Source organism: Calypte anna, chromosome 1 (genome assembly GCF_003957555.1).
Source record: "Calypte anna isolate BGI_N300 chromosome 1, bCalAnn1_v1.p, whole genome shotgun sequence".
Lineage (NCBI taxonomy): Eukaryota > Metazoa > Chordata > Aves > Apodiformes > Trochilidae > Calypte > Calypte anna.
The window spans coordinates 171355844-171416979 of record NC_044244.1 but is presented as its reverse complement, the minus strand read 5'-3'; the positions used below and the strand labels follow the sequence as shown (position 1 = coordinate 171416979).

Sequence of the window (61136 nt, the reverse complement as noted above, 5' to 3'; positions counted from 1 at the left end):
TTCAAAGCAGAAATTCTTCTGATTAAAACTATCTGGTAACATAGCAAGCATTTTTCTGCACAAATGTGTTTTCATTCCATCCATCACAATGCAATCATGGTAGGTCTTCAGCATCTGTACCTGAATATAGGTTACATACATTATACATACACCTTTAATGTGGTCATTTTCTCACTGGCCAGACCAGAACCAGAGCTGCAATCAGTGCCACTTCTCTGTCAAAAATGTAAATTTTCAAAACAGGCGTAATGAAATTTTTTTAAAAATACCAAATGACCTGGAACAAAACAGGTTATCAAGACTGTATATTTTAAAAACATCACTTGAAAAGCCAGTAAATTTTGACGTGTCCTCCCTTGGGAGACGAGTGTTTGAGCAGAAATGTGTTTTACTCAGAAAGAAGTATGCTTGCACTGGAAATATGAAGAATAAGTTTCTGCATTAATTAACAAAAAGATAACAACTCCTTAAAAACAGGAGGCTGCCACCTATTTGGGACTAGTGGTGTAACAATATATAAAAACACTGGATTATTTTTCTTGTTTTGTATTCCAAAAAAGTAAGCTTTGAGTGAGAAGTAGCAAACATGGTTTACCTGGGTTACCACTGTCTACACAAGTGCTTTAGACAACAGCCCAGGTGGGTTACTTCCAGCTGGAAAGGATGGGCTGTCTGAGGACATGGGTTGAAAATGTTCTGTAAGGTTTCCCTTTTGGCACTCTTCACATCCTGGTCTGTCAAAGCTGCAGATACAGGGGAGCTTCCCCTGCCCTGGGGAAGGAGTGAAGCTTCTCCCCACCTCAGCACTGCCAAGTCTCAGAAGCTTAAAGGAACCCTGTGTGTCCTCACAGGGAACGTCTTGACTGACTTTACTGGAGATGTGTTACTGGAAGCTGCTGTGCTTCGAGCTGTCTTTGGAACTCGTGAAAGGGAAAGAAGACCCTTTTCTGCTCCCATCTTCCCTGAGTTAAGCCAATTTCTCAGAAAAGTTAAAGCAGCTTGGTGTCACAAATTGCTCCTCAGTTTCTGCCAAAGAAAACTGGATTATTATGTGCTGCTTCTGGCATTTCCTTCACCACCAGTCCAAGGGGCAGACAAGCCTCTGATCATCCCCTCCAGCCCAAAAGTACAGGATGCAATCTCAGACTGCTTTACTCTAACTAGTTTGGGAACACCCATCTCTGAGAGATCCAAATGCTCTCTTCAAATATTTAGTCAGCTCTGCTGCATCACCTTCTCCTTAGCATAGAACCTTCTGCAAGCTCAAGGTGAGCCCACTGCTGTCATTCCTTGTCCTGGAAGGTGTAAGACAGACAAACCTCAGATGTAAAATTCTTCTTCGTTAGCTGGTGAAGCTGGGCAAACACTACCACAATCATCCAGAGAACAAGGAGCTGCTTTCAAGGACTGTCTGGAGAGAGATGCTGATGATGCAGATGTGCTGGAAGACCACTCAGAGAGAGAAGGCAGTGAACCATCAACTGACTGGAAGGTATTGCACATGGCTGATAATGGCCTTCTACGAGTGGCTGCCTGTTTAGTCTTACTGACAGTTTGCTTCTGTGAGGGAAGAGAGGCTTCCAAGTCATTGCAAAATCCATTAAGGGCAGAGTATGCAGATACCACAGACAGGTCTGAGAAGGACAACTTCATCCCTGTGTCTACATCAGTCTCCTGGGCACCCTCCAAGTCATCAACATTAAGCTTGGGGCTGCATCTCCATGTTTTTAACCTGGCTGCAGTATTTAGAAACTGGAACGGTTCACTGAAATGAAAAGTCTCTGAGGCTGAGGAGGAGTTCACTGTGGGCAAGCAGAACAGAGACTTGCTTCGTTGAAATGACCATGAAATTCTGGAGGCATTGCTGGATCTGCGTGAGGAGTCTTCTTGATCGCTGTGTCTCAAGTCCTGCTGGGAGAAACCAAGATGATGACCAAGGCCATTTGTGTGGTGTACTTTGCTTTGACCCATGTCTTTTGGTTGTTCAGGGACAGATGGGTGGCTCTGAGGAAGAGAGTCTGGCAGAGTGGTGAACTGGGAATCTGTTGACATAGATGAATATGGTTGCTTGCTCTGCTTTGCAGACTTCCTACACAAACTGGGTGCTTGCTGCAGCCGGGAGAGGGAGAAAAGAAGATCCCATTAATGCACAATTGACAGTCTTACAACCATAAGTCTCCATTGCTGAGCTGTTCCTGCAAATAATTATGAAGCAGACTTCATTTAGTATGCTTGCCCCAAATGTTTCACTTCAATAACAAAGAGAAACAAGCTGCCAAAATCCCAAGTACTTACATAAAGAGCCTTGTAGACAACAAGAATAAATGGTTGAGGAGCCCTGCCTTTCAGGGTGAATTACACCAGCTCAAAACTCTCACTTCCTATTCACTTCTTCAGATTCATTCATATTCTGTCTTCCAAAATTACTGCCTTAGTGGACAGCAGAACAAAAAGAAAAAAAAGAAATGGGAGCTGTATACTACCATGATTATAATTTCTCATTTTTTTCTTATTTTGGTTCAAAAGCTTTTATTTTCTTCCTCTGAAACATCAAAAAGCTTTTAGCAAGCAGCCTCATTCTCCATCTTCTCAATATGAATTTACTGCTTCTTTCAACTCTCACATTTTCATAACTGGTCAGCTGAGCAGTGTGCTCTAGAACCCACTTGCTCTATTAACTGGCTCCTAATGACTTTAAGCACAAACATCTAAGCTGTTAGTAGACACCTAGGCTGAAGACCTAATCTGGTGGTTATGATCTGAACCTGGACCTGAATCTCAGTCCTAGGGCAGGATTGAGTTGTCTACCTGCCAGATAGGTGAGTACATCAGCTGTGAACAAATGGGGAGCCAACATCCTTCTCAAGAAGCAGTTGGAGGCCAGATGGCCTTCCTGTGGGATTAGACACTGATGTGTGGGTAACTGAACTGAGGCCCTAGTGTTTGGGCAATCATGAGGTTTTTCATCATCTTACTTATCTCTGAAGTTTCCATTTTAAATAGTTTAATTTAAATTTTTCTTGTGGAATTTCTCAGATAACACAGAATGATAGAGTTCTGCCCCGAAAGGGATGGGAAGTAATGGGACAAAGTGCAAGATCATACCCTTGAGAATTAACAATAATCTCTGCTATGGGACTTGCCAGTTGGAAACAACAGAGGAGAAAGAACTGGGTATCTTGGTCACCATGTAATCTTGTCACTATTTGGGTGACAGGGCTGTGACAAACATGATTCTGGACAATCTCAAGTGAGTTAAAGTGTTCCTGTACTACAGACAACACTGCTGAGGCCTCATCCAGAATGGTGCACATGGCTCAAATCATGCCTATGTGAAAGGGAACAAATTCAAACTGGAAAAGATGCAGCAACAAGAAAAAACATGATGAACTATCTATTGAAAATCCTGAACCACAAACGAATAAAATGTTTCTAATCATGACAGAAGTAGAAAAGTCTTCTGGGGTGAGTAATGGATAAAGATGGAGCTTGATCAATTTACCAAAGAGATTATATGACATGACAGAAAGTCATGAGACCCAGCAACCAAGGAGGTCCTTTGTACCCCCTGGCAAAAGAGTCAAATAAACCAAGTCAAATCGTCAACAAAATATTAACCAGAAATCCCTTTAGATCTCTACACACAACACTATTTTATTTACACAATATGCAAGTTCATTTGTTTAAACAATTACTCAGCAAGATGAAAGACTTGTGTCCATAAAGAAATTAGCAGCTGTTTCTCAACTGAAGACATTTTCAGATAACCCAGCAATAACATTATGACATGCTGAAAATACACAACCAAATCACTCTTTAGATGGGTTTGTCCAATCACACTCTCCTTATTATATTTTGTTTGCATTAACCAAAGGTACTATTTTTTTCTTTGCAGTAGCTCTGATATCAGATGCCCTACATAGACTCAACCACCAAGCTTGGGGAATCAACAGAAGTACCTCCAGAAAACTCCTACCTCTCAGAGGGAAAAGCATGGATTGTCTGAGCTTGGCTTATTTTTATACTAAATTCTTTTGGTTCTATAGACTTAGTTGATAATTTGGAAGATCAAGCATCCAAAGAAATGAAGGATCTAAGCAAGTGCACTTTTCTTGTGTGTGAAAACGTAAGGAGCTCTTTGGGACCACAAGCATTAGTAAGAACTCAGACAAAACTGCACTGAAAACACAAGGTTTTGGGAACGGATCTAACACTTGCACTGGGGATGGTTCTGTGGGCAGTACAAAAACTGCTTTCACCTTGCACAGATCACACCATCTGTCTGTATGTTTGTATATAAGACAGAGCCTGCATGCAGGATTTAGCTGCCAAGTTAATACTGTCAGTGGAGCCTGGAAAGAAATTCAGTTTTCCCTAAAAAAAAAAAAAAAAAAAAAAAAAAATTCCCATGTCTGGTTAGCTGAATTGCTGTCTAGGTCCTTGGGCTGTATTGAGTACAAACACATTGACTACAGTGAGGACACAGATTGCAGCTCACACAAAAATGTCTGCAGGTAGACACCAGTTTTAGGTAACTGCAATCTAAAGCAGAACTAAATCCTGCAGATAACTCCTAGGTGTTCCTTTTGCTTTGGCATATAAAGATATTCTGCATACTAGTAAAAGGCTCATGCATTTAAATGATGGATATAATTTGTTATTCTTATTTACTGACATAACTTTTGACAAGTGTTCCAAAGAAAGAGAAGTTTAGTTAGGTCTCTCAGGTGAGAGACACTGGGTCTGATCCAGCTGTCTTTTTGTAGGTATCTGCTGGATTCTGCTGCATGGGCCACCCCATACCAGGGAATTCAGTGCCTGGGAATGTTCTTGGACGTGTTTATTTTATTAATAGAGGTAAAGTCTTAAGCATTTGGGGAATAAAGCACAGACACAAGAAGAGCTGTTCTGAGCTCTTTCCTGTATTTACAAACCCTCCAGTTTAAATAAGCTCATGTTAGTTTTGGCCTGTAGCTATGCAACTCAATGACTGCAGGTGCAACCAAAATCCCAGTACTCAAAAGGATGCTTACCTAAGGCATTGCCTATGAGGGTGTGGAGTGGAGGGCAATGCCAGGATAAATGGATGAGGTGAGATGAAATACCCCTGCTAGAAACTCTCAGGGCTCTCATGTATGAACTTTCTAACCAAAAATGCAGATAAAAAGTAGAGATTCAATGGAAAAGGGAAATCACACTTCTAAGTGAGAGCATTTGGAAAGGGCAACCTCCTGAACAGGTTTATGTATCTGACCAGACTGGAAAATTCTTGCACTAACAAGAAAAGTCTACTTTAGGCAAGATAGTAGTTTTAAAGGTTTTGTCAAGTTTAACTTTTTTCCTAGCTCTTTTAACATTCCTATGGACAGGTAAGAGCATTTCATTTTATATAAGGTATTTTTGCTGTCATCCTTGCTTCTGGGTCACAGGTCCTGGTCAAGCCCAGTTGGCTTGCCAGGAGGTAAGTGGATCAGAGAGGAGAACAAGTACATCCTGCCCTAAGGATTGCTGCCTGCAGGTCAGGCTGAGAGACATCAGCTTGTTTATAAAGCAGCTTATTTCTGAAAAACTCTGCTTATAGGAAGAACTGTTTACCTCAATCCTTTTTTGTTTAGATGTGTCAGGGTTTAAAAGATCTATTTTCCAATGGTGCTCTTCATGATATAGGCAGAGTGGGAAATGATAGGGGGTTTAAAAAGTATTTTTATCTTAAAGCAACCTAATTCTGAAAACTTCCCTGACTGTGAGAAAACTGGACTGCACAACTTTTCTACAGGTAGAGTGTCAGAAGCTTCATCTAATGAAATACTAGTGAATAAAGACTACAGGCTAATCCTATATGGTAGTGAACTGGATTACGTGGACTAATAAGACTTTTCTATATCTACACTCTGTAGCTTGTCAGAGATCACAGAGAGGATTCAATGATTTAGCCAGGATTAAGACTCAGGCAAAACTAGCTCCTAGTCTTGTGCCAAGGCTGTTGACTTCTTGACTGTGCTCCTTCGTACCACCCTGGCTGGCACAGCATGGGGAGAGCTGCATTCCAGCCTGTGCCTCCATGTGGCTGCTCCTCTTCCTCTCAACCTCACAGAGCCTGAGAGTCCCACAAAGCTCAAACTGGATTTCCATGTGTGACCACGAAAAGCAAGCAGGACATGCTGAGCCAGGGGACACTGAAAATGGCAAGACCTATTTTTGTAGCTTGAGGTCAGTGTGATGTACACGCAGCTACCCTTTTCAGCAGAAGAGCCTTTTCCCTCCTCCTCAGTTCTTTCCTTGGCTTTGGAAGCCTTAGCATCTGCTTTAATTTTTCTGAATTCTCTTTTTTTTTTTTTTTTTTTTTTTTTTTTTTTTTAAGTCCTTATCTTCAGCCTCCTCTCAGCTTGCTTTCTGTGTTGCCTTTTACCTGTGCTGCTTTTTACTGGGAGAGCCCTGCCTGACACAGCCACACAGACCTGCACCAGGCACTAGCGTGGCAGAGATGTTGGAGAGGAAGGGGGTCAATCCACCATCCAAGGGGACAAAGCCTTGATCCAAAGCAACACATTGATTTTGACTGAAGTTCCAAATACAGGGAGAGAGATCTGTCAGACCTCGCCAAAAAGATGCCCAACAAGCTCGGCCATTGACTGAGCAGATTAGCTCTCTAGCAGAACAGATTTTTTCATCTGGTGCTAATCTGATGCTCTTTTATAATCTCTACACAAATCTTTATGCAAGCCCAGAGGGATTTAGAGCCTTTGTGTATTACAATGGGCTGCAGAAGAATTTCCTGATGAATATCCCGGGGTGCCATGAACAACTTGGGGTGAACCTCACAGAAACACATTTTCAAGTTCACTCGGGCTGCCTATGCCTGACCCAACAACAATCAAGGAGTGCTCCTGTAGTCTATTTTAAGTCACCTGCTTTTTAAGAAAGCAGACAGTCATCTCATTATGCATTATCTGTATTAAGCACTGCCAGCAGGGCTGTGCTGAGGTCACAACCCAGCCAAACAGCCAGCACAGCAATGACATCACCAGCCCAGAGTTTTGTCGCCTTGCTCATCAGGAGGGTGGCGGTGTTTGTTTAATTGCATTAAAAGCAGTGGGGTTGATACAGAAATAGCAATAGAAAAGGAATCAACTGCAGGCAAAATTGGCAGAGTTTGGCTCTCTGTATCACCGTGTCTCACTTAAAAGGCAAAACGTATTCAGAAGGGCAGAATATTAAAAGGCAAATTACAGAAATTAAATTTTAAAATGAGTTGAACATATTTAAAAAGAGGCATCTACCGTGTTTGCAGAAGTAGGACAGGTGGGTGTCTTGCAATGCCAAATATAATCATTCCCAAGAGTTTTTTCTGGATGTACAGAGTCATCAGAGATTTTACTGCACTATGAAAGATAACAGACAAGATAAAGTATTTTGGGATGAAGAAAAAGTGAAAAATCACCTCCTATTTTAGTAAGTGACTGATTCAGCTGTGTCCTCCCCAATTCCAACCATTAGCACTAAGAAGAATTAAACGCCTTAGGAACTAAAAAGGGAAGGAAAAAGAGAGTGTAATATTTTTAAGAACAGGAAACCAGTATTAGACTTACAGATTAACTGAACCAGTTTAAGGCATCTCCATTGATTGGGTCAATTTTCACTCTAAAAGCCTGTCCTTTTCATCAGTTTCAGCAGAAATTAAAAGTAATTTTTGTAAAGGTGCCTTTTCTACACCTTTGCTTGTCCTTGATGCTTTTCTTGCCTTTCTTCCTCTTAGTGTTAAGATCTGCTCAATCTGCACTATTAATTCAAGCAAGCTTAAAGCTCTTTCCTCACCCTCATGTTCCTTCTTGCAGACCAAACCATTCTCTACAAAAGTGCTCTGTCTTTGCCTGGTTTTTGTCTTGCTTTTTTTCCCCTTCTCCACTTTCTCATTTACTTCCTCATCTTTCTTTCTTCTACTTGCACTGAACTGCAGTGACTTAAGACCACATTAGTGGGACCACACTTTATTTCCCAGTTTGTTGTTTGTAATGTTTTGAGTAACAAGAACAAGATGATTTAACTGCATTTAAGACTGCTGGGGTACATTAGATCATCCAGCCTGACCCTGTGTTTGTCATTTTACAAACCATTAAGCCACTTCTTTACTGAGGCAGATGAAAGCACTTCAGTTTTCAGAAGTCTAAATTGCTGTATATACTTCAGGCAGGGGTGGAAGACAGAGGTGTCAAATATCCCAAGGCTCCTAAAATGGTAGCAGATTGATTAATACTCCTAGGCTTTTCACATGGTTTATCAAGGTCATATGAATGTTGGGTGACCATCAAGGCACCCAAACTGGAATCTAAGGGAGAGAGAGGAAATGATGCTGTGTGTTGGAGAGAGGAAATGTAGAACCAGGTGAGGTCTGGCAGGGGTTTAGTGGTTAAGCTGAAGCAAATGGATCTGTGACCATGCTGATGCCTGTCCTAAACCTCTCAGCAGAGTCAGAAGTGGACCCAGAGCCTCTAAGATATGCCTCTGCTGGACCAAGATATGCTTGCAAGACAAACCATTCCTCATGCTGCAGAGAGGAGCAGAATGTTTCCCTTAGTCTCAGTTGGGGCTAGAAGAAAAACTTTATCCTGATCTCAGATCTACAAATTATTTTGACATCAGCAGCTCAGCAACACCCATCCCTGCTGCCCCTCAGTCTAGGACAGTGTATTTTCAGCACTTGCTGAGTCTTCTTGTCTCAGTTCCTTGCTTCAGCTGTGGCCAGTCTCCAGCATGCTGTAAGAAGGCTCTGTTCTCTGCTCCCTCCTCTCAGCCTAAACCAGACTGGGTCAGCTGTGCATCATGGAAAAATCCCTCTGATTGCAGCATTCAGCTATCCTGAGTATGAGGTTTGACTCCAGCCATACTTTTCATGCAGATTGCTTCATGTTTTAAATAAGCTGAGGGAAATAAAGGCGCTTCTGTTCCCATGGCCCCAGGTAAAAAGGGACGAAGAAATGAATTCATGAGCCTCACAGACACCTGCACATACCACACTGTATAAACAAAGATGTTTCCAGCTAGAATGTTTCAATTCTTTTTTTTCTGTGAAACACATTTGCTGATGTCCTTGTAGGCATGTAACCTTCATGCTGTTTCCCATCTTCAGGCATTTTGCACTGCAGATGTCTAGGGCAGAATGCCTTTATGCATGCAGCTGGCAGGCATCTGCACCTCCAAGACTTCTGGCAGCCCCAAGAACATATTCAACAGTAACATATTGATCTTGTACATAAATTATTGCAGCTGACCTCACGAATCTGTTAGGGGATGAGTAACTTCTTACCACAGATCCAGAGCACTCCTTTTATACACCAACAGAGAAATCTTCAAGGCAGCAGAAACCTTGCAGATCTCTGGTTAATTTTACAGGTTAATGAGACTTAGTGGTTGGGTCCACAGGCAATCTTCTCTCAGCACTGAAGCTTTATGTAATCAATCACATTTCCTAAATATGATTACATCACTTCTGAACTCAAGACTATGGTTGCCTGGGAATAGGTAAGAAGGTAAGAAGAACATTGGCCAACTACCTCAGCAAATAGTCTAAAAAATCCATTTAGCTAAATCTGTGATCAGTTAACACTTGCACTATTATTTCAGAGATGCACTATAAAACAACATGAGGCAGGAAATAGCCACCCCATAAATGGAGTAGGGTCATTAGCACAATAAATGCCATAAGAGCCTTACAATTCCAGATCTCACTAGCTTGTTTCAGGCAGGGTTAGCAAAGAGTGGTCACAAACTACACATTTCTTGGTAATTTTATCTATCTCACTTTTCTGTTGTCCACTTCTTTCTTGGTCCTAGGGTTATTATAAGGTGAACCAGGTGCTTGGTCCATTTTTGCATCTCCTAGGATGCCTGCCTGACACTCCAGGAGGGCACAGCTCTCCTAGGTCCTGAGTCGAATCTGCCAGGAGACTTCTTTAAGGTGTCTTCTACCTTATCTGAAGAAAATCTGTAATTTAAGGAAACCATTTTTGCATTTCCTTCTCTTTGCTCACTGCTTCCCAAACATGCAAGGCAAAGCCAGTCCAACACTTATTAGCCTTTCCAGTTTTCCACATTGCATTGTTAGCCATTCAAGTGCATTAGCAGTTCAGCTGTCTCTGCAGGGATTATATCCAGAGCAAGACAGGAATTTGGACAAGACCTGTTTGGCTGAGTGCAAGGTCCTGCACCTGGATCGGGGCAATCCCAAGAATAATTACAGGTTTGGCAGAGAATAAGTCCTGAGGAAGAGGACTTGGGGGTGCTGGCTGATGAGAAGCTCAACATGAGCCAGCAATGTGCACTTGCAGCCCAGAAAGCCAACTTTGTCCTGGGCTGCATCAAAAGAAGAGAGGCCAGCAGGCTGAGGGAGGTGATTCTCCCCCTCTACTCTGTTTTCATGGGACCCCACCTGCAGTTCAGTGTCCAGTTCTGGGGCCTCCAACACAAGAAGGACATGGAGCTGTTGGAGTGTATCCAAAGGAGGCCATGAAGATGATCAGAGGGTTGGAGCACCTCTCCTATGCAGACAGGCCGAGAGAGATGGGGTTGTTCAGCCTGGAGAAGAGGAAGCTCTGGGGACACTTTATAGCAGCCCTCAAGCACATGAAGGGGACAACAAGAAAGCTGGGGAGAGACTTTTTACAAGGGCATGGAGTGATAGGACAAGAGGGAACAGTTTCAAACTGAAAGAAGGTAGATTTAGATTAGATATTAGAAAAAATTCTTTAGTGTGCTGGTGGTGAGACAGTGGCACAGGTTGCCCAGGGAAGTTGTGGATGCCAGGTTCAACACCAGTTTGGATGAGGCTTTGGGCAGCCTGGTCTAGTGGGAGGTGTCCCTGCCCCTGCAGGGAGGTTGGAACTGGGTGATCTGTAAGGTGCCTTCCAACCCAAACCATTCTGTGATTCTATGATGCTATAAAACTGGCAGTATATTCAGCATACCAGTATGTGATATAGCCTTAGATACATAATTCCCATATTCTTCCCACTGTTCTGACAAGAGCTCACCAGAGCTCTTCTTTCTGGTCTTAGCATTGGTGTCTTCCCATAGGATGCAAACATGCTCTGAAGTCTTGTTCCTGCTAAAGCCAATCAAAGTGTACCCTTTGCTTTGGTTGCTATATAGCTTCACCCTTGGACTTGCCACTGTGGAAAAGCTATTGTGACAAAGCAATTTGGAAGGGTTTCCTTGCAAATGAACGAACAGTTTATGTGGTACTAAACAGACTTATCCAGCCCATGACTAACTTTATTTTCTCTAGTGCTGACTTTACCTAATTGCATTTGTAATATGGGTTAAGAACATGGATCAGTCTGGCTGGCAAGTACCCAAGTCCTTGTAAGCACACCAAGAAAAACACACAGGTCACATCTTGTTAGTCTAATCATGGAGCGGTATTCAAACTTCAAACATTAAACAGTGCCTGTTATTAATGGGGATTTCATTCTACTATTTTGAGTACAATTGGTAATTTTAATCTGTAAAATATCAGTGTCAATATGAAGTAAATTAAAAAAAATAATCTGATGATTACTAAGTTCCAACTGATGTCCAGGCTGAAAAATACTAGGAGGGCATTGTTTGGGTTCACATAACTGGGAAGAAGTGGAAGTTATGCCCAGTGCTGTGGTATTGATAATATTGTTAATAGCAGTGATTAATGAGAAGTTGAAAGATACTCCTCTTACTTTAAAAGACAGATACTGCAATTTGCTTAGAATATTGTATGGGTTAAAAGAACATAAGAAGCCCATGGATCACTAAATCTAGTCTTTCCTATAACCTATGCCCCATCAAAAAAGCTCTTCCCTTAACTGACCAGCCTGTCTTGAATTAGGGTATTAACTTGTTTGCACCTATACAGTTGGCCATCAATATGGACAACTGCTAATTTCAATCTATTCATTGAAAGTTTGCTGTTCCTGTGCCGGAAGAATCATGCACTGAAATAGCCCTTCCCCTTTCCTGCCATCCACCTTCTGGGGTATTTCCAAGCACAGTCAGGGATCTCTTCAGACTTAACCTAGTTACTCATTCAGATGACCCCACTCATTCAGTACACACTTGTATGACAGACTCTCCATTCCTCTGCATGGGGTGAAGGCTTTTCCCTCTATCTGCACCTCCCTGAAGTCACCTTTCTGGAGCCCAGGGCTGAACACAGGTGAAGTCTGTGTGACTTGTGCAATAGCACAAGTACTTTTCACATCCCTCAGGGATACTGCGATACACACTGGAGACTGCACTTCTCAAGGCTGTGTTGCACAGATGGTCATTTGAGTAGTCATTTGAGTACAAAAAAGACATTTGCCCTTTGGTTTAGTTATAATGCTCCACTTTTGATGGAGGACTTGTTTAAAACCTGTATACCAGCACCTGTCTTCAAGACTTTACAGTCACGTAACTTAGAATCATAGAATCATAGAATCGACTGGGTTGGAAGGGACCTCAGAGATCATCAAGTCCAACTCTTGATCCACTACCGTTGCAGTTACCAGACCATGGCACTGAGTGCCACATCCAGTCTCTTTTTAAATATCTCCAGGGACGGAGAATCCACTACTTCCCTGGGCAGCCCATTCCAATGCCTGACCACCCTTTCGATAAAGAAATTCTTTCTAATATCCAACCTAAACCTCCCCTGGCACAACTTAAGACCATGTCCTCTTGTCTTGTTTGAAAGTCGTCTGGCAAAAGAGCCCAACCCCCACCTGGCTACAATCTCCTTTCAGGTAGTTGTAGACAGCGATGAGGTCTCCCCTGAGCCACCTCTTCTTTAGGCTGAACAACCCCAGCTCCCTCAGCCTCTCTTCATAGGATATTTGCTTAAGTCCCTTCACCAGCCTGGTTGCCCTCCTTTGGACCCGCTCCAGGACCTCGATATCCTTCCTGAACTGGGGGGCCCAGAACTGGACACAGTACTCGAGGTGTGGCCTCACCAGGGCTGAGTACAGGGGCAGAATCACTTCCTTGGACCTGCTGGCCACGCTGTTCCGGATACAGGCCAGGATGCCATTGGCCTTCTTGGCCACCTGGGCACACTGCTGGCTCATGTTCAGCTTCCTGTCAATCCAAACTCCAAGGTCCCTCTCTGTCTGGCTGCTCTCCAACCACTCTGTCCCCAGCCTGTAGCGCTGCTTAGGGTTGTTGTGGCCAAAGTGCAGGACCCGGCACTTGGCCGTGTTGAACCTCATCCCGTTGGAATCATTAGAACCGAAGTCCAAGTTCTAACCCTCAATATTGCATATATTAAACTTCTTTTGCTTAACGGCACTTCCAATGTGACAATTTCAGTTTTTGTAATTTCATTCCCTTTCATTGCCATTTTGCCTTCCTGTTCAGCATCATCATCCTCACAGAAAACAGAAATTAATATTAATTATCCTTGGAGGCCATTCTTAGCAGTCTTTCACTTTTCTCTTTTTGTGCATTTGGCTAAAATCTCATTCCAATATTCTTTGCAGGGTTTACCTCAGCCTGCTGTTTGGCACCTGTTATTTCTGAAAATTTGCTGTTCTGGAGAGGGTGCAGAGAAGGGCAAGCAAGCTGGTGAGGGGTCTGGAGAAAAGGATTTATGAGGAGAGGCTGAAGGAACTGGGGCTGTTCAGCTTGGAGAAGAGGAGGCAGAGGGGAGAGGCTGAGGGGTTCCTCTCTACAACCATCTGAAAGGAGGTTGTAGTGAGACAGATGTTGGCCTCTTCTGCCTGGTGACCAGTGACAGGACAAGAGGAAACGGGGTCAAGCTCTGCCAGGGGAGGTTCAGGTTGGGTGTTAGAAAAACATTTCTTCACAGAAAGAGTGGTTGAACATTGGAACAGTCTGCCTACTCTACCGAGGTGGCGGATTCACTGTCTCTGGAGGTGTTCAAAAGATGGGTAGATGAGATGCTACAGTGGATGGCTTAGTGGTTAGGGGCTGTAGGGTGGATGGTTGGACTTGATCATAGAAGTCCTGTTGTTTGTTTCTTTTTTTTACCCTTCTCTTAAATTTACTTGAAGCCACAGCAAGACCCCATAAACCAAAATTATCCTGCATAACAGAAACCTCCTGAAAAAGAACAGGGAAAAGGGGATGTAGACGAGTGTAAAAATTTTGTGATGGCTCTTACAAACTTCAAGTTAACTCAGGCTGACACATACTTGCCTACAGTGCAAGCAGCAACCCTGACAAATTGGTGACTATCTTGGCAGATGGGCAGGGAAGCTAAATTGTCTCCTGAGCCCTACGTGTGTGTTGTTGAGCTCTGACATGGGATGTCTCTGCAGGCAGAGTCTGACAGCAGGCAGGGAAAGGTTTCAGCACCATCTGGATGTGACTCAGCAGAGCACAGATGCTCCGAGTACCTGGATTTTCAGTTCCGGGCGTTACAAACCCAGAGTGCACTGTGCTGCAGGGGGATGTGTTCACATCTCTCTGCACAATGAGAGCCCGTGCAGTGGAAGGATGGCACCCACAATGCCACTTCTACAGAAACAAGGCCAGACAATTCTATAAGCTTTGTGAATGCAATTCACTCTGAAAAAACACCCTACTTCAAAACTAGAACAACAGTCTTCTGAAGGTGAGGGTCTGTGCTCCTTGATCAAAACACTAAGCAGCAATAAATACCCCTGCAGTGCAAGAATGCACAATGACCTGGCTCTGGATAGCCACAGATTCCCCCTCTGCAGGGCAGGGAGCTATTAAAAGCTTGCTGCTTTTTATCCCCTTTATCTTCCTCGGATATGGTGCAGTGAAGCAGAACATGCTGATACATTTCCCAGATATGGTGCCTACAGATATCCTAACAAATAAATTCTCTTTCAGGACTTGGTTATGAGCACATGAGATTAGTTCAAAAAGATTCTGGGGGTATGCATGTCTTTGGCTGCTCTTTGGAGTACATTTCTTTCCCTTCACCACCTCTCTCATTCTGATCATCACTGTGCAAAAGAGAGATGCAGTTTGTCACCCTGTGATGCTAGAAAATAATGAGTACCATCAGGAATTCTGCTTGTCTTCCATAAAAATCTCATAACTCAGAGCTATTTTATAAACCCCTGTCAGTTCTGTGCCCATATTTCTTATAAAACTACAGTCATCAGCCATCATTCCTCCACTTGGGCTCATAATTCCTTCTCTCCTCACTCTTTCAAACAGCTACCTCATCTCACATCACTCTTTGCATAAACTGAGGTTGACTGATATCTGGATAGTATCACCCACTGCTTTCCTGATTACTTACACACACACAGAGCAAGGGGATTCAGGTTCTTTCTTTAGCAGCACTGTCCTGGCTCTTTCACCAAGGACAGAGCAAAAGAAAACCTCTTCTGGCTGCTGTTTCAGCTTAAGCTTTCCTGCAGAAATCCAATAAATGTGCTTCTCTTTCCCTGTGCACAGAACTTACCTGCAAAAGGATCCTATTTCCATCGTGGTCTTCTGTCTGCCACCTGCCTTCACTGATGGGGCTGCAAGGGTTGGGCAAGAGAGGCACGAGCTGCCCTACATCTTTAACTCTGAACTCCAGCACCGCTGACTCGGTTGGCATTGGCACCTGGCCCTTAGGGAGTTTTTTTAAAGAAAACTGAATGTCTATTTCCATGTTAGAATAGATAGGAAAAACACAAAAGTCTGCTTTTTTCTGACATACCGGTCTTTTCAGTATTAACTCGTAGAGTTTCAGAATGTCAGCAAAGTTTTCACTCCTGCAGTATATAGTGAAGCGGATAATTTCTTTCCCGTAGTGCACCGGGCGGATGGCCCACAGAGGAGTCCCTGAAGCCAAAGTGTAAAAGTCCTGGCTGCATGGCATGTAAGGCAGGAACTTCCCATGCACTCGCTCTGTGTGGTGGTAACGCCAGGGTGGCTGCTGAAAAGTTTCGTGGAGCTGCAAGATTGGTTCTTCTCCGTATTCCTCCTGCAGAAAGAGAATGATGGCCAGGGCAGGCTGAGGGACAACTCCCTTACCCGGCTTCCTGCGCTTCTTGGGCACTCGTCTTTCTGAGACCCGAAAGAGCTGGAGGTCTGGATGGATCCAGGCTAGAAGCTTATCGATGGCTTGCTGAAGAGTCTTGGATTCACCTGGGTCTGTGATTATATGCACACTAACAAGGAATGGGTCTTGTATGTCTTCCACAGAAAGTTCACCTGAGAGCATAAGAAGAGAAATGTCCTTTAAGATTTGTAACCCGGTTTCTTTGACTGTTGTCAGCATTCACGTGATCCTTACAGGAGAAACAGCCTACTCAGTCACACTGGGATTTTTTCACCTACAGTAAACTGAACATAATGTGCAGAGACATAGCAACCAAGCAAATAATCAGAAGACAGAGAAGTTGCATTGGGCATCCCACAACAGCTGCTGTTTCTACAGAGGTAGCATTCAAAAGATGTTACCCAACGTGCATTTCTGTGTTTGAAAAGAGACAGCCCCATGAAGCCCAGAGCTAGGAAAGACAAAAGTACTCATGTAGAGTGGGAGTGAAGTGGACACTAATGATGTGCAGAATGATCAGGGTTCATCCCACCTTGTTTTTAATTTGTGCCAATTGGCTCAGGGCATGGAAATCACACCACGGAACTCCACTCTATCATCTTGATATTGGAGTTTTCTACCCTATTAAGAGTGCTCTATGTCCTGGAGGAAATTGCTTTTCATAAGTAAGCCAAAGTTTGTAGGGAGAAGTAATATCTTTTATTAGGCCAAATGATAAAGTTGGGGAAAAAAAAACCAGACAAACTTTCAGGAAAAGATATTACTTGTCCCTACAAACCCTGCACTGCTTGTATCTTCAGATCACCAAGTCTATAATAGTACTCCTTCAAAGTTTTATAAGATTAGGGAATACTGCTAAAAGCAGGAAGCACAAAAAATTTCACTTACTTCAAGGGAAAAAACCCAAACCTCTAGTTAGACTTGGGAATGTTCACACGGGCTCCCTCTGCCACTGTCCCTGAAACCTCTCTGACAGGTCAGAAGCAGAGCAATGGCTGCTTGGAGGGAGGGGGAGAAACTGTCCCTTCTCTTCTGCTGAAGTTGCATGTCAAGAAAGACACATCTGAACAGAGATCCAAGGCAGTTTAATAAATCATCCAGGTAATCTGGATAGCTTTGCTGAAATGGTTCCCCCAGTGTGATGCTCTGAAAGCACCTCCATGTCTGAGACTCCAGGCCTGGGCACTAAGCCTAAATGTGTGAAGCCTTAGAAAGACTTCCCAAGTTTTTCAATTGTGCAGACCACATTTAATAGGGGGATTGTCTCACAGGCTGTCTCCCCTCCTACTGGCACTCAGGATGAACCTCTCCCTCCTCCCCCCTGGCATCAGAATAACATTCCTGTGATACTTCAGCAATTTCTTTGATGGAAAAACAGTATTATGCAAGTACTCTATTTTAATTGTCTTTCAATACAGAATGGCTGCAAGACCCAGAGAAAAGCTAGATGCAATTGCAAAGCTTACCAGAGATGACTGGTAAACATACCATCAGCCTTGATTTAGCAGCTGCAGAAAGATATGGTATAGAGAAAAAATAGCAAGCATGTACTTTGCCTAGGGGAAAGATAGATAAACCAAGTAAGTAGTAAAAAATACAATTACAGCAGAGTTCCTGTATCTCTGCATGAAATGTGTAAAGTGGAGTGACTTTGTCTGATGGTTAATTGCCTAAATAAGTTGAAGAAAAAAAATATTAAAAAATATGTGGCAAAAGGTTTTGCTCTACCAACTGTTAATGGTAAGTGATTCTTTAAGATATCCTCTGTGGATAACTCTCAGTGTGGGAGAAAGACAAAGTGGGTGTGGAAGGATATCCTCTCGTGGTCCTTTACACAGGGCAGCAGGACAGGAAGGAAAACAAACTGCAGAGGACGGTGACCTAATAAAACCAGAAAGAAAAAAAATGCCATAGCTACACGGTCATTTATTTTCTAAGGCTGGAATAGAAGATGTTCAGCTCTTTTCTCCCTCCATTTCCTTTGTCACACAAACGCTATCAAAGCCTGCAACAAGTGACAGGCTTGATATTTATGCATATAAATGACTGCAGCTCCAAAAGAAGCCTGGGCACAACAATATGAAGCAAAGAGCCATCGTTCCTCTTGGCTCCTTGCTCCGCACTGAAAAAAATAAATAAATAAACCCTGAGCATGGCTTTTCTGCCCTCCTGTTGCTCAGCATGCTGCATGGACACCGAATGCCTAAAGCATTTTTCAAAAGTGGAGCCCTGTGGGAGCCAGTCCCAGCATTAGTATTCTGCAGCCATTGCTGCCTGTGCCCATCAGCACCAAACACTCACAGAGCCAGACTCAGAAGCCCACCAAAGCATGGCAAAAGCCACTGTTAGGAGCTGGGGTTATACGTACAGCAGAGCAAATAATCTTTTTTTTTTTTTTTTTTTTTTTTTCTGAGCTAGAGGCAGCTAAACTGAAGGGGAGAAAATGTAACAAATCATTACAGAAAGAGCTTCAGTGTCTATTTTTTGTTAGCAAAGTAAAATGCTTTTACTGCACAGTGGTGGACCTGTCATTATGCAGCTTCTGTGCTTATAAAATGGCAGCCCTTTCTGTTTTGGTAAGAAAAAGAGAAACAGAAAAAAAAAGAGGGAATAGGAGGTAACGAAAGAGGAGAAACTTCCCCTGAACTCATGATAAATTGCAAATTGTTTCTGTGTTACTAGCAAGTCTTTTTGCTTCAACTGACAAGAAAGGGGGAACAACACCCTTTCTCATGACACAGTTCAATTTGCCCCCGGCAAGTTGTCACAGAAGCAAATGAAAGCTCTGCATATGTATTAGCCTGCCAGTGTTACTAGTTAATCCCACAGAAAATATCAAAATGCTGAGGCATCTATTTGAAAATAAGCTCCACAGTTCTCACAGCTATTACATTTTTTTCTTTCCTATGACAGAAGGGGATTAGTTTTCTTTGAGTTGGCAAAGTGCTAACATTGCTAAGAGGTAATTACTACCAGGACTGAAAGAGTATTTTACAGTTCTAAACTTTTCACTACTCTGTTAGGTAGTATTAACCACCCATGAGAGGTTAAAGCAAGCACTCAGCCCAAATGCTGGGGGGCTGTCACACTTGATGTCCTAAAGCTGGGAGCTGAAGGGGGCCTGACGTTTTATGCTTGAGTGTTGGATGGGTCCTTCTCTACATATTATTTTTATTTTCTTGCTGATGCAATACTGCTGAATGGATCAAAAACAAAGCCCTGAAAAGTGGAATGTCAATATTGCCATCTGGTTCTTCCTCTCTTCCTTTCCCTGCCCAAAAACCAGGATCTTTTTTTTCATCAGAAAGACAATCTGACAGAAAGCAGTGGGTGCTGTCACACCTGCCTGTGCCAACTCTCTCGTTTGGGTATGACTTCACTGAACTTCAAGCTGCCTTGTCTTGGGTTCATCCAGGACAGATATCTGCTTGTCTAGCCCTGCTGCCTACATTCCCTGATGAGTACATGGAGTGAAGCTTTGAAAACCCTGCAGAGGATGGAAGATCTTGCCTTCCTAATTCCTTTTCTCCCCCCTCACTCTGTAGGAGCAGTGGTACCTGCAGAGGACAAACTTTTTTTGGCACCCAGAGCTGCTCAGCACTCCCTCTTGGCCCAAGAAGACAGCTATGACAACAGCAGTGATCCAGTGACACAAGCACCCATGGGCAAAGTGAGAAACACCAGGTTCAGTGCTCTGCCACCACCTCTCAGAGATGGGCATTTGGTAACAACATCTTTCCTGCAGTTGGTCTGGAGAGGAGGGCTCCTGGCCCAAATCAGGCAAAAGTGGGTGTACTTTGGGCCAGCAACCCTAGCAGCTGGGAAGAGCTGGTTCTTCTTGAGTGGAACTCCACAAGAGGCAAAATGTCCCTAGAAGAGATGAGCAGAGTTTTCATTCCATGCCACCTGAATAACCCTAGGTTAGAGATGTCTCCCACTTGCATTTGCTTCCTGGCCCAGGACTGCTGCACACCTGGTTCCAGCAGGATGGTTACTGGGCTATCTGGCCAGGCACACAGGACCTGGCAGTCTGGTTGCTTATAAACCTGTGAGAAGGCCAGGCTGCATTCCCCCTGGAGCTGCCCTGCACAGAGATCTGTCCCTTTTTGGCATGGTGCTTCAACCACTTTGCAGTTTCAGTAGAAGTCACAACTTTCAAGGTCTCAATGGCATCCGATTCTCCAGGCTTCTCCAGTGGACTTGTCTGGAAATCCACTGAATGCTTAAAACCAGACTATAGCAGAGCTTAAGGAGGCAAGTACCTGTCTCCCTGAAATATCCCTCTTAACCCTGTGTTGGTGAATCCAGATATGGACCCAAAGATATTTAAGGAAGAGTTACCTACAAGATCTGGCAAACCTGGATAAACTTGTGATCTAGGATGGAGTTCATGGCAAAGAGAGATTTTAGGCAGACTGGATCCCAGCCCCAGCTTGTGCAGAGAAAAATGCATTGTAAAACCCTGGCAGACATTTTCAATTTTCTAGTCACCTACATTTTCACTCTTCTATCCATAAAACTCAGAGGAAGTGTTCAACCTGTAAGTACTTGACATAAATATATATTATTTATATATTATATATTTATAATATATATATATTTAGCTGACACACAATATTGCATTGAGAATCTGAACACTCAAACATGAATTTCTGTTTTCCTGCTGTGACATTCTGCTTCATGGGAACCAACACTCGAACCTCTTTCCCTGCAGATTAGATTCCTTTATTGCTACATCAGGTGGAAAGATTTCACATTTCATTCTGGCCAAACTGCATGATGCTCTAAAGGAGATGTATATCAGGCAATGGCAGAGGGTCAGAGAGAATGTGCCAAGCTTCTGAACTGCAGCTCCCATCAAGTAGTACTTATTAGGAAATAATTACTATCAGGAAGTAATGAAAGAATTCAGAGCTGATCATTATAGGTCAGTATATTTTAATCATTGTTAATTAAAATATTTCAGCTGTGGGAATGTAAAAAAAAATATTAAATCACTGTATAAGTTATGTCAGAAAAAAGCACTGTATTTCCTAATTGAAATTTCCCATTATTTCTGTTGCACAGAAAATACTAATATTTCCCTATTTCAATCCCATTAAAAAAACACCAACAAAATGGTAGCATTTTCCACTCAACATGACCTTCACGTTTTATCAGAGTCCAAGGCAAGACTGACCCTTTTAGGTGTATTAATTGAAAGGCTCCTGGGCAGACAGCAAAGACAGGGACTATTTTCATAAACAAGGAGCATCACTTTATGGGCAGCTGCAACAGAAGCGGTTACTGGACAGCTCTGGCAGCTGTCTGGCAGAACCCACTGCTAGGTCATGCTTTGATGAATTATGCAGCATCAATAATCTTTTGAACAAGCAGGATGTGACAGATTCACCAGCTCTGCCATTCTCTTCCCCTGCTGTGTAATAGGCTCTGACAAATGCAGGGCTGCAGGATACTGTGCTTCTCAGCATGCCCTGCTTTGCACAGCCCCTCAAACTCACGAAGGATGCTCAGAAGCAGGAAGAAAGGGGATATTCTTCCAAGAGGAGAAAACTCTTTCCTGCTGCCATCAGAGAAGAAGCTTTCTGTGAAGCTGCAATTGAATGCTCTCCAGTTGAGATAATGGTGCCAGGATGGTCACTCCTCCATCCATACAAAGGTGGTACAGGCAATGCACACCAGATCAACACATTGACAACCATAGCAAACTGGTCGGTCTGCTCCTTCAGACTAGCATGTTATACAGGCTCTCTGTGCTGTTACATGATTGCTGTAGGGCCAAAAAAATATATATTTAAATTACTGAGCAAAAATAAAGCTGGAAAATTAAGCCCATCTCTATCTGCCTGACAGAGATAAAATGCCTTCACATCTACATTAATCTGAACAGTATCATGAGGTGCCATTGCCTGTAGTGTACAGAACACTGCAAATCCTGAGGGAGTGAATCTTATAAAAAAGTGATACTTAATGTACTTAATGCCCACAGAGGCCCTGCACAAGCAAGCAAAGGCAATGGTAAATCTCATCATGTGGTACATTCGGTGTTAGATGGTGCAGCAATTCCTGTAACTTCCCACTGTGCTACACTCCCAAGGAATTCTCATTCCTTTCCCACCAGCTCCATTCCACTGTCCTGCCTCAGGGTAACCTGTCAAGATCAACTTAAGCTGCTGTTGGAAGTGGCCATCTGAGTCCATCTCACATCCCTCACCTCTCCAGGCACTCCTGCCCACTCCCTTCATGTTGGCCTTGGGTACTCAAGCAGTTACACATCTTCAGCTTATCATGCAGCTGCACCCTGACACACTCTTTCCTGTTCACAGTCATATGGACTATGGTGCCAAGATCACCACCTTGGCTTGCCCTCAAAACCATATGACCCTCATCCTCCTCACAGGAAATACAACCATTGTGTCCCAGAGTCATCCTGTGGAAGGTCAGGACAGATCTCCTTCCAAGACAGGCTGGCTGTCTTGGGGTCTATTTGTAGTTAATCATGAGAGATAGAACCAAACCTGAGCTAAGACACATCACTCTCCACTGCCCACAAATGTAGTGGGAACCAAGCAACTCGACCTTGGGCACAAATCAGAGGGAACGTTTGTTGATCTACATCCTTATATTGAAAATTGATCTTGTTCTACTGTCTTATTTTGCTGTACCACTTTGTCAACAGATGAGACCTGCTTATGTGATGATCATTATGGAAGAAATGCTCATGAACGATGTGACTGTTGTGCCTTCCATTCCATCCTTCACAACAAACTTCTCTGACCTTTCAGTCAGGCTGCTGACTGCTCATAGCAAGGTGAAAAGTCAGGGACCCCTTAGGTAACAGATATATTCTCAGTCCCTACTTTGCCTCAGCTCCTCATTTGCAGTTTTTCAGCTTTCTCACTTATCTCCTAACCACCTGGCAGATAAGAAGCAGTTCACACTTGGTACAAAGGCACATGTGTTGCCTGTGGGCTGACTGTCCAGCTGTAGGTTAGGTGAAGATGTAACTTCAACTCACGTTGAAGCTTTTTTTTCTACATGGAGACAAAGTTTTGTCCCACTGCCTTTCATCCAGTTCTGATGGAACCTGTGGGAAGTTAGTGTCTCTGTGAAGAAACATGGCTCATGTTCTCTTCGTGTTTCCCTTCAAAAACAGGCTCAAGTGGAAGGGACAGGAGTGCCACATTGTGCTTCTAGATGCGTAATCCCACGTACCTAATGCTAAAGCTTTCTCCTTGCTGTGTCTGTGTGTTATACCCAGGCTTTATGGAGGCTGCAGGCATGTCAGGTTGCCCAGAGAAGCTGTGGATACCCAATTCTTGCAGGTGGTCAAGGCCAGGCTGGATGAGGCTTTGAGCAACCTGGTCTGGTGGGAGATGTCCCTGCCCATGGCAGAGGAGTTGAAATTAGATGATCTTTAAGGCCCCTTCCAACCCAAACCATTCTACGATTCTATGTCAAAGCAGAAGCTGTGCTTTGCTTTAAATTAAGCACCCAGAAAAAAAAACGAACCAACCCCAGCTCTTAGAAGAAGGTATATGAATTCTTCATACAGACAAACTGTAGGAACCTACTGTGGGTGTTTTCACACCATGGTTATAAGAAAGTAAACTTCTTGGCAATTCCTCACAAATACCCCCAAGATAAGGATTTTTTTTTCTAATGCTGTGGTCTTCTTATAAGCTCCTTACTCTTCTTGCTGCATGGTGTTCTCACAACCTGGTGTTCTCACAACCTGGTGTTCTCCTCCCTCAAGATATGCTGCTGACACCATATGTTACATTGGCAACAGCAGTGTTAGAAATAGTCAGAATTTCAATTTAGAAAAAGAAAAATATATCCTTATAATCTACTCATCCTCTGGAGAGCACTGAAGTAAGACTTCAGTAAGTCTATTGAGTAAGACTCTCCTCAACCACAGATTTAGCTACCAATTTGCTGAAAAGCAAGAACCTCAAAGTGCTGGTGGACTCGTACACCTTCAGGGATATTCTTCTGCCTGTCAGTTGTTGTCTTTTCCCTTCTTCCCTCCCACTCAGCTCACCACTTTTCAAGAGCTGTCTTGGTGTCTCAGTCTGCACACACATCCATGCCAAAAAGCATCTTCACATGATTTGGCAGCTTCAAACTGTTTGCACTGCCTCAACTGCCTTCACTCAAAAGCCACAATCTACCTCTATTTCCCCATCTTTGGGCTCAAATGACTTTATCCTACAGAGGCTTTTTCTCACAGGAGACACAAAACCCATAACAGAAACTGTAAGTAATTTTAATTTTTTTTTTTTTTTTTGAAAAGTACTTGAAAAGTACTCACGATCTGTGGAAAACAGATGGCAACTCTCATTTTGTGTCTTTCAGGAAAGCACAAGGAGAAAACTATAATCAGAAACCCTAATGTAGGGAAGTCAATCACAATGCTGAGCTGCTGCTTGTAGGGTTTGTCCCAGTGAGTTTGGTGACGCTACTGGCACAAATGGCCTTGGGCCATCAGGGTAAGAAGAGGGACTTCACATAGCAGCCCATATTGCTGCTGAATTCAGTCCAGTGAAGAAATACAGAGGAGGTACTTTAATTATTGATACTCAACTACTACACTTTTTATCCTGTATATAGAATTAAAAAAAAAAAAAAAAAGTCACCTCACTTTTTAGGGTGCATAGGGGAGGGAGGAGAGCCTGAAACTGAAATTCAGAGACCCAGTTGCCTGCAAATTTCTACTTAAGAAGAGTTAAGCTTTGCAAAGATGCACATCCTTCCTAACTATAAAATTTTCCTAAAGAAAGATATGGACCATAGCATTTGCAAGAAGCCAGCTATTAATACTGCTCTTTGCTATTAATATCAGACTCTGTAAAGTGGCAATGCTCAGTAATTCACTAAAACTCTCTTCAGTAATCACTAGTAAATAAAAAGCTGGGCCATGTCAGCATTCAGACTGCCCCCAGCTAAATAGTGTTGAGAGTCCTTTGATTGCAAGCATTGTATTTTCTTAAAATCCAACTCCTATGCAAACAGCAGATTCTCAGAAACATGTTTTTTATAAAAGGGCACAAAGACCATTGCCTTAACAAACCTAACTAAACGTACACTTGAGCAGCTGGCAAATTAGATCTAAAAATGAGCTCCATACCTCACACAATGTTCTCTAGTTATCTGAGAGTGTGATTTTATGATGGGCTTAAGATAATTTAAGGCTTTGCTGCTGGCACTCTTCCCCCTGCTATTCCCAGCTAAGTGTTTCCAGTGCTTCCCATGTGTCAGGTATAGGTGCAAGCTGAAACAGCTTGCTGAAAAGAAGCTCTCAGTCAAGGAGTAATCAGGATTATGCCTTTTGGTGGCAGTCAGAGAACTGATCTGGCAGGTCTCTTCTTTTAATCAATTTACACTTTTTGGTATGAAAAAGAGGTGACAGGGAAACCCAGACAGAAAGAAGGCAGAAGACACAACAAAGCATCTACACTCAAGTCACATCTAAAGACAAGATGAGATCAAACCCTGAGGTAGGCCAGGCATTGCCACGTTTGTGTCCCTGTGGACAAACAATATTGGCATCACAGCAAAGGAACTATTTGGACTTGACAGTAGTGGAAAACTATTTTGACTCTCCTAATCCCTTCAGCTAACAGCAATGTGGAGTTCCAAAGACCTGCCCCATCCCAGCTGATGGGAAAGAGAAGCAGAAATAGAAAGCAGGCTTTGTCATCAGTGCTTCCTTCTGATCCCATATGGGGGCAGCCAGGAGTCACCTGGCAAACATGTCATGAACCTTTTAGAAATTACAGATACAAGGTGTTTTTTTTTTCCAAAACTACTAATGAACAATTATGTGGTACCAACAGAACTGAGGCAGGCAGTGGACATCTGCTGCTCTAGAATGTGGCATGCCTTGATTACCAAATGTCCCAGTCCCTAGTCCCATACTGAGCTTAGAATCATAGAATCGACTGGGTTGGAAGGGACCTCAGAGATCATCGAGTCCAACCCTTGAACCACCATTGCGGTTGCTAGACCATGGCACTGAGTGCCACATCCAGTCTCTTTTTAAATATCTCCAGGGACGGAGAATCCACTACTTCCCTGGGCAGCCCATTCCAATGCCTGATCACCCTCTCCGTAAAGAAATTCTTTCTAATATCCAACCTAAACCTCCCCCAGCACAACCTGAGACCATGCCCTCTTGTCTTGCTGAGAGTTGCCTGGGAAAAGAGACCAACCCCCCCCCTGGCTACCCCCTCCTTTCAGGGAGTTGTAGAGAGTGATGAGGTCTCCTCTGAGCCTCCTCTTCTCCAGGCTGAACAGCCCCAGCTCCCTCAGCCTCTCTTCATAGGATATTTGCTTAAGTCCCTTCACCAGCCTGGTTGCCCTCCTTTGGACCTGCTCCAGGACCTCAATATCCTTCCTAAACTGAGCGGCCCAGAACTGGAGCTTGTATAAATAAATTTTATTTATTTAATTTTTAAAAGCTCAAATGAAAGAAAACACACCACTTTATTGTACTGCAGCCACAAAATGAAGAAACTAACTATTGGTATTGTCAAACCAGGATGCATTTGGTAGAAACTGCCTTAATAGCTTCAGTCTTCATGAGTGTTTTGTCATTTGACTCAGTGAGTCTGGTGGCTTTCCCACTTCCATCAGAACCAGTGCTTCTGAGTCAGGAGCTGCTATGGCATGAATTTATTTTTTCAGCTTCCCTCTTTGGGCTTTAACAATCCAGACAGATGTCTCAGAAATTCCCAGATCATTCTCATCACTGTACCAGCTGAACTTGGAATGTCAATCTTTCCTACAATCCATTGTTTGGGGTAAAATCCCCCTAAATGGCTGCCTAGTTCCTTGTGGTTTTCTGGAAAAATAGCAGTAACACTTCCACAGAGGGGAAGCCAACCCACATCACCTAATAATCCAATTTAGCTTTCTCTGAAATCTTTCCTATAGATTTTTACTAGAACTCCATAGCTCAGCATCTATCAAAGATTTCCTATGCTTCTGATTTGTGCTTGGTAATGAGAAAAAAGGAAGTATTTGCTTATGTGGTTTGACTATGACTATGTCTGCTTAAAAAAGTAGTTGGAAAAACATTGGGATTGTAATTCATACATAAATAATTGTTTTTTAATAACCAGTCCAGTGTTTATCCGCTGTATCTATATGACAGGCCAAAAATCTGACTGGATGTGGTTAGAAACCAACATACAATGATCATATAAATAACAATGAAAACAGTTTCATAGCTCTGGTCCAATAACAGTTTAGGGTGCCCTTACACTTTCTCAAAAAACCTCAAGCTAGCACTAAGCCAGTGCAACCATGGGACAGACAGTTTGGTGAGTGTTAAATGATCCCAAAGAATGAAACTCTGATTTTAGCACAGAACAGAAAGTGTAGAATCTTAAGACAATTTTGTGTTGGAAGGGGTCCAACTCCATGCACTGAGAGGGGACATCTGCCACTGGATCAGGATGCTCAGAGCCCGGTCCAGCCTGACCTTGAATGTTTCCAGAGATGGGGCTTCTCCTACCTCTCGGGGCAGCCTGTGCTAGTGTTTCATCACCCTCATTGTAAAAAATTTCTTTCTTGTATATAATTTAAATCTATCCACTTTCATCCACATTACTGCTGCAACAGGCCCTGCTAAAACATTTGTTCCTATTTTTCCTATAAGACCACTTTAAGATCCATGAGTTAATCCAAATTAAATAGTTTTAAATGGTAACTTCAGTCTTTACAAGGGGAAAAGCATCCTTGTGGCTAATGCCACATACATGACATTCAAAAATCAAATTTAGATTTGATTTCAAGCACAGTTATGCATTTATTTGTGCATGCCCTTACACCTGATTGTGCCTCAGTTGTTTTTTTATCTTCTTTGGCCACTGGCCATCTTTAGTCATGTCTTTAAGGGCATGCTTCCTCTCTGATCTTTAAGTTTGTGAATAACCCAATGCAGTCAGACTAACCTTACCATGCTCTCTCCTACCAGAACAGCATCCTAAACACAACTCCTTGAGAGGCAAAAGTTCAAATCACAGTGCTAACTTAGTATCAACATCTTCAGCATGGTTTCCAGACAATGATGCCTGGCAGCAGTGATAAACCTGTGCAGTTCCTAATATAGGCACAGGTCCATTTGGATCCCCTGAAAATCAGAATACATCATCTGCAGATGCTTGTGGATGAGACTGATGCTGGTAGGGCTGGGAGGGGTGATGGTGCTGTGTGATGAAATACTATAGCTAAATGCAAGAAGATGATTAAAATTTTGCAACTGAGAAGGAAAATTAGGGACTGGAGAGCAACTGGGCCTGCTGATGTTCCTCTTGGCTGGTGATTTAAACTGAAATAGAAGTGGTCACTCACTGGAAGAGGTGTCCAAACAGGCTGTGGTCCCATTCAAGACACAATGGGACATGGTCCTGAGCAACCTGTTCTTACTGCCCCTGCTTTCAGAAGAAGGCTTGGGCTCGATGATCTCCAGAAACAGCCTTCCAACCTCAACTTTTTGTGGTTCAGTACTATACTTTTCCATCCTGTATGAGAGCATTTGCTCCTTCATTGCAGTGGAATTTGATGACAAGCAGCTACAAAAACCATGTTTTGCATAGCCAAAGACTACGAGGTGGCACAGAGCAATGACATTTTCCTTCTCCACACAGCCACAGTGGAAAACAGCACTACTCTTTAACCCTAGCAGCGTAACAAAGGCCAGAAGAGTTATGCAGAGGATGCTCACTGTATTTTCCACAGTAGCTGACACTTCAGATTTCACCATTATGTAAAACACCTGAATCTGCAACACTGACAGATGCTGCAGGCTGAGAGCTCTACATGATTTCAGTCTAATATCCTCTTATATTTTCCTCATACTTTAATTAGTCTTTGTTTTATAACAACACCTTCTGGAAATGCAGCATGATGCTGGCAAGCCCACTGTAAATTGATTTTACAATTGTATTTAATACAGCTCGTTGCCAGTCAGTGTAAAAGCATCTCAGTTCCACCTCAGAGAGGTGGAAATAAGAAACAATAAGCCAGAGTGTATCTTCATATAGCAGTAGAAGAATATCATTATAACCTTACACTTATGAAATGACATCATTTGGAGAAATATATTTAGAAGACACTCAGTCCAGCAGTGCCTGGGTCAGAACTGGCTTGAACAATCTATCCTAAAGAAATGAAATATATATATATATATATATATACTTTATATTATATAGATAATTATATTAAATATAAATAAATATATAAATATATAATTGTTATATAAATATATATTTTATATATTATATATATAAATATTATGTATATAATTTATACAACACATATATATAATATGTATATATTTTATATATATGTATATATATATATATAATGAAATGACAGCTTTGTGACAGATTTTGAAAAGCCCACATCAAACCTAGCCTGCTTTTTCATCACCTTTAACAGTTAAGTGAAGGCAGCCAGATTTTGAAATTATACACAAATAACAGAATGACATTTCTTCATATGCTATTGCTACAAGGCACCTATACATCTGCATAATACTATAGATCCTTAACTTCCATAGCTCCTGTTATCTCTGCAACCAGGAAGGCTACAATTACCCTCCTCACCAAAAGCTCCATTATTGCCCATTCTGACAGATGTGATTCCTCTGCCTCTAAAGTGTGTGGCAAAAAAAATTCTTAAAAATTAGAAATGGGAGAACTTCTGGAGGCACTGACTTTGCTCTCTGCTATGATGAACCTTGTGCTCAGGATGGACTTAACTCTGTTTTATTCAGGGATACGTTTTCCTCTTCACATTTCCTGCCAACAGCTCTAAAAATCTATTAACTTAAAAATAGAGAGAGAAGAGGAAGATTCCAGCCAGGTAACATCAAGAAGCAGATACCATGGTGGGTAGAAACAAGATAAGAAAAGAAAACAAACAAAAAAACCTCCACACAAGAAACAAAAAACCAAAATAAACCACAAAACAAGCAACCAAAGCAAACAAACTAAACCACCAAACTGCTGCTGCACCTGAGTAGTTCAGAATGATAATGCATACAAACAGACAATTTCTACTTCTAATATTGGCACTGAGTGCAGCAACTCCCAGCTGGCTTTAAAGTAAAAAGAGTTACTTAAAAAGAGAGCAAGTAAAACACTGAATCAGCAAAGAAAGGTGATGCAGCTTTAGTATAATGATGATGTATCTCAAATTCAGGATTAGGCTACCACCTTTTTTTTATTTGAATACTGTCCCTTGACCTCATGCCATTAACTAACCCTAATTGTCTTTAACGAGGTGTCTAAAAAAAGACTGGAAATAAATCTGAAAGGAAAAGGACATCAAATGGGGTCTTTGACTAGTTCAAGACAGATACACAAAGTTTCTTGTGCTGCTGGTGGTTTTCCATTTCCCGTGGCCAGATCCAGCACAAGGAGCAAACACCAACTAGGAAATAAAACCTAACACCCAAAGTGCTGTTTGGGCAGCCTATTTCAACACACAGCTTGTGCACTGTGGTAAGATACAGACTTAACACTTCACCCTGCCTCTAGAATCAAAAATAAGAGAGACCCTGCCCTTCCTAGTGCTCCATAAGGAGGGGACTCTTGACACTTGCAGAGAAAATAGAGTCCAAAATCAGCCCAGGGAAGTTGATGCAGGTGACACTGCCAAAACATTGAATCCCGAAAGAAAGACCTGAATTCATGCTAGCACAGGAACAAATAGCACACAGAAAATATCTTAAAGGTAAATTTTATTGAAAAAGAAACATGTAGCCCACGCATTTGTAAATCTGACAGATAAAAATGTTTTGTGCTGAATTTTTACAACTAGCAAGAGGGTGAAATTCCATGGGTTAGGAAGCATGCACAACGGAAATAAAATTTTAGTATCCCAGCTCTCAGGTTTACCATGGAAGAATACAAACTACCTTAAAAACGCCTCAGAAGGAGTCAGTCATTTCCCAGCACCTACATGAAAGGCAGGGGAAGCTGAATTACCAGCTTGCCAACTGCAAAGCAAGGAAGTGACAAGCCCTCTACCCCATTGGGAGGCACAACGTGAACCACCCTGTTCTACAGGGTTACACTATCTCAAAGGCTCTAAAATCTGCCAGAAAGTTGCATCTTACCCCAAAGGGCTGGTTTTATGCTTCATTTACCAACTTAGCTGGCAGGGTACAAACTTGTATCCAGGCAGCTCCCTGCTGATGGTCTATCTGAAAAATGCCAAGGGGGGGAAGGAAAGATGACTAATTTTCCACAATTATTTCTAAGACAACCTGGTTAAATTGGCTCCAGAGCTCACTAGGTATGGGACATTTCAAGTGTTACAAAGCCCAGGGGTCTTGCTTCACAATGCCCCTTTCTGCTTTGAGTCTTTCTAAAGAGCCATTATTATAAATGCAGAGGTGATGCACAGGAAGAAATAAGCAGCTCTCATCAAAACTCCTCCTCCCTGGTCAAAAATCAGCCTTGAAACACACAGTAGCTCAAAGCAATTTGAAGATAATTAAAATGTGGATGTGCAGAGACTGTTGCTTATTGTGCTGACCAACACTAATTAATGGCATCTTTGTAATTCCAACCTTTTGTATCCATATGCCACCTATGGTTTTATATTTTGTTATTATGTACTTCGGGTAAAAGTCTTTTCTGTGTGTGTAAAGCGCCTACTACAATTCCCTCTCGTATACAGTTAGGGATTCTTATGGTAATTGAAAACTGTAATTGAAAATACTACAAGAAGCAGCTTAATACATTTTCTAGATTCACGAAGAGCACCCTGGAGGGCTAAAGAACAAAGGGAAAAGTGGTTATCCACACCAGAATTCAGGAGGGGGGAAAAAAGAAAGGGTCAAAAACAATTTAGCACTTTTCTTCCTTGAAATCACACTACCAAACCAAAGCTGTAATACCTCAACCCCCAGCATCCAGCAGACAGGTTTCTGTGACCTATTTACTCTGCTCACTAAGAAAAGGCAAAGTGGCACAGGGCCACCCTGACAACAGCCAGAGCTTGCATGGCAGAGAACTGCTGCATTTCCGTGCAGAAGTAAACACACTCTGCAAACTTTGGTACTCTTTCCCAAAGTACTTGTGTACAAACCCACAAATGTCAGACAAATGCTGCTGGCAAAAAGAATTTTTCTGTTACTCAAAACTGGGACACAAGGGCAAAGATGAAAAGAACTGAGATGCTACACAAAGACCCAAGGTCCAACCAACCCACCAGACAGGGTTTTCAACTGTGCAGCCCACATTAACTGCTGCCACGTGCTTAGGGGAAAAAAAAGTACTAGAAAAAGAGAATGTAGAGAATGATCCTTCGATTGCCATACAGCAGTTGATGATATTGACTTCTGACCTGGGGACTGTAAGGTTCCTCTACAATTTTGCATTGGTGCAAAGTCCTACAGTTTGTTCAGCTGCTGGCATTGCAATCAGGTAAACTCCACCTCATATGAACAGGAGCTTCAGATGAATCAGATGTAGATAGTGAAGATTCTTGCACTTTAATTTATAGCAGCTTACTTTGTGTTATGTTAGGATCTAACAGCATCACTGATTAGACTGCTTTCTGTATTATGAATGGTAACACTTGCTGAATCTTCTCCCCAAAGAAATTCAAACAGCCAAATCACCTTTTTTTCTTTATATCTCCCCCCCAGTAATCTTTTCAATAAATGCATTATGCAGCCTCCAATTGCCAGGCCATGCATTTCTGTTTAGCTGGAGTTTTTTTATGTAGCTCTTTCTGTTACTCTTGCACTGTCTGACCAAAGCAACCACACAAACCACAAAATGCAAAGTTAAATACTGCTGCTCGTGAAGTTGTATCAATATGATTTGCCTTGGAAGCAGAAGAGAGAAGGAAGATGATTGTCCTGTTGCCTGAACTTTTGAGTCTTTGATAGAATGATAATACCTCCTTGTACTGACAAATTACTGGTGTTGAAATACAACTGTAATCCCCATATATTCTGGACACCCGTGGCCAGCAAGACACTGAGGCAACCACAGTTAGCATGACACTCTGCAGCTGCCACACAACCAAAAATTACCCTTTCTAACAGCTGATTAAAAAACCCAGACTTACAAATACAACTTTCTTACCTTCGCTTGTAAAATGCACAGCAGTCACGAAAAGTTGGGTAGGGATCAAATGCAAATTTTTAGATGAGAAATACTCTACTTCCTCCTTTTCTTCTGAACTTGTCTGCCAAACAAGCACTTCTACTGGGAAAATAATTATGAGTCACCACCCAAAAAGTGGAGGAAGCTGGAAGCACACATCTGGTGTTACCCAGTCAGATCCAATATGCTTGCACTAGCACAGAAAAGCTGATTGCCTTGATTTTGGCACCCCATAATTTCAAAAATTATGTCTGACAGCAGGAATACAAAATGCTATTTAAACAACAGAATTTAGGAAAAAGCTGCACTAAATGCTCTCTTTCTGAGACATAAACAGCCAAACTGAGCAGATGGAGGAAAGAGTGAGCTCCCTGCTAGTCACATCAGCTCAGGAGCCAGACGTTACGAACACTGTCTGATCCAGCTCTTGTTGAAATCAATAAAAGCCCTCTGCTAAAGACCAGGGGAGATGGAAAATAACCCCCTCCACGCTGCAGCCAGAATGTGTGAATGAGAAAACACTGACAGCTTTCTTCTCCTCTGATTTTCCTGGTGCATGAAGATCCAGGTTATAAAATACAGTTATTTGTCTGTGAATTTTTAATCTGCTCGCTTGGCATAATTAAAGTTCCTGTTTACATGTGAATCAAGGAGAGAGGCATCACCTTGCACTTTGACAAGGGAGAGATACTAATAGCTGTGCATGAATAAGCATTATTGCACTTCAAAGTGCTGTGGATACAGTATGTCCTACAACTAATAAAACAGTTGGAGTGGGTAGATAGAGGGCTGAAAAAGCACTACAAGTTCCTTTAAAAAATGCCTTTTTGTACTGGATAAAAAGAAAGAAAAAATAATTCAGACATCAGAATTCATAGTTTGTTTTTTTTTTCCAGTGGATAAACCTGAATCCAACTGGCTATTGTAAATATCTAGAAAGACTGTGATGCTTACTAGAGCACCTATCATCTTTGAAATCAGTGAAATGCTTCCCAAAACCTGCTCTCAAGTGCTTCCTTGGCATCAGCTTACAATAAACATTTGGTATTCCTGCATTCCCCAGCTTTCATGACATTCCTTGCTACAAACTCATTTGGCTGGAGGACCTCTTTGCAATGGCCACAACATGTCTACAGATTTTGTCATCACTTGCATTCTTGTGAGCTCCAATATTTATGACGTTACACATGGCTCATATTTTGCTCCTAAACATCCAATCAGTTTGATTCCTAGACATAGATCCAAGAAGAGGAGGAATGGGGACCAAAGTGCATACTCTATCATAATACTTTGTTGATATTAATACACAGTAGCAACCAGAAAAAAGAAAACATGAGAACTGGCTTAAAAAAAAACCCTCAAAGTTATACTCACTGCTGGTAGAGGACATACGGCTGTACTCAGACCTGCAAGAAAAACATTTTAGTTAGACCATATTAAATTTAAGCAAGATAATTAAAACATTGCATGTTAAACTAGTTTAATGGCCATTTCACATTATTTTTGTGCTAAGATTAAAACTGTAACAGGTTTTGAATATGGCCTCAGAAAAACTGGCATTGCACATCAATTTTGAAAACACTAACACAGAGTGAGTAAATCAACTTCTACCTAACTTCAGGCGTAAAAATTAAGCTCAGAAGGCTGAAAATATAGGAGAATATAAGCTTCTTCAGACACAGGTTAGAAGCAGAAGTCTACTTATAGATCTTTGATTTGTTCCTCATCTTCTTCACCTGATGTGCCCTAAATGATGCTTTGCAGATTTTTTCTTTTAAGAAAAACCTATTCAAAGAGCAGAATTTTTATTGCTCTTTGGTCACAACTGGCAGGGAAGGCAGAAAATCAGCAACAAAATATTTAGATGTCAAAGCTTTTTGCTTTAGGAAACCCTTTTCTTCTTCAAGACAACTCTCAATATAACTCTGTGTTCACTGATTGTACTTCAGTGCATACTGCATTACCTGTGAGAGACTCAGAGCAGCAGCTGCATGTTTTGAGCAATCAATTTTGAAGCTGCATGTAACCACAGACTCCTCAAAAAACTGTTCTTGTCTGATTGAAATGTGGCCCATTTAAGTCTTAGAAATTCAGAAATATGAAGCAAAAAAAAAAAAAGGCCACCACTGAAGATTAAAAAAAAAAAATTTTTTTCTGAGGCCCTACCTATGACTTCTGAGTGCTTTTGAAGTTCAGTCACACAGCCTCCATGCCACCACTTGCTGGGTTCCCAAAACAGACCCTGCTCTCCAGACCTCTCTGGAGAGTAAATTATGATAGGACTAGAGGAGATGGCCTGACGTTGCACCAGGGGAGGTTTAAACTATAGAGAAAAGAATTACTTTACTGAGAGAGTAATCAGGTGCTGGAACAGGCTGCCCAGGGAAGTGGTGGAATCATCATCCCTGGAGGTATTTAAAAATCATGTAGATGAGGCACTTCAGGACATGCTTCAGTGGGCATGGTAAATTGTGGGGGTTTTGTGTTTGTTGGCTGTTTTTTTTGTTTTTTCTTCTTCTTGGGGGGTTGATGATTGGACACAGTGATCTTAGAGGCCTTTTGCAACCATGACAATTCTGTAATTTATACCTGCTACATAGCATCTCCTCCATTAATAACACGTTATCCCTGAACAAACCTCCCCCAGGACACCTGTATAGCTGAAAAAGGCAAAGGCAGTAACTATGTAGGCACAGAAGGAAACCTCCTTTTTCCTACTCCTGGGCCATGTAGACACCACACACCAGGCTCTGGTCAGGGACCAAGGGGAAGCTATCTTAGGGGTGCCATGGGCTGAGCAGTGCTGTGCAGGCTATAAAACTGCATGGTATTTCCAGCAGCAAGTCACGTCAGTATCATTTGGCAACCTGTATATTTAAAAGGGTGTGAAAACTGTGTAACATGTCATTCTTCACAAGCCCAGAGGCAACCAGTACACATCCAGCTGCCTCCAAGCATCCCACGGAAGGCTTCATTTAGTCTGCACTTCTGTTTGAAAACAGCCTGGGGGTGTCCTCAATGTACCCCTGTTCAGCAGTTGGCAGCTAATTCAGTATGAATCTGCAATGCTTGTATGTTGGATACAAGTGAGATAACATCTTGCCTTTTGCTTACTGCAAGTCGAAGCATCTTTCTGATACTTCATACTGTTATTTTATTATCCCAAAGTGCTGCAGGCACACTAAAGGACACGGAGAATTAATGAGTCCTGAACCGAGGAAGTGGCAGAGCAGTTACAGGGGGATACAAAAAATGAGACAGGAGGAAAATGGAAAAGATGGAGAGAAAGGAGGAGACAACAGCGTGCTGGGAGACTAATTACAGAGACACATTTTAACAGGCTTTAGAATTGTATTGGGGTTTGTTTTATTCAAGATGCTATTTAATTCCTGTTTGTTGCATAACTGACATACACAAAATTAAAACCAAAAAAGATAATTAAGCTCAAAGGAGTCTGTCAGCCTCAGATGCTGAAATGATGGTTGTCAGCTCCCTAAGCTCCCTCTCTAGTCAATAAAAGGAGAAGTCTGAAGTGTGTTTTCCCCTAGCTTCTGTCTAGCCTATAGAAACTACATTCCTAATGTCAGACTCACCTAAAGCCAAACGGGATGAATATGAGTCTCTCTATGTGCTCTGAATCACATTTTGTCCTCCCTCTGACTCCTTTTTTTCTCAGTATTTGTTTTGAATCCAGTCCTTAAGAACAAAAATTACAGTGCTAGTGAAATCCTTAATATTTTCAAAATATCATCAGGAACCACTCAGACCCATGACATGCACTGGTAAGTGGCCTAAAAATAATTTTTGTTTTCTGCTTATAGTCAGATATTTAGGATACTAAATTCTGAGGTTTCTCCAAGTCTTTTAAGCTTTTCAGAATAATATATACAACGAACGTTCCCTTTGACAAGATCACGTATTAGAAAACATCTTCTGGGTAATGTACTCTTTCTGAAGATCAAGCAACTTTGTTGCTTCCAATTTTTATCATCCCTGTTTCCAATACCCTGAGTACTGGCTTCTATTAGCTTCCTTGGAAGAGGATTTTCCAGTTAGGGTAACTCAAGAGTAAAGCACTCATGGACCCTAGAGGTGACAGACTGGGGCCACACTGTGGCTCAGAGGTTCTGGGATGGTGACATGGTTTTGCAGTAAGCTATTATAGATAAAAGGAGAGAGACATTCAGGACAGAAACTACTGTTCCCTTTATAGGTGTATAATGAGGAAAAAAGTGATCAAAAAGGGTACTGAAGCAGTGGGAGGTACTGAACAGGAAGGCTCAGTTGCAAGACACATCAGTCTGCAAAGAAATTGTGCTCAGCACTTAGCTCACCAGCAAAGAGGAGCTGTGAACATGTGAAGAGACATTAAAATAGGAATGCAGAAGCTTGAGATAAATGTGAGACCTCGATTCCCTCTAGCACCACTGAAGGATCAGACTGTCTGTTATCAGAGAGCATAGGACCATCAAGAGCACAAACAATCCTGAGCAATCCTCTGAGATCAGCCTGAACTACTCGTTGTTCATTAGTGGTACAGAGCCTCAAAATACCCAAGAAAGGGAGATAGCCCACTTCATACTCAGTACATAGTTGTTGGCACAACTTGCCATTACTGAGTGTGGTCTATAAACCTGAACCCTGCTCTCTGAACCTTTTTCTTCAGGTAAGAATCATGAGTACTTTACACCTCTGAATCACACGAGCAGTGTATCTGTGCCAGTGTCACGCTGTGCTTGGGTCCATTTGGCACATTGAGCAGCTGTGGCACAGCATCACCTGAGCACAGCTCTGGTGCTGACACCTATGCTAGTAAACAAATGTGCTCCCCAACCATCTGGGAGAGGCCAATTCCCAAAAAACAGTCTGCACCTGTGTCATTAAAACCTCTTGCCTTCCAAATCAGACTGGCAAGTGGTCTGCTGAGAATGGTCATAGTATGGCCATGGTAAGGTGGTAAAACAAATCCCTGACCCATGGTAAAACACACCCAGGAATCCCAGGGGAAAGAGCTAGATGGCTGCATCCAAACTGATGCCATCAACCATTTTAATTATTCAGCAGCATGGACAGCTGTCTGGCATGCAGGGACACCCCACATGCTGTTTAATGCACTGGCATGGCTGTAAATAGAGTTTCTGAGCCAGGCAGTGTCTCCACAAAAAGTATCTCCATTGCCAGGACTCCTTAATCCACCCCCCCCCCAAAGCCCCCCAGATCATGGAATGTTTACTACCTTCTCTGCTGTCTGCATCCTTTGCTTGCCCAGAACTGATGGAATGGTGTCTGCTGGATTCACATTTCCCCTGACTTCTCTATCTAGCGTTGTTTCAGATTTCACTGTTTCATATTAAGAGCTGCTGCTTTGCCTTCTCTCCCCCAGAAAGCTCTCCATGGGACACCCGGGAGGATTTATAGCAGTTAAAGCAAAATGCATGAGCCAGAAGATTTAGCTTTGTAGCTCTGCCTTGGGTTTCTTCTCACTGAATTCCTGTGCGTCTGATTACAATCTGTTTCCTTAATAGCAGTCCAATGCAAATCTGTTATCTTCATCCTACTTCTCGTCGTGTAATCAAGACAACCACAATGGAATAAGCCAGAGCAAGTTCTCTCAAAACACTTTGCTCTGCATTTCTAGTTGAGTGATGAAGTCAGATGATGGAGTCACACTCCATACTCAGCAGCTTCCTACCAACAGCAGTGCTTGTGGCCCCATGTAAGAGACATCGTCATCTTCATCACTGAATAAGGATGAAGGGTTGTCTGTAATCTTCCAGAAAACACCTGATGGGGTAGGACCAATCTGTGCTTTAGTGAGCACACCTTCCTGAGTACTCTGCTCAGCCAGAGAACACTCTCCAGTGAAACACATTGGGCTTCAGGTAGCACATTCCTGCCCATTAAAAGCCAGGGGTGTCACCCTGATGGGGTCCTGTTGCTTTTAGCTTACAACAGAAGCAGCCTTAATTTATACCAAACACCTCACCTTCACACAGCTACAGTGAGCAGAGGTGAACCTCACTGCCATCACAGGTGTCAGCACAGACCTCCTTGCCACCCCAATGGGATTTAAAGTCTGTCTCAACCAGCCCCAGGGCCAGAAGGGAAGCAAATCTGCCTGCCCTGAGGTTCAACAAAAAAACTGCTTCTCTGATCAAATCTGGTCAGAAATGGTGCCTTAACCCCATTTTTTGACAAATAGCTCAAGTTTTTATTACCAGAATGTCAAACCAGAGGCAAGTTGTCTACTTTGACACATCTGGAATGATGGATATATGGAAAGTGAAAGTCTAAGCATGAAAAAAGGAACCCCTAGGTAAAAACAGGCTTTAAAATAGGCTTCAGCAGCAATGATTTCTATTCCTGAGAGGTTCTCATAGATGGATGAAATATGTGACAAGAGACTGACATGTCATACTGAAGGGCTACCATACACATGACAAAATCATAAAGGTTGAATACCTTCAAGCTAGAAATGTGTGACATGAAAACAACCTCTCACCCTAATAAATCATTCAACTATTCATTTGATAATTTAAGCAACCCATGAATTACAGTTTTCTTAGTACTGTTTCATTTAAGTGGGCTATACCCTCTTTTTTTATAGGCTTCATTAGTCTCCTATTAGCAATTGTACTTTCTGCTTTAGAGCCACAACCATTTGACAGAACTGCAACAAATAAATAATTTTTTTATCTGCTTAACAGATAAGTTAACAGAGGCCCAAGTAATTAATGAGTTGGCCAGGGTCACACATGCAGCTAGTGACAGCTGCAAGGAAAACCAACAAACATGTATAGAATGGTCAAAAAATTATCATAATATCTGCAAAATTAATTTCAGGGATAGAACCCCAGTAGAAAATTAAATGGAGGGAATACTCCCCTCCCCTTGATTATAACTGTAACCAAACAGTAATGGATTAGGCAAAACAAATATTAAAAATAGCTGCTGCATGATACATGGTACTGTGTCCTAAGCTTCAAGCATTCTTTATCTTTTTTGCTATAGGATTCTCTATATATCATTGATCTGTTCCTTGGCAATTGTCTGCAACCAAAGACAGCATAGTTTTCCTTCTTCCTACAATCTGCAAATATTCAGCAATTAACTACTAATGAATTCAGTTTCCATCACCGATATTTAGGTTTTTAACTTACTATACAGAAAAAAAAACCCCACATTATCTTTCAATAACATCTCTCTATTTTCTCTAATAAATAAATAATTTGAAATATCAGCAGAAAAGTTGCAAATTCAAATAATCTAATTTAAAAGTTATTACCTCTCAAAACTTTAAATGACATAAGTAAGGAAGGAGAAAACTAAGGATTTAGTAATCTAATGATCAAAGTGTGAAGCCTTTGAGACATGGGCTCTCACGGCTATCTAAGGGAACAAGTGAAGTTCTGCTGGGAATTGGCACATTTATTGAAATCTTCATTAATGCCAGCTATCAGGCCTTGAATGCTGATAACAGGACCAAATAAAAGTTTAGGAATCAAAAATTTAAGACCTTTGGTCTCAAGAAACTACCTGTTTTCCACATTCAGTATGGGTCACTCAGGATATCAGTCCTGAATAGAGTGAATTCAGATGGTGCTTTGCCCTTGACATCAGTGGTGGCAAGAATCAGTCTCATCACTTTAAAAGTATATACCTAACAACTTCTAAAAGTGCTTTAGTTTGTCAGCTTAGTTGGTTCAGGCCCAAAAATCTTTGCTCTGCTATTCAGACTGAGGATAGTGAAATAACAGCATTTGTATGGCTTGTAAAATGAAAAAAAAAAATAATTACATTTCTGTGGCTTGTTTTAAGTAACATTATTATTTCCTAGCATTTTTTTTGTTTTCTTTATAATTTGTCTACAGTTCTTAAAAACCATATATTTCTCCTGCCCTCAAGTTCTTTCTTACACTTGTCTTTCCCTCTGCTTGCTTTCTAATCAAAGCCCAAAGACCATTTTCTTCTCCCTAAAATGATAGGTTTTATGGTACAAATCCACTGCTAAAATTATTACCAAAGAAAGCTCTCTGTCTTCCATACTTCTGGGCTAAAAGATATCAGTAGGAGATGAAATAAGATTTTTATAATAAGGTTTTTTATGGCTGAGAAGATATAATTTGTATGGGCAAAGTGGCTTAGACTTTGGATGGCTGAACTCTTTCAAATCTCATTAATAAACAGCCAATATAAACTAATTGGCTTATATGTTCTACTCTATTTAGGTACTTGACAACACCAGGTCAATCCATTTTTATTGGATTTGGGAACTCAAAATACACTATTTTTGTTCAGCAGCCTCCTTGCCAACCCTACTTACTGAGCTAAATGCAGTAAGTGAAACATTTTTTCTAACAGATGAGGAAAATGAAGGTTTCAAAGCATAACTGATCTTGACTGTAGCACAGAGTTTTGACTACTCCTGTAGCAGGAAGCCTTAGCAAAACCTTAGGGAACATACACCCTGTAGAAAACTTGATGTATGCAACTGGTTAGCTGCTATAAGCAGCTTCAGTGCCACAGGCATCAGATAAGAGCTCACACATCACTGCACCCATCATCAAGATGACAAGGGCCTGGATTTACCCCAGTCACTATCCACTACTGTTCCTGGAATGACAGAAAGGGACTACTTGATACAGAACTGTTTCTGAACTACTTTGACATTTGTCTCTCCTTGTGCTTTCAGAGGATGATAACTGAACTTCAAAATAGGAAATTATTATTTTATTTTTTTTTTAATCATTGAAGAACTGGAGAAAAAAAGGAAACCTGCTAACTTTAACAATAGCTATGATGGGACTAAGACAACGCAAAAAGCAGATCTAGTTGGAGGGAAAAGCAAGTGCTGTGAACAGTTGGTTTGGTGAGAAAGCTGAAATATAAACATTGTGAAAGAGACATACGCAACATGCTTATCAGACTAAAATAGCTGCTAAACAGAACTAAAAATAATAATTGAAATGCAGAGACCCATTGCTTTTCAAAACAAACTCCAGAGTAAAGCACTGCGGTTATTAATTGCCATATGCCATTATTCAAATTCTTCAGACAGACTTCTGCTAACCTACAACTTCCAGCATCAAGCCTGGGACAGGGATGCTTCATAAACTCATCAGCTTTAGTGTCTCTGCCAACACTGGACACAAGCAGCTGTTGTGCTGGTCACTGAGGTCAAAAGGCTAATGTCACCAGCTGAGTCAAATCCTTCCAAGTGCCCCTCCCAAGGAAACCCCGGATTTTCTATTCCAGATAAACACAGCAAATTAAGAGTGACTTGACCCATCAGGGAGTTTCTGAGTTTTGAACCAGCCATGAATTCACTGGTTGTTTTGCCTTTCATTTATCTATGTTCCCCAAGGATGAACTAAAACCATGTTATCCCACTATCAGGAAAGAGGCCTGGATTTTTTTGCTTTAAGCTCATGTCATATTAAACATTTTAAAACTCTTCTCATCAGGTGCATCCACAATACTACAACTATTTAAGGTGAAGGAAAAAGTCCTTAACTTCCATGACCACAGAAGAGATTAAAAAAATTACTTTAATAAGGATGGATGAAAAAGATTGTAATATTCCATTCCTACAATTTTGTTGTTGTTTGTTTGGGGGATTTTTTGGTTTGTTTGCTTTTGGGGTTTTTGTGATTTGTTTTTTTGTTGGGCTTTTTAAAAATTTTTTTATTGTTACTTCAGTTTTGGTGCTGTGCACCTGATACCACTTTGCAATAATAGGATTGTCTTTACAGTTTTGTTATGCTCACAGTCTCATAGGAAAGCGTGGTGCCTGATGCAGCAGTAGGTGCTATATTATTCACCAGTGTCAGTGGGAGATAACCTCTGCATGTGCTGTTATGGTAGGAAGAAGGAAAAGAGTCAAAGAAAGAACAGAAAAGCCACCTGGCCATGTTGCAAAAATTAAGTACCTGTCTATGGATACAGCCTCCTGCCCATGCAAGTCAGGCTAGAGAACAAAGGAAATTCTATCAAGGAGCTGGGAGAAATACAATTGGGAAAGCAAGGAGGGAGGAGAATGAAGACCCTAGGAGAGAACAGCGCTAACAGGAGTGGGCAAACTCCTTCTGTCCTTCCAGAGATAGCAAAGGAGGAAAGGTTTGTTGGAGTTCCTACCAAAATGACACAGCAGCAGCAGCATGTAGGACAGGCTGGAAAGCACTTGTGTCTCTCTCCAGTAAAGATGGGCTGAAGATGGGAGCTTAATGGGGGATCCCATGGGTCATCCCTTGTAGCTCCTTGATCTCAGAAGTCATCCAGCTAACAGACAAACACAGCATATCTCTGGCAGCAGGATCACAAATTCATAAAATAAAGTTGTTCTCCTTGACTCAGATACGACACTAAGAGCTTGGACAACTATCAGCAAACTTTACAGCACTTCATAGGTCAGTAGGATGACTCCAACAACTTCAGGGAGCCCAAAAATCTAACTTGCTTTTGTGTCTCTCTGATGGACTATTTTTAAGGAGTCAGCTCTGCCTGCCTGATGTTGTCTGGCTGTCACTGCCGCATGGGACATGCTTCCAGACTACCCTCAACACAAGTTATGCTGGGACAGAGGGGTGGTGCCCCACAAGGCCCTGACCCATGTGTCTGCAGCCCATCAAGCACAGCGCTGGGCCCCACCGCTGAGCCAGCACAACGCGCTTGGAGCACTCAAAAGCCCACAGCTCCGATCCCCCTGGCATGGTCCTCCCCTTGTGATGAAGGAGGGTGATGGGGATGGGGTGGGCGGGGGGACTGGGGGCTTTCCGCTACTCAGCCGAAGCACAAGTTAAATTCCCTGGTGCTTTCAAAGCACGGTGATGTACAACGCCAGGGAATCATACAGGATCCCCAGCCCTGGGGCTCGTGGGAGGGGGGAAGGGGGCACCGAGCTGAGTAGGGGGCTACTGGAGTTCCGTCCCGCCCGTCCCTCTCTCGGTGAGAGGCTCAGCCCAAGGGCACGGACCCACTCCCGCCATCCCGGCCCAGGACGCTCTCGGAGGCGACCGCCGGCAACAAGTGCAGTGCTGCGGCCCCAGCGGGGAGCTCTGGCCCGGGGGAAAGCTCCGGCGCCAGGGGCGGGGGGGAGAGCATCCCAGCGCTTCTCCGCCACTGACCCACCCGGGGTGGGGGGACAATGAGGGCCTCCCGCCCGGCTCCCCCCACTCACTCACCCGCCCGTCTCGGCTCCCGAGTCCACGCATTCGTCCTCGCCGCCGGGCTCCTTCTCCATGGCGGCAGCGGCGAGGGCGGCGCGGGTGCCGGGGGGGGGGGTGAGTCCACGCCCGCCCTCCCGCCGGGACGCGGTGGCTGCCACGACCTGCCCCTGCCTCTGCCTCCTCTGTCCCTGCCTCTGCCTCCTCTGCCACTGCCTCCACTGCCTCTGCCTCCCCTGCTCCTGCCTCTGCCTCCGCCTCTACCGCTGTTCCGTCATCTGCGAGGTACCCGCTGCCGCCGCCCGGCCCGCCCCGGCCCGCCTGCCCGGGGGTCGGAGCCGCTCCGCCGGTCCGGCCTCTCCTCGCTCCCCCCGCCTGTGGCGGGCACCGACCCCCCCCTTCTCCTCTCCTGCCTGCCGCGGGGGAGCCCGCTCCGTGGAGGTGGGGGGCGTCTGCCCCCTTGGTCCCCTCAAAACGCCCCTGTCCCGCAGGGGAAGCCTCCCACCCGCGCCTCTCGACACCTCACCGCGCTGAGGTGGCTGGAGTTTAGGAACTACTTCAGCACCTTCGCTGAACCACTGCTGGTTTTTTCCAGCTTACGAGAAGGGCTGAGCGGTGCGGCTCTGTCCAGCGAGAGTTAAGATGGATATTGGATGGGCGTCCTCACTACCCCTTAGGTTTTTGGAGTTTCCGCCTTTTATTCGAAGTTTTTCCCTGTGCTGAACCTTCTGCAGTCTCCCGAGCGCTACCTGGCACTTGTGCTTTGTCGTCAAATATAGTGATTTTGAAATTAAGACACAGAAGAGGGCAGGGGATGGTTTTCCAGCCCCATGTGAATTTCTGTAGTGATGACCAAAAAAAACCGACGTGATGCAAAAGGAGCATTTTGAATCCTTCCTGTGGAGAAATCCTGATGCAGGAAAGCCTACCAGTAGTGGGGCAGTCGAATTCAACAACATGAGAGTGCAGCAAAAAAGTTGTTGGTGAGCTCCTGTATTCTGTGCATGTCACATATGCCCATCTGTTTTGTATTTGTAGGTGAACACCTTTCTGTTTTTCTGTCGTTTATATAGATACAAATATTCACCCTCATAGATGTAATCAAATCTCTCACACAGACAAAAAAAAAAAATAAATTATTTGATCCACTTGGTCACTGCAACTGTAGAAGATGACAAAAGAAGGGGACAGAACTGACTTGTTAGCTGGGAGGTCAGAACCTGTGTCTCTTCCGAATCAGGTTCAAGCACAAAACTAGGAGGTGGTGTTCTGTTTTCCCCACAATCTAGATATTGTGGGACTGAAAAACTGAAAAATAAATCTACCCCAGAACTGAGAAGCTCCTTCTATTAATGTCTGTGGAATAAGATCAGGTTTGAATACTTGAAGTTTTCTCTTCACAATTCTCCAACTAGCAAGTTACGATCAGCTGCAGGAGATGGCCACTTGCAGAAAGTGATCAGAAGTTTAAAAAGTTTTTAAAAAGTAATTTTTTACCTTCTTTTTATTCATTGTGCCTTACAAGAAAGAAGAAAAATAGCAAAAATCTCAATATTTGAGACATAAGATGGACCAAAATATAAAAATATACTTCCAATCTTACATTGGGAAAAGAATTGATTTGGCATTGGCAAAAGAAGTGCTAAACTGGTCTAGTTTTCCATTAGCACTTTTTTAGCTATGGAAATCCTCAACTAGAACATGTTGCTCAAAGGCCCATACAATCTGGCCTCAAACACTTCCAGTGGTGGGGCATCACTGGAAGTCAGTCCATTGTATATGTCTGGTGATTTTTAGAGAACTTTGAGCCTCTAAAGCCTGTAGTATTTATCAAGAATTAGAAAAAAAAAACATATAGGAAAGCTGGCATTTAATCTGGTTTGAATATCTGGCTAGATATGCTTGCGTGTCATCTGAAAGCAGTACAAATGATTTTTTATTTTACATGGATGACTTCATATAAACTTTACTATAAAAAGTACGAGGTATTATAAGATCTAGGTATGGAATAAGCCACTTTGACTACAGCCCCTCTTTTGCCTTTCCCCCAGTGTGTTGGTAAAAGTTAGTTTGGACAAAATGTCATAAAAAGTGCTCATACAGAACAGTCCTGTAGAGGCACCTGTGTAGGAGTTCAGAAAATATGAAACAAACTCTTCTATACTTTGTGGGTGGTAAATTGCCACCTAAAGCCATTTACTCACAAAATTAAATGCATACCATTTATTTTAGGACTGGGACCATAATCGTGTGCCTGTCTATGAAAGTAACCATGGCATGAGCAGGTTCTCTGCTTCCTTGTGTTTGAATCATCATATTCAGGTAAGAGGCGTTGGCATGTTTTCAGACAAAATGTGATGTTAAGAGACATAAATTCTGTATATCTTGATTCTCAGCTTGGGCCTCTGTTTTTGGGAATGAATACATATACATTCTCCATCAACTGCAATGTCAGGGGAGGATCCTGAGCCCCTCAAGGGAGGGATCAGTGGTCTATGTTACAAGGACTGGACAGAACTTGATGTGTCTCTGATTCTTAGCCTATGCACATTCATTTATTTAGTTAGTGCAACCATGCTTAAAAGCAGGTCACTTCCATTTGCTTTTAAACAAGATTTCAAAGTGAAATAAATTGACTCTAACCACTGTGGAACTGATTTAAGATGTAACCAAACCTCCTTAAATATTTAGAAATAGGTTTAGTTAAATTGATACATTTCTGTATGTAAAATTTTAGGTGGTCAGCTAATAGATCTTTTCCATCTCTGACTTTTATTATTCTAGTTAGTTATGTTTAAGCACTGGCATATGAGAGGATCTGGAACAGATTTTATGCTGCATTTAAGATTAATTTATTCCATCTGTCCCAGGGAGGGAAAAAAGAAACATTTGAAGGAAATATATAATTAAGATAGTAAGTAAAGCTACCACAAACTCTAGGCTCTCTTATTTATATATTTGCCTCATTTAACTCTGTTTCTTTCTGGTCTTTTACATAATTATGGTGAAAAGGACACTTCTCTGTATTCAATTCCAGGCATTTCAGAGGTTTTAATGAACGAGGTGTTAAGTCTCAGCCTCTACTTAGATTTTCTCTGTTACCTGTGCTTCACTTTATCTCCTCTGTAGGGTGTGTTGAAAAGAGAAGTTAACTTCTAATTACTCTCTCATACATATGAAGCCATGATACTGTTTTAAAGATAAGGATATAGTGAAAATATTCCTATGTTAAATTTCCCCAAATTTCAAACTTTAATTAAATAGCATTTAATAGCAGTGCTCACAAAGGCTGACAGACACAAAAGTATCAGGAGGCATCTTCAGAGAAACCAAACTAGTAAACCACTCTGTTTTTGAAACCAAATTAACACAGAATATGGAATTAATACTAGTTCCTCAGAAAGTTCTCTTGCTTCTAGTAGCATAAGGCCCAATCTAAAATAGGACTTAAGGAACTTAGAAAAGGATATGGAGTGAATTTCTTATGGGTATATTAAAATCTTTCAGCCTGGTTAGCCTGGTAAGTCCTAGAGAGTGGCTAATTAGGTGCTATCCACCTTCTGAAGGAAACTTTACCTATGCCTGTTGCTCTGTGCCCATGTAGGACAAAATTCATTGTCTTAGCTCATACCAACAAGGTTAAACATCACTTGGCTGCAGCTTCCAGTCCTCCCAGGACAAAATCCTGGGAGCAGAACCTCCTCCTCATCCCTGACAAAATAGTAACCAAGAACATGGTGTGGGAGACTGATAGCTGCAGTCTGGAGCTGAAGAAAGGCAGAGTGGGAAGCTGAAAGATGAACTGTCTCACATCACACGGGTGTTAAAACAGAAGAGGAAGCAAAAGCATCAATTTCCCTGATGAATCCACACCTGGATTCAAATTGCAATCTCCTTTCTGCTCCCTGAGTTTTGCATGCTGGGCTATCATCTTTCCTGCACCAGCCATGAGGATAGAGTATAAGCAAAAGAGTGTGAGTTTGGCTCTCCAGACCAAAGAGGAGCGACTGAAAAGAAGTCACTGTTTTGATCCATATCCCATATGGATGTTTTGCCTACTATGGTATTATTTAAGGGATGTTTCTACCTTTTCCCATATATTTCTTTCTATACAGTGGCAGAGCTTCACTGTAGGGTAAGGAAAGAGGAGAAAAATGAGTCCCTTTCCGGACATTCTGAAATTCTGGTGGTAAGATTGTGCTGCTGGGAAAAAAAATTACTCAATTGAAGTCTTTTTATGTAACATTTTGGATCTCTCACTTTCTCTGTGCAATTTTTTGGGAATAGATGCTACTGCAGTCCCTTATGGCATTATACTATAAATTAAAGAGTCCTTCCAGTTTTTGAGAGGCAGAATACGGAGCTGGATTAGCAGAGCATTCAGGACTGTAGATGAAGTTAAGGCAAAGATGCTAAAGGATAGAATTTTTAATTCCCAACAAAACTTTTCAAAATGGACTATAGAGATGCCATCTCCATCCTCTGGATGGATGTCTCCATCCTCCACCTAACTCTGGAGGCAGAATCTCACCCATAATAAGGGGTTCTGGATTCCATTCTTGGCACTCTTCCACCCGCTCTAGGTGTTGCAGTGATGAACTTCTCAGTTTACAGGATCTGGCATTTATAGAAAAGATTTTCTCCTTTAGTGCTCTCAGAGGAAATCAGCATTCTGCAGGTCAAGACTTTGTTAACATTCACTACTGGACTTAATACGCTGAGCTGTGAATTAAAAAAAAATGGAGACAATTTCAGTTTTGGAAGAAGGAAGGGAGTTATGGCTTGGCATCTAGTTCAGTCTTCATGCTAGGTCAGCCCTAAAGGGCTGACTTTCAGACTGGTAAATGTTGCCAAAATATTTGCGGCCATTTCTCACATAGACTGTTGTGTTGCTGGTTCTTTTCAAGGGTTATAATGAGGTCAGTTGCATTTGTGGTAGGTCTCAAGCCAGACACCCAACCTCCTAGAATTCTACAATTTTGAGGTAAATACAACTATGCACCAAAAGCTGTTTCTTCAAAGCACCAGGGCAAGGGATTTTCAGTGGAGTTTCAGGGACCTTGGTTCCCAGGTTTCACTTTTTAAAGTTTAATTCGAAAACCCTTGTATGCACACTCCTACCAAAGGTCACGGTACAGTGCAGCAAATATGTATTTTATAAGCAAATTACTCTTTTTTTACTTGAGTTCTAGTATATTAAATTTTTTATTGAAAACTTCTAGCACTCAGTAACAATGGCTATAAAAAACTTGAGAATTTGGAGTCTGTTCCTGTATCATCCTGAAGCCCAGAATTCAGTGGCTGTACAAAGGGGAGCAGAGCTGCACCCCAGCTCTGTTAAAGCATCTGGTTGACTAAGTTGGGTGATGGAAGGAACTTCTCAGGGGATGTAAAGTCAAAATGAAGCTTCAAGGAATTCCTGTTACCCCCACATTACAGATTATGTCATTCAAACAGATATTTCAGTGATTGTAGTCAGTGGGTTTGCTGAGTGTATGTGCCAGGATCAGCTCCCAGGCTTGGACTTTGCAGCAGTGGCTCTGTTCCAAGCAATAACAAATCAGTCTCTGGGTTCTGTGAGTGGCCTGGCTGCTACTGCCATCCCAGATAAAGTATGAGAGGTGAGCCTTTTCTCCAAACCTTGACCTAGCCCTCAATGGCATGAGGGAACCTGGAAGAGCTTAGCACCCATTTGGACAGCCCTGAATGTGGAAAAACCTGGTGTACAAGGGCTACATGCCACAGTCATGTTAAGGGATGTGGACGTCATGCAGGTAAAATCCACTTATTCTTGTCACCAGCTGCTGGTGTTCCTTTGGTGCCCTGCAAGAGAGTGCACCAACACAATCCAAACAGGGTCACCTGGGACTCCACTGAGATTGGGAGGTGTATTCAAGATCTCATGGACTTGTGTAGACCTACAAATTTGCACAAATTTCCAGGCAGTCATAGCTCACTTGGCTAGAGGCTGATCTGATCAGTACTAGCTGCTGGATGGAGAATGTGGTTGTCTGCTTTGGACTTGTTGAACTAGGGAGGAAAGGCTAGAGACAGAGTGGGTGTTAAGGGATACTCAAGTGTTTGCTTGGTTTCTTCCACAATGGAAGTGTTCAGAGTGCAATGGCACACATGCATTGCAGTGGAAATGTTCCAGTTGTCACTTTAGGAGTGCTAGCAAGTGTCATGTGGTGCCACGTGTGAGAAAAGTTTACCAGAAAAGCAGACAGCAGGCTTGGTGTCACTTTTATGAGGTCAGTGAGAGAGCTCTGACTTCTTGTGAGCATCCTAAACCTGTCGTATAGACTCAGTGAATGATCATCATATTTACAGAAGCACTGCTATGATAGTAACCATGGCAACTCCTATTAAATTAAGTTTTTCAATAAGTAGTGTGCTTTACAAGGTAGAGAAAATATTTATTTTCAAGGACTAATCCTGTACTCACCAGCGTTCAGAGATGAAGTATTAAATCCTGATGGTAGCAGCAGTTAACATTATAGCAACTTTTACATATAGACTCTTCTGAAGGGGAAAAAGGTCTTCAGGCTTTTTTCCTTGATATGACAGTAAAACATTTTTCCCTGGAAAGCTGCTACACTCGAAACACTCTTGGATCTCCAAGGGAGATTTTATTTCTTAATTGTTCTACCACATTTTTAAAAGTTCAGTTTTGAATTACCTGTGATATAAAATTTTAATCATAAGATTGACAATGAGATGGTCTCATTAGGTTTAAATATTTTTGCTAGAACTCTTCATCCAGTAGCTTTAAGTTTTTAGCAACTGATTTGTCAAACAAACAGCAGAAATGACTGTTTTATACATAATGTAAGGCATGGTAAACACAGTAAAGCAGATCACAGAAATAAAGCTTAAATAAATATTTTATAGAAGATATTTGATCCTGTTTCAACTTCTGATATATATAAACAAAAGCAGATTTACTCGTGTAGAGGAAGATGTTAAAGTCCCATTTGCCCTGGCTGGTGCAGGAACTCCTGTGTCCAGTGGCTTTGCCCAGCCTTTCTCTCCCCTCCCTCATTAGACTGAGGTTATAACTACTACTTTTACTGATATGGTGAGAGCAGAAATGTTAAAATATCCCTTACATCATGCTGGAAGCAACCTTCTCTAAGTGAATATACCTCTACCTGTGCTGAGAATATTAGGAGGAAATTATTTTCAGTGGATTCTGAGCATTTTGCTTCAGGGGCATCATTGTTGGTGATCATCATGAGGAGAAGCAGGTGCAAGAGACAAATTGTACTTGATATACATTCTATTTTAAAATGGCAAGGAATAAAAGCAGACTCTTGTATAGAAACTGTTGAAAGAACATCACTGGAACTTAAAAGGAGGAGAAATACTCTTCTCCAACATATGGGCCAGGCAGCTCTTTAATGTCATCTCACACCAGGCAAGTCACTGAAAGAGTGCAAACTATCCCAGTTTTCTGGTTGATTAATTTGTACCAGGGTGTCCTTTCCTGAAAGTTTATGGATCAAATAAAGGTCTCAAATAAACCTGCAAACTGTATCATCCAACGTCTTGCAGAACTAAGGTGTCTCTTACTATTGCCAGCAGCAATGCTCCTCAGCAGCTCCTCAAATAAAGTCAGGCTGCAAATTTGGCCCTTCTCTCCTGGACCATACAAGTCCTCATTCTCCACACTACCTGGAGAATTTGGAAAAGTTGATCTGTCTGAAAACCAGCCCAGCAAAAGAAATAAATGATTAGTCTTCATCCAAATTATTTTCCTGGAGAGACTCACCTTCTGCTTATGCAGATGTCAGCAGCAAGACAAGAGCAAGAGGCAGAAGAGGATGGCTTGGCAGCACATAGCTCCTCCAGGGCAGAGGACAGGACCACAGCAGCCCAGATCCAATTTCACTTCAGCTGCTGTTTTTAAACTGCACTGAAATAGTTTCAGAACTATAACTGGACTATATAAAAGTATGAAGGGCCAAAAAATCCATTAGCCAGAAAGGATTATTAGAGAAAAAAAATTGGATGCTATTTCTGTGGTCTGTGAGTTTTATCTGAAAATTATGTAACTTCTTTTGGCTTGTATAAATCAACTTTAAGAAAATAGCTTTGATGTTTAAGAAGCTCAGACATGCAATAGCTGGCTCTGGCATTTTGTGAGAAGTTCATAAAATGGCTTAAGACCACTCGTATTTGTTGCTGTGAACAAGTTCTGTAGCTTGGGAGCCATCTGCTTATCTCTGGAGTTTATTGCCATCCATCTACCTTTGCATTTTGGATGGCTGCCCATCACTGGTGCATGTGAGTGCCTTCCCTTCAAATATCAGTGCCTCACAGAATCCCTGGCTGCTCTGCAATTTTCTTTTATTAGAGACTGTAAGAATGATTGCACTATGTCATATCCAAGATCCATCTAGCCCAGTATCTGTCTCATTCAGTGACCAAAAGCAGACATTTAAGAAAAGCATAAGGTCAGGGCAAGCTTCTAATGATGCTTCCCTGATTTATTTCAAGGTGCAACTTTAAGAAGGCCAGGGATCATAAGAGTGTACATACTGTCTGGCTGTGTGTCACAGTTTAACACTGGCCCGACAATTAAACCAAGTGACAGATGCTCTCTATTAATCTCTCTCTCCTCCCTGATAGAGAAAGGAGAGAGAATAAGGGAGAGAGACTTATGGGTTGGTAGCTAAACTACACAACTTTAATGAAACAGTAATGATAAATAGGAAAAATTACTAAATACATACAAATATACAGAAAAATTGATTCCATGTTCCTCCCCTCCTTTTCCCCCAATAACTCTCATGTCCCCACCAAGGCTGCAGGGCAGCCCTGGGAAAGACCAGGCTGGACTCCTGGAGTCGGCAGCAGTCGGGAACTGGAGGCAGGAACACACAGATATGGGCTGGCACGGATCAGGACCACAGGCAGATGAACAAATGGAATCCTTCCAGGATGCCAAAGGAAACAGGGAGCGGGTGAAGAAAGGGAAGCAGGAAAGGCAGGAAGCGCAGGAAACTGGAAATCGGCTTGACCCTTGTGATCCCTCAAATTTATACTGAGTATGACGTGTATGGGATGGAATACTCTGTTTGGTCAATTCTGGCATGTATCCTGTCCATTCCTCCCCAAAGGAGGGCTGCAGGTGGGACCTCCTTATTCCTTCTTGAGGGTAAAAATGTTCCTCAGAGCTGAGCAGTGTCCTTGGCTTTGCACACCAGTCTCTAGCAGTAACTATAAACATCAAGTGTTATCAGTTCTAGAAGCACACACTGTCTGAGAAACTTGCTGTTAATTTCGACAAGTGCAACTACTTACAAGAGACTTAGCTGAAAGCAGAAGTACAAGACAGAAAATCACCTTTATCCTGGCCCAAACCAGGATGCTGTGTTTACAGCTTGACTGTGAGAATACGTGTCTGATTTTGTGGATGCTACACATTCTCGTAGCATCCTAGTAACAGCACGTAGCTGGTGAGGTGGAAAAAATCTTCACAAAACAGGAAAGTTTTCTTGGCAGCGTTTACTTTCTCCTGTCATTCTCCCTGGAAAGTTGTGCTGTGAAGGTAACAGAGTATCTAATGGTGGTTGTCCTCAGCTCTGATATGCCCCAGTCAGAGTTTTGCAATGTAGCAAAAGCTTCTTGCTGAATCTGCCAGGACCTCCACACTAGTGGCTGGCAGTGATACTGCCTGGAGCTTCCTCTTATCATCTGTAGATCTCAACCTGCATGCAGCTGGGTGGGTGTAGCCCCACTGAGTATGTGGGTTTGATTTGATTTAATTTGATGAGGGATGGGTTGAGTTTGCATGGCACACAACCCCAATACAGAGGAAAAGGATTATCTGAAAAAATAAAGCTAACCACCTCAATCATCATGGAAGGCACATTCACAGACAATGTCCAACTACCAAAGTTGCTAATTACACTGTTTAGCTCCAAGCTATTTGATGTACAAACCACAGTCCCCCATCCTCACAAGTGCAAAGAAATGCAGCTGGATTTAAACATTCTGTCTTTCAGGAAAAAGCAGCTCCTGTTCATGACAAGGAAACTAAAATATATTTTCTCTCCATCATGCTACAGGATTTGGTCTAGCCCCACTGGCCCTCTGCCTTGTTTCCCTTAGGCCACAGCTGGAATGACAGCATCAGTCTGACTTCCCCGTTGTGTCAGAGGGGAGGAAAGGGTCTAAAATATAAATTTTCTCCTTCCTATTATTTTTACTTTGTGCCACAAAAATTCTTGGGGCTCGTCTGCTGGGTGTACATGGGCAGTGTGACTTAGGGCAGGTGGGGTGTGCCCCAGCAGGAAGACCCATATGCCAGGGAAATGCAGGTCCAAGCAAGCAGTCTTCAGGCATTAAACCCCCACCAACTCTGAATGGTGAAAGGAAAAGGTCTAATTGCTATTTCACCCCTTTAATACCTACTCTAATAGATCCCTTGGGGAAACATCCACTGCTATGGTATAACAGATAAAATCTTTTTAGGATTTTAGAAAGATAGACTGGTTTGGGTTGGAAGGGACCTTTCAAGATCATCTAGTCCAACACCCCTGGACCAGGGACATCTTCAGCTAGATCAGGTCACTCAGAGCCCCATCCAATCTGATGTTTCCAGGGATGGGATTTCTCCCACCTCTCTGAGTCACCAGTGCCAGTGTTTTACCACCCTCACTGTAAAAAATGTCTTTCTTATATCAATATGTAGTCTAAATCTATGCTCTTTCAGTTTAAAACCATTACCCTTTGCCCTATCAAAGGATGTACATATATATAATCATGTAAATAAAAGTATTTTTCTAATAGACAGGATCAGGCTTTGCAATGCAGATGGAAATAAAATGGAACTATTTCTTTCTAAACTTACTCTTTTTCCCAGGCTTGGGCCCATGCAGCTCACTGGCAAACAGATCCTTTCAGTGAGCCCAGATGGACAGTAAAAGGATGACTTGAGAAAAAGGTTTCCAAAAGCTATTCACGAGGCACCTAAAATGTAGCTGCTAAAAGAAAGACAATAACATATGCAAGACAATCTTAATCCAAATCCCAGTAATGGAGTTACACAATAGGCTGCAGCCTCTTGCCTCTTAATTTAAAAAGGATCAAGTGGTATTACAGCCAGGCAGCTATCCATCATGAAGTGCTCATCACAATATGTTAGTGTGTAAAAAATGTCACTCCACAGAGGATGGGGAATAAATTCATCATCTGTCCTTTAACTAACGATTCAAGGAAGCTGATCAGCATGTGAGTGATCAGACTGTGAGTGAGGAATGTTGTTTATGCTCAAAGAAATGGTGTGTGACTTCCATGAAGTGGTTTAGATACTGATTCTGGGACAAATAGAAATGCATGAAACCAATGAAACAGCTATGTTCATTGTTTGAAAACACACTGTTAACTTTAAGGCAACACTATTCATTATTTTATCTGTTCAACAGAGACACAACTATAAAAAATGTTGAATTTAATTTGGAATACATGTATCCTTAAGACCCTTTTGTGTGTGTGCATGATGGCATTTCTGGGATTGTTTATGAAGGCCTCTTACTACTTAGTATGTTATGGATCTACACAGTATTATTTGAATATGCACAATGGGCAGTATCTTTTATTTGCAGAACTGGTCTCAGATCCTTTTCAGCTATTTTCCATAATAATGCTATAACTATTGGAGCCACACACACAAAAAACCAAAACAACAAAACACAAAAAAACAACAAAAAGACCCCCCAAAAATCCCAAACACTTAAGAGAAAAATAAGAAAAAAAAGAGTCTAAAAACATGCAAAAATTTTATTCCAAGGCTGTCATAGGAAGAATAAAAATACATTATTTCAAGCAGTTGCTTTTCCTTAAAGAATGTGAAAACAAGTTTTGCAAGTTACTTCTGCTTGCCTAGAAGTTGCTCCTATAGCTGGTCCCCAGAAATTCTGTGTATGGAGTAGTGATTCAGATGCCAAATTTATTCAATATTATTCAAATCAAATCTCATCCTACATTTCATGTCTATCCATTTAAAGTTAGGTATCTACATCTGCATTAAGATTCCCACATAAAACCAACAAGGTTTTCAGAGCTTACTGTTCATGGGTAATGCAGATGCTCAGCACTCTTCAAAATCTACATCTCTATTATTGCTCAGAATATAAACCATTCATTCAAATGTTTTTCAGAGAATAAGGAAGCTCTCAAGTGTGAAAGGAAGGGATGGAGTGTTTAATTGGAAAGGAGAGGATCCTCTTATCCCATCCAAGGTTACACCATCCCTTTATTTTTCTCCAGCTTTCATATAAATTGACATCTCCTGACCTTTCTTTTGGTTTATATACCTGAGGATATTACTTTTTTAGAGGTATCTTATTTTAACTGCCACAGTTTGATTTCCTTTAGGGTCACTACCAGATTTTCTTGTCTTCTTCAAAAGCTCACTTTTTTTCCTGGTGCTCTCAGGGAACCACAACAAAAAATATCTCTTGTTATGAGTCTCAGCATCTTCCTATTGTCCTCAGAGAGTCAGATGAACTTTGGAGAATATTTAGTATAAGGTGGTACAAAAAGTGACCGTGGCTTCTCCTTCCATTCTCACTCTTCAGAAGTCTGTGATGAACATATGAGAGAAACAGATCTTTGTCCAGAGAATTTAGTGTTAACTAGTAAGTAAACAAAGTCAGATTCGTCAGTCATCAGTCCAACACACACGGATAGAGAAGAAGTCTCCACTTGGGGAAAAGTTGCAAGGAAGTGTTTTGCTTGAAAAAAGATAGGAAGGAAAAAACAGAGTTTGTCTGTGCATGACAGCAGGGAGAAGTTCATAGAATGAAGACCTGTCTGCAGCTCTATTTTGTTTTCCAGGGCAACAGGGACCACTGAAAATAGGTATCAGACAGAATTAATTTGCTTAATATTGGGAACTCTTCTGAGGACTGTCAGGTGAGAAGCTTATCTGACCAAGTCATCTCCCTGCCTTAGCTGGTGGAGAAGACAGACATCCTCAGGGTGATTCAAGCTCTACGGGGTCTCTCTTCATTGCTAGAGAAGAAGCCTACACGTGGGTGGTAGGGAAACAGTGCCCAGGCTCATGATATTATTCTCCTGTATAGACAGATGCCTCCAAATTCCTTTTTCTTGAAGAAGCTGTACAATACTGCCCAATAAACTGCAGTTAATGTAACTGTCTTAGTATACTGCCTGTTTCTGCTAGAAAAACATTTCTTGTGGGATAAGGTAATTTATCTGTGGAGGAAAAGTTTCTATTAGTAACTATTATTATAGTTACTGTGGTTGCTGTATCGTGAGATCACCCACATGAAGAAAATGTTTATTGGATTGTTTGAGTGATTGCTTCCTTTCTTGCATTTTTGGCAAAGCTGTTGGGCACTGGAAGAAGTAAATGGACCAAAAAAGTCTTATTCACCTCCCCACCCACATTGTTAGCCACGATTATATCAAACATGATATAATAACCTATGTAACATGATACAATAACGTATGTCTAAACATTCTGTAAGTAGGGAGGAATTTTAATGGGTGATAATAGTGGAAGCTTATAGTATAGCTTGTGACTACTTTTGCTATGGCTGTGGGAAGGGTATTAGATGGCTCAGTGAATTGAGTGTGGGTTTGGATCATTTCACAAGCCAACAAAAATAGTAATGGTTTACAGTCCAGTAACTATATAGTGATTTATCTGCTGTAGGCTTCTCTTTCTGTGTGAGTAACAGAAGACCAGAGCCCTCTAGAGAAACCTCATAGGGGAGGCAAGAGGCTGGACAGACAGGGAAGCCCAACTTCCCACAGAGCAGGTGTGTGGGTAAAGCTGGGTCTCTCTGGGACCTGGAGAAGATACAGCCTTTAGCTGAGGTGTATGGCTCAGTGATATCTGCACAGTGCTTTGAAGATCTCAAGTGCTGCAAGAGAGTTGTCTTTGTTATTGTGCCTGTGCTAGTAAATCTAAAAGGCTGTGAATCCTGCTGCTGATCTGGTCTCTGTTTGGCAAGTGCAGGCCCTGATTTCAACACCATCCTCAGGAGCAGAGTATTTATTTAGTATGCGACAGAGAGACGCTGCTATCTGCTTTTATCACTATTTGTACAGATCTGGTTATAAGATGAAACCTCATGATATTAATCACTTTGCTTTTTCAAGCTAATTTTAGGGCTGCTTCTCACTTACAATCTGTCTTTCTTTTCTTTATGCATGCTGCTAGGAAATGTACCAGGAGCAGCCTCAGTCCTCTGCATGGCAGGGTAGCAAAAAAGCTCTTGCACAGAAAGCATCATACCTGATTTTGAGGACCCTGCCAAGGGAACAGGGGATGGGGTCTTGCCTGTCTGCTGCCCTGCACAGCACTTGGGATGCGTGGCTGTGCTCCAGGAGATCTCCCTCACTCCCACATTTCAAAAGTTCTTTGAGAAGATTCATGGGCAACTGATTAGACTGGTGAAGTTTAGACACCTGGAAACTTACTTCTCTGGATTTCCCTAAAAGCCAGTGAAGAGAAATAGGTCCCCTGAGTCACTTCCAAAAGAATTTGTTCCCTCCCAAAGTACTAGACAGGACACTTGTTGCAAGTGGTCAGTATCTTCAGCACCTAATTTCACTGCTTCTAGTTAGTGAATTCAGTAGCCCCTGTATGTTCTTCAAAAGGCAGAGTTCATGTCTTTAACCAGAAAATTCACATTAACATGTGGATGACAATGAGCAAACAGGCAGCTGTGTATGTGCTGTTAGTGTGTGATCTCTCACTGATCTACATGGGTCACCTATCAGGCCAGGACAGACAGAAAGAAGCCACAAGGAAGATAAGGTGACACTGGCATTTATCTGAACGCCATTGTACAATAAAATCTCTGGAAGTTGTATGCCTCAGGACTCCTGGAGGCACTCAAGTTACAGATAAAATCTCCAGCAGCTCAAGAACTCTTTTGTAAGAATATCTCTCTTTAAACGATCGACTTCTTTTTTCCAGTGCTACACGTGGGTTAGAGAAGAAAGGGATTGCTTGTAGAGCATTAGAAATCCACTCTAGGTTTTGTCCCATAATAGGACCCTAAGTTTATGAGCTTCCTTTCCCTCTTCACAACCAAATGTCCATAGTGTAACCTCCACTCCTGTGGTGCTGTTGGAGATCCTTGTTTGATCTCTTCCTGCTCATCTCTGTAGAGGGAAGATGTCAGAAGGGACCTGGGAATGGAGCACAGTACTGAGGCTCCCCAGCTGATGTTCATATTCTGAGGACAAGTAGTGTTGCCTGGCCAAGTTCAAAGCCATGCTGACTGAATCCACATAAAGTTGCACTAGGAACAAGGGTTTTGAAAATGGAACACAGGCTGCTTTTGGACCTGAGCAGTGTCATACACAGATTCCTTTCACCTCCCCAGAACTTCTGGTTTGTATTAAGGGTTCTCTCCAAGTGTCTGTAGCTCTTTTTAAGGCTCTGACAGAGATGTTATCATGCATGTGCAGCATAGCACATCCCTAACAGACCCAATAATCTGGTCCTCAGGGCCAGAGAGGAATCACTGTTTGACCCTTGTTTGGATGCCTGCATGGTGGTCATTCTTCTCAGTCATGAGAATATTTTACCCAATATATTCTGTGTGTTTTCTTGTTCCTCCTAGTTACCTCCCTTCCACATGACACAAGAACAGAATAATGACCAAGGGTAATTTATCTCTTTTTTTTTTTTTTTTCCTTAGGAGAAAATAAAGGGCTACAAGCCATCTATATATAACTGAAACCTGACTGCCTTAATAAAAGCAGGCTTCATGCCTATTTAAACTAGGCTTTTTCTCAGTAATACTTAGTAATGATTTTGATGTAATACATAGACAAGTCTGTGTGACAGAGGATATTGTTCAAGGTGGAAATTGCCTGTATCTACACCTCTGCAGATGAGAATGAGGAACACACAGATGTGACATCAAACTTGACATCTTTGATCTTGATGGTAGTCTTGAAGGATGAGTGAGGTAAGCCATTAAACAGCCAGAGCAATGGCCAAGGAAGACAGTAAGCTGCTCATTCCAGTATTGAGTTTGTTACAGCTGAACTAAAACACAGCTTGGAAGCAGGATGATAGAAACTAGAGAACAAAACAAAACAACCCAACTAACCCACCAAAAAACCCCCAAAAAACAAACAAACAAACAGAACACAAAAATAGTGGCAAGGAGCAGGAAGAAAATGGGGAATAAACCCTTATATTTAGAAAGGTGTGGGGAAACTGTCTGGAAGAAAAGAGACATGTGAGCAATCCTGACTATTTAGCTTTAGCAAGAGTAAGCTAAGGGCCTTGAGGCCTAGTTTCAAGGTTACTGAAAGATGAGCTATGGGCAAAAGATAAGGAAGCTGGCAACAGAAAAGAAAAATAGCAGGATAACGATGTGACCAGCAGAAGTTCTGTGAGAGCAGGATTTGTGGCCAACATATAGACACCTGCAAGATATCATTATATAAACAAGGGTTCCATATAAAGCGAGTGTGAATTGTTAATAAACGACTTCACTTTAACCATATTGGTGACTATGTGTTGTTCTTAAGCCTCTGTGGATTTTTCTACAGAAAGGTTGCTGCAAAAGGTTTAACGCATTAGGGGCTTTTCTGGAGATATTCAAGTTATTTGAAATGAGTTTTTACTTTCAGGGAGACTGCATTCTGATCTCTCCTTATGTAGAATCAAACATAGAATCCACTGAGTTGGAAGGGACCCATCAGGATCATCAAGTCCAACTCCTGCCCCTGTGTAGGGGGCATCCTCAGAATCATACCAGGTACCTAAGAGCATCATCCAAACACTTCTTGAACTCAGGCAGGCTTGGTGCTGTGACCACTTCCCTTAGGAGC

General features: G+C 42.1%; 1 protein-coding gene across 2 annotated transcripts; it reads right to left on the bottom strand.

Annotated features, from left to right (window-relative positions):
- Window positions 1–1320: 1320 nt before the first annotated feature.
- Window positions 1321–44402, bottom strand: FAM124A (family with sequence similarity 124 member A). Of its 2 annotated transcripts, XM_030464885.1 has the most exons (4): window positions 44316–44388; window positions 34510–34541; window positions 15410–16149; window positions 1321–2109 (listed from the first exon to the last, which is right to left on the bottom strand). In XM_030464885.1, the coding sequence occupies exons 1-4, from the start codon at window positions 44372–44374 to the stop codon at window positions 1321–1323; spliced, it is 1620 nt and encodes a 539-aa protein (XP_030320745.1). In that variant the 5' UTR covers window positions 44375–44388. The 2 variants fall into 2 exon arrangements, 1 of the variants encoding a protein (XP_030320745.1); XR_003988549.1 differs by lacking the exons at window positions 1321–2109; window positions 15410–16149; window positions 34510–34541 and adding an exon at window positions 43362–43413 and having other exon boundaries at window positions 44316–44402.
- Window positions 44403–61136: the final 16734 nt, after the last annotated feature.

Excerpts from the sequence above, each read along its gene's own strand:
- FAM124A (XM_030464885.1), bottom strand. The coding sequence starts at position 44,374 with ATGGAGAAGGAGCCCGGCGGCGAGGACGAATGCGTGGACTCGGGAGCC. Across the intron at positions 34,542-44,315 it reads TCGGGAGCCGAGACGGGCGG|GTCTGAGTACAGCCGTATGT; the intron begins GTGAGTGAGTGG and ends TTTTTCTTGCAG. Across the intron at positions 16,150-34,509 it reads CCGTATGTCCTCTACCAGCA|GTGAACTTTCTGTGGAAGAC; the intron begins GTGAGTATAACT and ends TTATGCTCTCAG.